The sequence below is a fragment of the Acomys minous genome (genome assembly GCF_964271855.1).
Source record: "Acomys minous genome assembly, chromosome: 12".
In the NCBI taxonomy this organism is placed as follows: domain Eukaryota; kingdom Metazoa; phylum Chordata; class Mammalia; order Rodentia; family Muridae; genus Acomys; species Acomys minous.
Window position 1 is genome coordinate 65,431,401 of NC_140493.1, and position 72,089 is coordinate 65,503,489.

Below are 72,089 nucleotides of genomic sequence, written 5' to 3' on the forward strand. Positions count from 1 at the left end.
GGACTAGTTTGAAGAGTATTGGTATTAGGTCTTCTTTGAAGGTCTGGTAGATTTCTGCACTGAAACCATCTGGGCCTGGGCATCTATGTTTGTTTGTTTGTTTGATTTGGAGACTTTAGATGACTGTTCCTATTACTCTAGGAGAAACAGGACTTTTTAATTTCTTTATCTGATACTGTCCCAAACTTTGATGGTTTCCATCAAGAAAATGCCCATTTCCCTCAGTTTTTCAAATTTTGTGGACTATAAGCTTTTGAAGTAGGACATAATGATTCTTTGTATTTCTTCAGTGTCTGTTGTTTTCTCTTCCTTTTCATTTCTGATTCTGTTTATTTGTATAGTGTCTCTCTGCTTTTAATTAATTTGGCAAAGAGATCATCTATCTTGTTGATTTACTCAAAGAACCAGCTCTTGGTTATATTGATTCTTGAATTGTTCTGTTTGTTTCCAATTTATTGATTTCAGCCATGAGTTTCATTATTTCCAGCCATCTACTTTTCTTTGGTGTTTCTGGTTCTTTTTCTCTAGGGCTTCCAGGTATATCTTTAAGTTGCCTATATGAAATATTTAGACTATCTTTATGAATCTCTTAGTGTTATAAATTTTCTTCTTAGCACTGCTTTCAATGTTTACCACAAATTTGGATACATTTTACCCTCATTTTTATTGAATTTTAAGAAGTCATTAATTTCTTTATTTCTTCACTGATCCAATTGTTGAGTAGAGAGTTTTCAGTTTCCATGTGTATAGGGTTTTTTTTTTTTTTTTTTTTTTGCTATTTCTGTTGTTATTGAAGTCTAGCTTTAGACCATGGTGATTGGATAGAATACAAGGTATTATTTCAATCTTCTGGTACCTATTGAGGCTCACTTTGTGACCTACTATATGGACAAATTTGGAGAAGGTTCTCTGAGGTGCTGAGAGGAAGTTATAATATTTTGTTTGGGTAAAAATTCTGTAGGTATCTGTTAGGTCCATTTGATTTATGACATTGGTTAGCCTTACTATTTCTCAGTTGAGTTTCTGTTTCATTGACCTATCTTTTGATGAAAGTGGGGTGTTGAAGTCTCCCACTATTAATGTGTTCATATCAATGTGTGACTTAAGCTTTGTTAATATTTCTTTTACAAATGTGGAAAAAAGAAGAAAAAAGAAAAAGAAAAAGGAATGTGGATGCCCTTGCGTTGTGCGTATAACTGCTCAGAACTGCAATGTCATCGTGGTTGAAATTTTCCTTGATGAGTATGAAATTCCCTTCCTCATCTCTTTTGATTCATTTCAACTGAAAGTCTATTTTATTATGTATTAAAATGGATACACCAGCTTGCTTCTTGTGTCTGTTGGCTTAGAATACCTTTCTCCAGCCTTTGTCCCTGAGGTAATGTTTATCAGTGTGGATGAGATGCATTTCTTGAATGCAGAAGAATGTTGCATCTTGTTTATGCTTCCATTCTGTTAGTCTATGTCTTTTTATTAGATAATTGAGACCATTGAGGATGACAGATATGAATGGCCAGTGACTGTTAAGTCCCATCATATTGATGTTGGTTGCGGTAGAGTGTGTGGTTGTTTTGCTACTGTGAGTTTATCTATTTCCTGTGTTATCTTGGTTGTAGTTTGTCATTTTGTGTTGGAGTGTTCCTTCTAGTAACTTCTGTAGGGCCAGATTTGTGGATCAGAACTGTTTGAATTTGTTTTGTCATCTTGTATTCTCCATCAATGGTAATTGAAGGTTTCACTGGGTATAGTAGTCTGGCCTGGCATCTGTGATTTCATAGGGTTGGCAGGACCTCTACCCAGGCCCTTCGGGATTGTATAGTCTCTGCTGAGAAGTCTAGTAAAATTCTCATAGTTTTGTGATTTGGCATTTTTCCTTTGCTGTCTGTATATTTTTTCTTTGTTCTATACATTTTGTGTTTTGATTATTAAATAATGGGATTAATTTATTTTTGGTCTATTTTATATGGAGTTCTATAGAACTCTTTTATGTTTATATGCATCTCTTTCTTTAAGTTGGGAATATTTTCTTCTATGAATTTGCTGAAGATATTTTCTGGGCTGGAGCAGGGATTCTTCTTTTTTCCTCTATTCCTATATCCTTAGATTTCATCTTTCATGGTTTCCTTGATTTTTTGGATGTCGTGTATCAAGAATTTTTGATACATAACACTTTCTTTGATGGTTGCACTAAATTCTTCTATTGTATCTTCTGGACCTGAGATTCTTTCTTCCATTTTTTGAATTTTGTTAGTGAAGCTTACCTCAACATTTCCTGGTTTCTACTATAATTTCTCTTCTTCCCAGCTTTCTTCTGTCTGTGCTTTTATCATCTTCAGGTCTTGAACTGTTTTAGTGATTTTCTTCATCTGACTGTTCACATTTTCCTGAATTTCTTCTGGTGATTTCTTCATTTCCACTCTTTAGGCTTCTGTCAGGGCCTCTCTAAGGTCTTCAACCTGTCTGTCCACATCTTCCTATATTTCTTTAGGGATTTTGTTTATTTCCTTCATTATTGTCTTCATTACTATGGATTTCACATCATTTATTGTGCTTCAGTTGTGTTTGCTGTCCCAGGGTTTAATTATTTGGTATAATTGAGTTCTGGAGATGTCATATTGTTTTGGTTCTGTTGTTTGTGTTTTTATGATGGCCTTTAGCTGTGTTGCTGATTCTGATGTTGGGATGTAGTTTTGGTGTCCTTCACTGGTCATTGAAAGTAGTTCGTTGGTGAGTGTCTATAGTGCTATAATCCTCACTGGTGGGGATCAGGTTATCCTTTAGTGGATCAGGCAGGTGACTTATTTCAGCTCCAGGGACTTTGCCTCACACCCTGGCCTCCCTGCTGGGCCAACAGAGGCTGGTGATGGTGCTCTGCAGCCCAAAGTTCAGTCTGAGATAATGAAGGTAATATCTGCCTTTGGCTGGAATTTAGAGATCCTCCACTTGACCACAGGGGCCCCGGTACCTCAGATTAGTATGCCAGAGAGTGCGGAGCTGCTACCTGTCTTAAACTTTTGTCCATTCTTTCTCAGACTTGCCTTTTCTTTCTCTAGATCCAGCCATGGGACTTAGCTTCAGTCTTTCAGACAGTGTGGAAGCTGTCCACTGGCCTGAACTTCTTCCTGCCCATCCTTGCTCCTGCCACAGGACCTAGATTCAGTTCAACAGAGAGAGAGAGTGGGAGCTATGCCCTATAGGACAATCTCTCTGAAGCTATGTGAGCCACTAGGTGGGCCCTGTGGTCCTCTTTGAACTGACAGGGTGATCTGAACTCAAGTCTATCACATACACACACTGTCCTGCCCCCTGGGCTAGCCAATACTAAGAGTAGTATTCTGCAACTCACAGTTGAGACAGAGAGAGTGCAGGTACCACCCATGTCTCAGTGCTAGCATTTAGTACAGACACAGGACTGCAGGTGTGTTGTCTTGGTCTAATTCACACATTCTACTGGGTTCCCCATTGAGCCAGAAGATCTAAATACTGGTGTTTCATCACCCACAGTTGAGGCTCAGATATGCAGTCCAAGATATAGAGCACAGCTACAGCTGACAGTCTGGTATGCAGCCAGTCTATGGGGACTGAGCACCCATCCTCCCTGGACCAGTTGGATGGCCCAAGGCCAGACCCACCTGTCCTCTGCACCACATCCATATCTCTCACCTAGGGCTCTCCAGGTCTTTTGGTCTCTAGCTCCCATCCTATCTCTAGGCTCCATCCTGCTGCTCAGACACAGTGCATAGTTGGCACTGCCATTTTTGATCTTCCCAAGAGATAATATATTTAATGAAACTTTTAAGATTTTAAAAATGTAATACAAATAGCAAATGAATATGTATATATGAGGTAAAAGCACGAAATGTTGGATCTTATTTTTTATTTATTATATCATCTGTTGTGATCCATTAAATTTGATTCCATATATTGTTTAATCTGAATAATTCTTAAATAAACATGGCAGCCAAGTGTCTATGTTCAGTGCTAACTTAGGAAAATACAAAATGTTCCATGAGAGGTTTAATGGAGCAAAACTTACTCTTATGTTTGTTAAATAAAGTAGCTGTACAATGGTTACCACCCTGGAGTCCTCAGTTTCAACTCACACTAATAACTCCCTGACTTTCATTAACCTACTTGTAATTATTATTTTTAATAATTTATTTAGATTATATCCTGAATTTTATGTCTTCACTTCCTGCTCCCCCTCCCACTTTACCCTTTTCCCTTCCCCTAGACCTGTGACAGAAGGATACCACCTTCATACACCCAAGATCATAGCTTATCAGGTCTCATCAAGATAACTTGCTTCTACTTCTTCTGAGTGGCACCAGGCCTCCCCAACAAGGGGAAGTGCTCAAATTGGGGCCACCAGAGTTCATGTCAGAGGCAGTCCCCACTCTCACCACAACCATGGAGAATGAGCTGTCCATTGGCTATATTTGAAAAGATGAACTAGATTTCCTACATGCATTGATCTTGGTTGGTACAGCAGTTTCTGCAGCACCCCACTCCCAGATCTGCAAGTCTTGACAGTCTTCTTGTGGGGCTCCTAGACTCTCCAGATCCTCTATCTCTCCATTCTTCCATACCACTCTCACCTGTAGTTCAGTAGAGAGTCGCAGCATCTGTACCAATCACCTGTGAGTGGAGACTCTCAGAGGAAATCAATGTTTGATTAATATCCACTTATAAGTGAATGTACGCCATGCATATCTTCTGAGTCTGGGTACCGTACTCAAGATGATAATTTGTAGTTCCACCTACTTGCCTCGAGTTTCAAGATTTCCTTTCTTTTTTATTAACTGAGTAGTATTACATTTTATAAATGTACCAGTTTCTTTTTCCACTCTTCAAATGAAGGACATCTAGGTAGTTTCAAGATTCTGGCAATTATAATTAAGGCTGCCATCAACAAAGTTGAGTAAATTTCCTTCTTGTGTGGTGGACCATCTTTTGGATGTTTGCCAAGAAGTGTCATAGGTGGGTCTTGAGATAGCATTACTCCCAATTTTCTGAGAAAGTGCCAGATTGATTTCTCAAGTGGCTGCCCAAGTTTGCACTCCCACACGCAGTGGAGGAGTGTTCTTCCTCTTTCTACACATCCTCAGCACCATATACTGTCACTTGAATTTTTGAACTTAGCCATTCTGACGAGTGAAAGATGGAATCTCAGAGCCATTTTGATTAGCATTTTCCTGATGACTAAGGAGATTGAACATTTCTTTTTTTCTCAACCATTCAATACTCCTCTGTTGAGAATTCTCTGTTCAACTCTGAACCTCATTTCTTAATTATGTTACTTGTATTGGTGGTGTTTAATTTCTTGAGTTCTTTATATATCTTGGATATTATTTGTCAGATGTAGGATTGGTGAAGATCTTTTTTTAGTATGTAGGCTCTTGTTTTCTTTCTGTTGACAATGGCCTTTGCTTTACAGAAGATTTTCAGTTTCATGATGTCCCATTTATTAATTGTGACCTTAGAGCCTGACCTGTTTGTGTTCTCTCCAGGAAGTTGTCTCCTGTGAAAAAATATCAAGGTTTGTTCACAATTTTTCTTCTAACAGATTTAGTCGATCTGTTTTTAATGTTGAGGTTTTTAATACACTGGGCCTTTAGTTTTGTGCAGGGTGATAAATATGGGTAATTTTTGCATATTTTAATATGTAGACATTCAGTTAGACCAGCACCATTTGTTGAAGATCCTATGTATTTTCCATGGTATGCATTTTTATTTTCTGTAAAAACTCAAGTTTCTATAGGTGTGAGGATTTATTTTTGGGTTTTTTATTTGATTCCCATTACCAAGCAGCATATTTCTATTCCAGTACCATGGTGATTTTATTACTGTTGTTGTATAGCACAGCTTGAGATCTGGGGTAGAGATTCCTTCACAAGATATTGTATTGTAAAGAAATGTTTTAGCTACTCTTGGTTGTTTGTTTTTCTATATGAAGTTGAGAATTGATCGTTCAACGTCTGTAAAATGTTGTGTAGCTATTTGATGGGAATTGCATTGAATCTATAGATTTCTTTTGGTAACATGGCCAGTTTTACTATGTTGATTGTTCTCATCCATGGAAAAGGACAATCTTTCCATCTTCTGATACCTTCTTCTATTACTTTTAGAGATTTGAAGTTTTAAAAGTTGTTTTGCATGGGCTCACATATGTTATATGATCCAGCCTTGTTTTAGTAGGATATCTGGGTTCTGACGAATCCGTATTTCCCTGGGATTTTTTGAGTGTGTTCCTATGCTATTCTTTAGCCATCTAGTTTTCCCTGGTGGTGGCACACTTGAAGATCCCTGGTAGTCCTTGGTGGCTGATGCCTTGCAATTGTACGTAGAGTTGGGCCATAGGAATCGACATGATGTGCTTCTGGTAGTTAATCCCTGTTGGGTACTGCCAAGGAAGTCCCTGATAGCTGCCACCTCTGGGTTAGCAGGCAGATCTGGACCCTGAAGACAGTACATGGAATTTGAGAGAGAGATCTCACAGTTGTTGGCAATCTCCTATGAATGCTGCCTCTGTAGCTGCAGACAGAGCTGGGGCCATCATTATCATGCAGAGAGGACACAGGGGAGTCCTCATCTCTGCTGATAGTCCCCAGTGAGAGGTTTCTCAGCAATTGCAGATAAAGGTGGAGACTGAGGACTGGCATGCAAAGATCAAGGACAGGCCTCAATACTGCTGGTAGTCCCCAATGGCTGCCACCTCTGGAACTGCATGCAGAGTGGTGCTGAAAGTTCCTAAGTCAACCACTTCTGGAATTCAAATGGGTGGAACTATAAAAGATCATTCAGTGTGAGGCGACCTAGACCCAGAAAGTCAGACATGGTATATAGTCATAAGCAGAATTAGCCATATAGTTCATGATAACCATACTACAAGTCATAGACCCAAAGAAGCTAAGTAACAAAAAGGGCCTAAGGAACAATGCATGAATGTCAATGTGAAGGGGAAATAGGACAGACAGCAGAAGTAGTTGAATATAGGGAACAAAGTGTGAGTGGGCGTTCAGACAGAAATAAAGGTGGATAACAGAACTGGAGAGAGAAGATATCAGAGGACAGAAGGCCTACAAAGAGAAGGGAAACCATAGGCAGGGTCATCTCTGATCACAAGCTGGAGAACTAAGACAGGTTTGGCTCCTGAGAGGATATGGGGGTTACTGTAACTGAGATTCCTAGTAGCAGGGGTCCAGGATACTGAAGATGAAATCCTCTAACTAGACAAGATTTCTAATAGAGGGAGAGGAATACCAACCCTCCCACACAATTTTTGATGCAAAATGTACCCTATCTACAATAGGTGCAGGGATAAATAAAGACCAGAGATTGAGGGAATGTCCATCCAGTGCCTGGACTAAGCTGAGACCCAGTGCATGGGAGAAAGCCAACCCCTCACACTATTAACAGCATTCTGATATGCTCATAGACAGAAGCCTAGCATATATGTCCACCCAGCAGCAGATAGAGACAGATGCTGAGACTAACAACCAAACATTGGGTAAAGTATAGGGAGTTTTGTGGGGAAGTGAAGGGAGGGATAAATAGAAATACCTGGAGGTTACAGGAGACCCACAAGAAAGCCAACAAATCCAAGTAACTAGGGCCCCGAGGCGATTGCAAAGACTGAAGCATCAACCAAGTACCATGTATAGATTGGACCTAGATTCCCTAACAAATGTAGCCAAAGGGCAGCTCAGGCTTTATATGAGGATCACAGTAAAGGGAGTGCAGTCTGTTTCTGACATGGACTTTGCTGCCTGCTTTTTAAAAATCATTCCCACTTGGTCGGGCTACATCAGCAGGCCACAGAAGGAAAGGACATGCTCAGTGCGGATATGAGTTGATGAGCTGGGGTAGGATGGTTGGGGAAGAGGGAGGGAGGGTGGAACCTGGAGAAGAGTGCAGTTGCTATAATCAGGATGTAAGTGGAATGAAAAAATAAGTAAATAAATGCATAAATTATTTTAAAGAGAACATTCTTAGACAAAAGCCAACATGCCTTCATAATAAAAGTCCTAGAGAACATAATATTGGAGGAAACATACCTCAGCACAATTCAGGATAATACAGAAACCCCACAGACAAACTCATCCCAAATTGAAAAGAGCATAAAGCACAGCCACTGAAGTCGGGATCAAGGCAAGGATGCACACTATGCCCACTTCAATAATGTGTTTAAAGCACTAGCTGCAGCAGTTAGACAAGAAAAGAAAATTAAAGGGATAGAAAGAGAGCAAGAACAATTCAAACTATCACTATTTGTAGATTATAGAATTACATTAACACAAACTAGAAATTCTAGAAATTCTGCAGAAATGATTAATTAATTCAGCAATTTGGGCAAATAGAGAATCAACTTGCACAAGTAAATGTTTTGTATGTATCAATAATAAATACACAGAAAAAAATTCATAAACACACTGTCATTCAAGATACTCTCTTGTAGGTTGGGGACTTGTATGAAGAGTTATAAAAAAAGAACTAAGAAATCCCTCAAAAAGATCATCATATTTATCTACTAGGGAAATGCAAATCGAAAGAAGTTAGGTAATTTGTTTTACCTCAGTCAGAATGGCAAAGATTAACAAAAAAATTTTTAAAAATTTAAGGGCAGTATCATCCTCTCAAGCCATGCAGTCCCCAGAAAGTGGAGGTAGGCTGAGAAGAGGGACTTCTGCACCCAGAGTTTTAAGCTAGTGTAGGACAGATATGATAATGAAACTTGCCTCTTTTCTAGCCCAGGAATATTGATTCATTACTGTCAAAGAAAAGCCATTATTACACAATGATTGACACTCATAGTTTCCACTCTGAGCACTTTTGCATCAACATATGTCATGGCTATAGTGCCTAATTTGGTAGAGTCCCTAACGTAACTCATCTCTGTGCCTTTAGGAATTGAGTCCTTCTACCCAGAAAGATTTACTCAGTTTTTTGGAGAGAAAAATGTGGATATATTTCTATGGTATTATATTTCTTAATGACACTATGATCTCAGATATGAATAAATTGTGGGAAGACACAGTGTTCTAGCACTTGGGGGTATCATGACAAAATGTCAACTCAGTTATTCATGGTGGATAAAAGAATATTATATAAAGTCAAAGTTCACATTCAAATAAGAAACCTGATTTCTGCAATTACATCAAACAGATCATAAGGAAATGAATTGAGCAGAACTGTGTGCTTTATCAGAAAGAGACATAAACAGTTTATAGTGGGGCATAGACATAATTTTGGAAATCAGGCATGCATCTATGGAAAAAGAATATTCTATGACTCGCAGAGACATGGGAAATCAAAACTGGGATTGATAGCCTCCAATTCTACAGTTAATGGTGTCTGCTTTAAGATTTGGTCAGGTCTGGTATGGGTCTTTTTGGCCCTGTTCCCTTTAGTCTACCATGACATCATCTAGTGTCACATGTTTGTATCATCATGAATGGCTTTTCAATGAGTTGTTTCTTGGTTCACATTTGTGGACAAATCCACTAAGGATTTCGTGTCATGTGTCATGAGACTAGATCTCTGTAGTCTTGGGTGAGAACATACTGCCTATGCCTGGGGAAGAGAATAAATATATGTTTAATCCATAAATTGTGTTATTCTGAATACAAGGCCTCAGATTCAATGCCTGTGGGAAAAAAAGTGTTAGACAACTCCACAGGGGGTAAATAGCATGTCAGAAACAACTGGCATTGATGAATCAAGAGGAAACTTCATTCACCAATAAACTTATAAAGAAATGTGCACACAGATGAGCCTTGAATATATGTTCTGGACCCTGAAGACTTCACCTTATCATGCTTACAGATGGTAGATACTTTGTTAATATGCTGTTCTCTTCCATTTTTATCTCCTGCCTTCTGCAGCTTCCAATTCGTCTGTGCTCCTACAGCAGCAGCGAGTGCTTAGTCAGAATAGACTACCATTTATATGGTAAAGGAGATGTGGTGATCGCTGGATTTTTCCCTGCTTTTGCTGTCTATCCACACAAAACAACTCACGGGAACATGATTACATTTAACAGAGATATTATGGTTGAGTAAGTCATTTATGCATTTATTCCTTTTCAACTTTTGACATTCATATGCCGTGGGGAAAGTACACCTTCAAAGATCATTATTCCAAGTCGATACCCCACTAAGCCGTTTCCTTTCTTCCATTCCTAGATCTTTCTGCAGTGCTGTCTTCTTAGTGACTCTTCTGGTACTTTTATGGGTAAAGAAGGTTTGGAGTTTTTATTCATTTTCTTTTCCACGGTAGACAATGGAAATTTCCCTATATTCTCAGCCATGCCTATAATTCCACAGGGTTTGCATGTTTTCAGTGTTAGCTATGTGAGGAAAATATTATATAATAGAAGATAGATACAGTATTTGAAGGAATTCTTAAGTCTAGATGTGCTCTTGTGTAAAGAGATAATGCTACTGAGGTTAGTGACCACAGATTTCCTTCTGTGAGACTGGAGTGACAAATAATATGTGTTTGCTGATGATAATTTAGGGACAGGAATGCCAGAATTAGACATGAGAAGTACTCTCTGCTATAGAAATACATTCATCTCTCTCAGATTATTTTATCTGAATTTCAATTTTTGTATTCTCTGTAACTCACCATGTTTATCTGTCTGCAACATTTTAGAGATAGATAAATAGATATAGATCCCCAATGTGTATTTGTTTGTATGTGAGTGTGTTTCTGAACACACATTCTTTGTGATGAGGTCTCCGAAAGATGTTTCTAGGCATTCTAAACAGTGCAAGATTAAAACAAAGTGTAAGGCAAGTCTGTTTGAGTTTCCTAGGTCCTGCCAAAGAGAAACATTCATGCATGTTAGTTTTTAAAGGAAGTCAGGTATATCCATAGCTGTAGGTAACCACACAATAAGTATCTGAAAATAAGAAGTGCACATGGTACTCAGGTCTGAACTCAAGAGGGAACATGGAAATACATTTTCAGGAGTGGCTGAAGACAATGGGCAGAAAATCACCTATAATAAACATAAGATTGAGAATGGATTATTGTCAATGTGGCATTACTGTGTCTGCTAAAAGGTGGCTGTGGAAAAAGTAAGCAATTCAACAGTGGAAGAGAAAAAAGTTTAAGTTGAGATGTCTTTAGACTTTAAAGATATTGTAATAGGCTTAGTCTCAAATGGACATCCTGAAGGCAGCATGGGAAATTTAAAAATAGGTATCTAAACAAAACATTCTCTGGAAGAGTCAGCTGGACATAGGGATCATTGCTTACTTCAAGTAGGATTGCAAGTCCGTATGGTCTACCAGATGTTTACACCTTGCATGCTACAAAAAAAATGTTCTTCTTTACAGCAGATGGTATCTCCTCTTGTGCTTTCTAATCTCAGCAGTTCGGCACTACTGTGCATCAGCTTGAGTCCCTCTTCAGGTGGTGGCCTATTTCTACAAAGATCACCCTTGTAATTACATGAGCTCAGTGTGGCTTGCTTGTCTACCATGTACAAGAAGAGAGGGCTGTGTAAGATTTAATATCTTTTGAAGTAAGAGATAAAACTAAAATTAACTTCCAACTATATAAACTATAAACAAGTAACATATTTGATAAAGACAACACATTTCCAAATACACATTTCATAGAATGTGGGGCACCTGCAAGTATATACTCTTCAAGGTTCACTTATGATTTCATACTCTTCATAATGTTTATCACTTATATAGAAAGGAATGTATATGTAATTTGAAAGAGGAATTGATCTGTCTGTCTTACTTCAGTTAACTATCCTCATCTTCTAATAGTATCTGCATAAGGTACCCATCTTAATTGCCCTAGCATCAAAAGATCTTAAGTTGTGCAGCTAGCATTAACTTATATGGCACTAAATTTGTTTGTTCTAATTTTATATTAGGATTTTACTTTCTTGTCAAAATTAGGAAGATGATAAAGAAATAGTTGATAAGTTCAGGATATACAAAGTATATCCTGACTAAAGGAGATTAATTTAGAGGAGTACATGTATGCATACTATGGGATCGTTAAGCATGGTGGTTAACTTCCCTGCAAAGCAATAATGACAGTTTCTCTTACTGTGTTTGGGAGAGGTTTTCTTTCACACCAAATTAAAAATATGGTTGACTTGTTTGCTCAAGTGGCATTTTAGCAGCCATGTGTGTATTTGTATATTAATAACATTAAAAGATTTAAATAGTAGAAGAATATGAAAAGTCTGACTTTAAAGATTTCTTCTTTTTGATGATTTTTCCTTTTTTTCCATTTATCAAATTAAAGGACATAAATATCTGCTTACTGGTTATTTAAAAACATTTAATAATGAATGGTTTATTTTCAATATTTATGGTATTTCATGTTGAAGATATAATATAACATAAATGAGTTGTACAATGTATATTTATTAGTTATCAAAACTATATTTTTCAAGAATGGCATCTTTGCTGTTTTGTTCTAAAAAATATTTTCAGTAATTTCTTTAAGTTTTGCATTGTCATAATCACCACAACTGTTTATGTTCATTTATCATCATGACATCAATATCTGTTTGTGATGTAGAAGATGGTAATTAATACTAAGTGAAATGCATACTAATTAAATTATAGAATTTAAAAAATGTTCCCTTCAACGTTAATCATACTAATTGTACATCTTATAACAAAACATATGCCATCAAAACAAAGTATCTTGCTGGGCATCATGGTGGCTCACGCTTTTAATCCAGGCATTTCTGAGACACAGACCTATGGTTTTCTTTTCTTTTCTTTGTGTTATAAAGTGAACAATTTTACAATTTTTATTAAATATTTTAAAAATATGCATTCATATTATAATACATATATACAATACACTACATATAGCAAAATGACCATAAAAATCAGGAATTACGTATATGTTATATTCATATGTTTTGATTATTTGTATCTGGCAGCCTTGAAGAAAACATCTTTCCTATCTTGGTGAGTCTAACATTCTGAATGTAAAATTAATAATATCTAGCATCTCATCATTATCAACTTATACATTGATCTCTAATAAAACATCTTAACCCTTAAGCAACTAAGCTTAATTGTCAAACTAAACTATCAGGTCTTCAACTCCATCAGAGGCTTGAGAATGAATAAATTAATTATCTGAGTATACACAGAGTCCAGCTTAGTAACTTCCCCCAAAGAGAAGATGACAGAGATGGTTTGCTGCCTAAGCAGTCATCCAAAGTTCTCTACAACATTGGAGCATCATCAGCAACTCTTGGGCCCAATATATCTGCACCACAAATATTTGTGAGGAAGGAAATATTGAGGGCTTCTTTACCCAGTCTTGGCTGAGTTTGGCTATTGATTGCCTGCATCCAAGCTTGCCCACTTTTAGGAAGAATTCTGTCTGTGGTAGAAATGAGGACATTTTGCATAGTGCCGTGTTTGACAGGTAGATATGATTTTATAGACCTATGTTCTCCAGGCAAGTATGGTCTACAGAGAAATTCTGGAATATCCAAATAAGTATACTGAATACTCTTTTAGATATATCTTTTTAGATTCTCTTAAGTGCCAAAAATACTTTATAAATATAACTAGTAAGACAACACAGTTTGTAAAGAACTTTTGCTGAAAATTCATATATAATACACTTCATGGAGGATATGAATCTCTTTTGAGTTTCCCATAGTATGTTTGTGTCTTGGTTCTCAGAACATCAAAATGCAAAGCTCTAAGACTGTATGATCACTGAGACCCACTGTCGTATATAGTTTTGCCTTTCTGTGTACTTAGTGTGTAGTAAATATAAAGGAGTCCTTATTTACATCACCTTGTTTCTATAGATATAAAAACGGTTTTAAATTAATATGTTTTGTGTTAAATTTGCCTGTTCAGGATTTCAAGCATCATAGTCCATTGGTTATTAAAAAAGAAGGGTTCTGAGACAGAATGTTCATATTTTGAACAAAAATTTTAATTACTGTTCTATCTAAGTTGGTCATGGAAGGATCCTGAGTGCATAACTGGCAAACAATGCTTTCTATAAACATGTCATCAATATAGAGGTTTTCAAGTGCAAAAGGTGTTTTAAAGGCAGTGATATAACTGACTTATCTAACTTTAGAGTTTCTCTATTTAGTTTATTTCATATTACCCTTCTATTGCTGAAAGTGAGGTATTGAAATCACCACCATCTCTACAGCAGGGTTGATCTGCTTTTAAATTGAAACTGTTTCACTATTGAAGATGGGTACTGATGTGTTTGATGTGTGAAAGAGAGAGAAACATGTTTTTTGTTTAGATCACAAGTGGGGGATGAGAAAAAGACTTATGAGAGAGCAGGTAATGTTTATCCCCTTAGAAGGCGAACCACCACGTGGAGGAGATTGGTTGTTAACCAGCTGAAAAACATCCTTGAACAAATTCTGAGAAGAGATATAAACGTGAGCCAAAAACAAGAGGCGGGGCCTTTGGAGACTTGGAATAGTTTTGGCTGTTCATTGCTCGACTTTGAGATACTCCTCAATAGAACCGTTTGAGGGAAGGCTTCAGGGATCCTGGCTCTGGCTGAGGTTCTAGCTTCCGGTTGCTCCAGCTTCCATCAGAAGAAATCCTGCTGATTATGCCATAAGAATTGTTCCTTGGATCTGATATCCTTATAATTTCATTATTGTATTCTCTAACCTCCTTTTCCTATTGTTTAGGATGCTCAGGTTATAAGTGAGGTACTCTCAGTTAATAAGTTTGTAATAAAATATATTTCTTTAAAAAATTGAGCCTACACATGTGTACATGTTTAAGATTGTAATAACCTGTTGTTGGATTTTTCCTTTAATGAATATGAAGTATGCTTTTCAGAATAAGTTTTGTTTGATTCTATTTTGTTACATCTTAGCATAGCTGTGCTTCCTTAGATTTTTTTGTCTTATTTTTTCAACATCCCTATCTCAGCTTTCTCTCCTTCCACTCCTCTTAGCCCTATCTCCATTCTACCTTCCACCACTGCTTCCTCACCTCACTACCTTCTCCACCTGATCCACATCTCCATTTCCCTTCAGAAAAGAGCAGGGCTCTCTGGGATATCAGCCAAACACATCAGAAGGAGCTACAATAAGACTAGGTGCAAACACTCATATTAATGGTGGGTGAGACAACCCAGTAGGAGGAAAAGGGTCTCAGGTACAGGTGAAAGACTCAAAATCATCACCACCACACCATCACTCTTAGTAGTCCCACAGAAAAAGTTAACAACCCTAACATTTATGCAAATGACCTAATGCAGATAAATGTAGAATGCATGGTTGCTGTTTCTATCTTGGTAAGCCCCTATGATCTCTGCTTATTTAATTCTGAGAATCAGGTTCTCCTGGTGTTCTTAACTCCTCTGGCTCCAATAATTCTTCCTCCATCTCTTCACATGGTTTGTAAAGCTCCAAGGAGAGGAACTTGACCATGATCTCCAAGTTGGGCTCTCTCATCCTGTTTGGCTATGGCTCTCTGCATCTGCTTCCATCAGCTGTCAGCGGAGATCTCTCTGATGACAATTGAGCTAGACACTGATCTATGAGTGTAGCAAAATATCATTAGGAATCATTTTATTAATTTTTTTTCTATCCTGTGTCTCTGGCATATCCAGACTCTGTTTGCTGGTCATCCTTAGGCATGGGCTCCTTCTCTGGTGTGGACCTCATATTGACCAGTCATTTGTTGGTCTCTCCCACAAGTTAAGCCTCTCCATTGACTCAGCACATAGGATAGGATAGGATAGGATAGGATAGGATAGGATAGGATAAATTGTATATGGAACGTTTTGTGGCATTGGTGTCCATGACCTAACCCTGGAATATTTGCCTCATTACAAACTCCATAGCATCTTAACTAGGACTCCTCACTAAGATCACCTTTTTACAACCCTGTAAGTTTCTATTGCACTGTTTCCACATTGCTCTCCAAGCGTCTACCAATTCAAGCCATCTCTCCCCCATCCCTCTCATACTCCTATGTGACCAAGCCTATTTCCATCATCACACTCCCATAGTCCATCCACAAAATCTATCTATTTTCACTTCCAAGGGAGATGCATGCATCCACCCAAGAGCCCTCCTTGTTAGTTAGCTTTTCTGGGTCTACAGATTTTACCATGATTATCATTTACTTACCAACTGCTATCTACTTATACATGCAAACATATCATGTTTGTCTTTCTGTGTTTAAATAGGCTCCTAGACATGATTTTTTTCTAGTTCACTCCATTTGCCTAGAATTTTCATAATGTCATTTTTAACATATGACTATATGAATATATTCCATTTTCTTTATCCATTCTCAAGTTGAGGGACATCCAGTTTGTTTCCAGGTTCTAGCTGTTATGAATAAAGCCACTATGAACCTAGTTGAGCAAGTGCCCTTGTGGTAGGATGTAGCATCCTTTGGGCATATTTCAAAGAGTAGTATAGCTGGAACATGAAGTAATTCAATCCCCTGTTTTCTAGGGAATTGACATACTTACTTCCATAGTGGCTGTACAAGTTTGAATTCCCAACAAAAATGGAGGAACATTCCCCTTGCTCCACATGAGCATGAGAAATTCCCTTGTTTTTTTTTTTTTTTTTTGTTTCTTTGTTTGTTTTTTGTTTTTTTGACATGATCATTCTGATGAGGAGAACTTGGAAACACAGAGATATTTTGATTTGCATTTTCCTGATGGCTAAGGATGGTGAGTCTTATAGTGTTTCTTTGCGATTTGACTTTCCTCTTTTGAAAATTATCAGTTTAGACCTGTCCACATCATTTAGTTAGATTATTTTGTTTGTTGATATCTAGTTTCTTGAGTTCCTTATATATTTTGAGTATTAGCATCTTGTCAGATCAGCGTGGTGAAAATCTTTCCAATTCTGTAAGGCTGCTGTTTTATCTTATTGACGGTGTCCTTTGCCAAACAGAAGCTTTTCAATTACATGAAGTCCCATATGTTAATTCTTAACCTTGGTGCTAGTGCTATCTATCAGTGTTCTGTTCATAAAATCATCTCCTGGTGTGGGAGTAACTTTTATTCTTCCCACATTAACCAACACATTAAATTATTAAGTCAGTAGAAATTTTTAGCCAAATAGTTCCTGAAGGACAGACATAAAGCTTATGGTTTATTTTTAAGCTGCAAGCACTATGCTGGCCAGAATCTGAGCTATTCTAATCCTAATATCCTTAAAACCCACATGTAAACCAATCCTTTGCCAGTCTGATTATTCCCCAGAGTCAATTCTGTCCTGTTCTGCAGGATGTATCAAATAGGTTCACTAAAAGAGGAAGTGCAAGTGAAAGAAAAGAAACAGAGACACAGTGAATATGGAGCCAAGTCAAGCAGTCCTGATCAAGGCTCAATTTTATTGCATACAAGGCAGGTATTATATAGCAAAGACACACAAGCAACTGGATGGACTCATTTCCTCCCTAGGCCCTCTAGGCAGGCTGAAAAGAATGCAATATCTGGGAATAGCTCTCTGCCTGATCTCCTTTGTTTCTTTACCAACACAAATATTAGCAACTCAAAAATCCAATATGCAGCACAGAGGATCCTCTCAGCAGGGGCCGATAAATGAAAGATTGCAGCATGTGGCATAGCAATTCAGGTAGAAGTGTAGGATCTATTCACCTTAGCGACAGGCTGAGGGCAGTTTACAGCCTTGGACATGATTCTCTTCTCTCAGTCTCTTTTTTCAGCCACCTGGTCCAGCATCCTCTTCATGCTTTTTTCTCCGGAAACTCCTCCTTTCAACATCCTGTCCCTCTGCTCAGCTGATTGGCAAAGCCGCTTTTTATTGGGAACTGCTCCACCCAATCAAGGCATTCCCAGACACTTCCTCTTTTTAGTTTAATAAAAGACCAACCTTTAACTATACATTATGTTAATACACATATATGCTGTAAACTACATACAGCAAGAAGAACCACAAAACAATCAGGAATTAGATAAACGTTACATACATAGCATTTTGCTTATTTGCATTTGGCAACCATGAAGAAAACGTCTTTCCTGTCTTGGTGAGACTACAATTCTGAATGTAAGTCAATCTCTATTAAAGTTTATATCTATCAACCTAAAATATTTATATAGGTCTACAAGTATCTTTACTCCTAAAGAACTAAGCATACTTTTAAAACTATCTGGTCTTCAGCCCCATCAGAGACTTGAGAAGGAATACATTTAATTACCTGAGTAAACAGGAAGTTCAGGTTAGCAGCTTCCAAAGTGAAAAAATGAAAGAGACGGTTTTCTGCTTGAACAAACACCCGAAATCTCCCTAACATTGTAGCATCATCTCTAGCCTTCTGGCCCAATATATTTGACAGACATATTTGTGAAGCAGGAACTATCCAGGCCTCCTTACAATATCTTGGTGGAGTTTGGCTGTTGATTCTGCATGCATCCAACTTTTCCATTTTAAGTAGAATTCTGTCTGTGGTAGCTACAAGGACATTTTGTCCAGTGGCTCTTTTGACAAATTTGAAGCCATCTCCATAAGGAGGTTCTTCGATGCTCATCATCTTCTCTCAGGTAGGAAGGGTGTTGCCAGGAGGTAAACTGTCTTATCTTCAAAGAATCTTTAAAATAATAAAAACAACTTTAAATGCCATATTCCGTATGTCTCTGAAGATTTTTAAAACCTTATCTATCTATAGAATTATATCTGTCTGTTAACCTACGATGTAGATTCCTACACTTGACATGATCATGAGCTGATCAACTAACAATTGGCTTGTATCACTTAATTATTCTAATTACCCTAAACAGCCTGCAATAGCACTATCAGTGTATTGGAAGTAAACCATGTATTAATGGAGATATATGGGTACAAAACCTCATATTAGAGCAGAAATATAATATGTGAAGAGTATTAATTTTTAATTCTATTTCAATGTATGAAAATTAAATTTATTTTGTATCAATATACAAAATTCTATATCAATTAATTGAAATAACCTTTCTTGTGAGTAACAATTAAGGCCATAATTTGAGGAGTAGATTCAATAATCTACTTTTTGTCCTGTCATCCCTATATATTTCTATATATCGCTTTCTTTCTTTTCAGCCCCTATCTCCATACCTAAGAAAGAAAGATAAAGGAAAAGAGAGAAATCTCTAAGTCTAGCCTTGTTTTCACTATGAATAAGACCAATAATAAATAATCACCAACTCCCAATGACAATAACATCTATAGCCCAAGAAAGCAACCAAAAATCGACCCACACCAACCCCTTAAGGGAAATGGGGCATTTTTCTCTTTAAGTTTCTTCTGACTTATTTGGGACCAACAGTACAACCAACAAAAGGCTAATATACACATGGTATATACTCACTTGTTACTGAACATTAGCCCAACATGGATGTCCTCTAAGAGTCTGCACTCTGAAGTAAAGATAAGGCTACATTGCTGAAGATAACAACTATAGGACTTACTGAGCATGGAAAAGTTGAGCTGAAGCCTTTACACCTATGGACTAGTATTCATGGCACTGGAAGGTACTCTGCATTCTATGAAAGGAGAAAGATAAGTAGCAGCCCAGCTACATGTACTCTAATCAACATTAGTTCCCTGCCTACAAGATGCCAGTGTGCAATAATAAAGGATTGTCACAAAGCATGTGGGATAAACCAAGCAATATCTGATTGGATTTAAGGACTACTCCATGAGATGGAACCCAGCACTGCTGGGTTGCCAAGAACCTGAAAATAGATAGGCCATGGACCTACAGGACATCCAAATACTATTGTTCTTCTAAAGTAATATAGAAATAAAATTACTTCTTCAGGCATTCTTCTATATTCATATATCATTGTCTCACTCAGCCATCATCAGAGAAGTTCCTTGCAGCATTATCACACTCACTTCAAAATGGAATATACCCATAAAACTCATTTAGGGCTCAGGGAATGCTGCAGAAAAGGAGGGTAGAAAAAATGTAAGAGCCATAGAAGTTGGAAGATACTAAGGAAGCAGAGCCTTCTAAGTATAGCAAGGTTGGCACACAAATGAACTCACAGGCACTGTGGAAGCCTGAGCAGGGCCTGCACCTGTCTAAGATAGATGGTTTGCCACTGCTGAGAGGAGAAGTGGACACAAGCTTCTTTCTTTAATTGGGGAGCTCTCTCCAAGCTGTCACAAGCTTTCTTCTCTAACCCAGTGGCAATTACAAGAATTAGTCTTCAGCAAGGCAATCTTCTTGGGTATACAGACTATTCTTAAGGCGAGTCCTATGCCAAGTAGTAGATGGAAAACAAGATAACAAAATCAACAATGTTTGGGAAGTTAACACTGTATAATATTATGGTTTGTTTGTTTGTTATGATTTTCTGTATATGAACACATGTGTCTATGCACCTATTACCATTTTTTTATAAAACAGTGTTTGCTGCTCAGTTCCTCTGTAAATCCAGATATCACAGAAATAACTGTGATTCTTTATATTTGTTTAATAATAAGCTTCACAAGACAAGAGCTGAGCAGTTATTTATTCTGAACTCTCTAAACTAATCCTATTTCCTCTCAGTGATACTTGCACTTTATAGCTTTCATAATCCAGCTCCCCTATCCTGCTGTGGCTGAATTTCCTGACTGAATCCCCTGCTTTCTAATCTAAATCCTCCTTCCCTGGCTGGCAAGAGGTCCAGCCCTATTTTCTCCCTTGCTCACTGATTAGATGTAAGCTGCTTTATTGAGACATTAAGGGACAATTGGGGAATAGAGATTATAGAATATTCATAAGAGAGGTTCTCAGAACATGAATTGCAACCAGATATGGGGGATACAGAAATCAGTATTTGAATTATACAATAACATGATGCTTCATTCATTTCCATGTATCTCTGGGTTTCCTGTCCATTTTCTTTGCCCTTTTTATTCTGTTTATTTTTTCTTTGATTCTTTGTTATGTTTTTTGTTGTTTTTTTTTTTTTGGTTCCTTTGTTTGTTTGTTTTCTCTTTTTCTGAACTGTTTGTTTTTAATTTACTTATTGTACATAGATAACTTTCTAATACCAGAGAGAAAGAAAGAATGTAGACTTTGCATAAGAGGGTATTTGACCAAGACCTGGGAGAAGTTGGTGGAGTATAATTACAATACATTGTGTAATAACCAATGTATTCAACTTAAAAAAAGAAAAATAACACTGCTCTTCTAATTTCAGAAAATACTAGAAATAAAGTTAAACATGGATTTTTAAAAGCAGGAGCATTCAAACTAATAAAGCCATTGTAGTAAGCTTTCACATATATTATGTCTTTGTGGTACAGATCTTCCTCCTAAATATTGTTCTACCTTCTATCCAGGTATAAGTTGAAGAACTACCAATGTATTTTGGCCATGATGTTTACGATTGAAAAGATCAACAGCAACCCTTACATTTTACCCAACACATCCCTAGGATTTGAAGTACATAATGTTCCACATGCTCAAAGGAACACTCTGAGCAGTCTTTTTGCCTCACTTTCAGGGCATGGTCATACCATTCCTAACTACAGATATGTAAAAGAGAGCAATTCTGCTGCTGTACTTACAGGACCATCTTCGGCAATGTCTGAATACATGGGGACACTGCTGGATCTATACAAGTTTCCACAGGTGAGAGGAGGTGATGGTATAGGACTTCATGGCAGCCCTACTTGATGACATTTTAGGTGGTTGTGACAGAAAAAAATGGAAACTATAATCACTCTTCATGGATAGGAAAATGATCCAGACAGTTGATGGTATATCTATATATTATGTAGCATAGAATAGAGAGCAAAGGGAAAGTAGAGTAGACAGAACACTACTGAACCTCTGAATGCTTTCTGTACTTTTCTGGAACACTCATAGGAAGGTAGATTTTTACTTTCAAAGAATTGTCCTAAAAGCTTCAAACCATTGGTGTAGAATATAGTTTTATTTTGTGACTATGTTCTTTTTTATTGTTCTTTCTCCACAGCTTACTTTTGGGTCTTTTGATAGCACCCTGAGTGAACAAAGACGGTTTTCTTCTCTGTACCAGGTGGCCCCTAAGGACACATCTCTGACACTTGGCATTGTATCTTTGATGCTTCGCTTCCAATGGTTCTGGGTGGGGCTCTTCATCACAGATGATCGCAAAGGTGCCCAGACTCTCTCAGATTTGAGAAGCAAGATGGATAAAAATGAAATAAAATGGATAAAAAAAATGGATAAAAATGAAATCTGCATAGCATTTGTGGAAATGACCCTAGTCAGCAGGGGCTCATATCTTACCAAACCCTGGAAAAATCAGGTTCAGATCCTGGATTCATCAGCAAATGTGATTATTATTTATGGGGACTCTGACTCTCTGTTAAGCTTAATAGTGAATATAAAACAGAAGTTACTTATATGGAAAGTCTGGGTCCTGAACTCACACTGGGATCTTTCAAAATTTGATGAATATTTCATATTAGATTCACTACATGGGGCCCTTATTTTTTCACACCATAATGAGAAAAATATTCATTTTACAGATTTTATACAGACAGCCAATCCTTCCAAATTCCCAGAAGATATTTATCTTCATGTATTGTGGCACTCATTCTTCAACTGCTCATTTTTTAGGAAAGATTGTAAAATTGTGGACAACTGTCTGCCTAATGCCTCCTTGGGATTCTTGCCTAGGAACATCTTTGACATGGCCATGAGTGAGGAGAGTTACAATGTGTACAATGCTGTGTATGCTGTGGCCTACAGTCTGCATGAGATGACTCTCAATCAAGTCCAATTTCCAACTCAAGTAAAAGGAAAAGAGATGGCATTCTCCCCCTGGCAGGTAACATCACTTCAGCTGAATTGGCAACATGACACTCTACAGGTTTATAAATGCACTCAAATTAGGCCATACATATTTTAGATTATTTTGTTGTAAGAAGAAATATGTTGAATTCAATAGAGAGTTATATTACAATGGGCCAAACGATATTTTAAGTGTAAATTTTTCAATATGAAAATTCCAATTACACAAGAGACGAGAGACAGAGAATTATCACAGTGCACCTGAACTCTTCTAAATGCTTATGTTACGGAAATGATCACTCACAAAATCATTCATTTTACAGAGGGAAGCTAAATATTTTCAAATTTTAATTGTATATAACTATATTTTAAAATATGCTGAGAGTTTTCTCCACATATATTTATGATTTAAGAGTGTTTGGTTCTACCTTTTTTAGTTAAACTGATTTGAACATATTAGAAAGACAGTGATGCTCCCATTATCCTTTGGTATCATTTGTTGAAAGCAATTAATATCTATATTAAAGGTGCTTTTCATATCAAGGTTAAAACCAATAAGACCTGATTCTATCTCTGTTATACTTCTCTCGAGGTTGTGTAACATAAGTACATGTACTTCTTTTAGCTTCATCCTTTTATAAAGAACACACAACTCATCAGTCATGCTGGGGACCATGTAGTCATGGATTGGAAAAGGAAATCACATGCAGAGTATGACATTATCAACTTCTGGAATTTCCCAAAAGGTCTTGGGCTAAATGTGAAAGTAGGAACATTTTCTCCAAATGCTCCAGAGGGCCAAAAATTGTCCTTATCTTATCATATGAGACAGTGGGCCACAGGATTGACAGAGGTGAGTTGCATCTCACCTCAGTATTTTCACCAGTATATAAATTTGAAATTTATAGCCAGCAAGCTGTGACCATTGCTTGCTTATACAGGGCCCAATCATAGACACATAATGACCACCAATATGAAGAATTGTCTTATTACCTAATTTTTATGGATGAACTATTTATTTTCCAAGCTTTTGATTTCTTTAATATCATAATACCATACCTTTTCCAGAATGACTTTAATCATTTTCACAGGTCATCTGACAGAGGACTTATTTTTACCCCGGCTTGGAAGGTTTTAATCAATGGTCCATTGACCTTATGATTTGAGGCCCCTGTCAAAACAAAATAGCATGATAGGGGTATGGAGGGGGTGAGATCAGGAGGTGATAAGGAAGGAGCCTGCAGTTGTGATAAAAAGAATTCAAACTGCAGAAAAAGCAAGGAACATATATTGCTAAACCCACTACATGAGAATAACTCTGAGACTGGCTGAGATAATAATGTCTGTGCATAGAAAAAGCTTCATTTTGGTGATAGATTCTCTATGACTCATCATTAGACACTATTCTTAGTACGGCATGAAAGAAAATTTGCAGATATCTTACTTTTGCTCATACAATGAGAAGAGAACCAGACACAATTGCTCTGTACATCTCACACACATGTTACAATTATAATGTTAGCATTGTATAATGCTTGTAAACATTCTATGGCAAATCCCTTAAATACCTGACCATTTGCTATCACTCACTTTATTCTCAGATTCCACGGTCTCTATGCACTGAGAGCTGTCATCTTGGATTCAGGAAAACTCACAAGGAGGGGAAGGCTGCCTGCTGCTTTGACTGCACTCCTTGCCCAGAGAATGAGATTTCCAATGAGACAGGTAATTGTCAGTCATGCAGAAAGCATCCCCACCTATCCATCATCTGTAATGCCTAAGCATATGGAAAACATCTGTAAGTGATCTGAAACCAGCTCTCTTCAGTGAAGATAGTCTTCTTCCTTCCAGATGTTAGAAAATCGCAGGTTATATAATGTTCATTCTTCCCACAGAAATAGTACAAACTTGACATTGAAATTCATACCTGCTTTATATTCTTTAACCAATGTAGATGTGGACATGGCTGCCTACAGAAACCCACTCTAGACCACTAGAGAAGTATGCTTCATTTCAGAATGCATTTTATCTTAGTTTATTTTCTATTGCTATGACAAAGTACTTTGACCAAGAAACTTATAAAAGAAAGCATTTAATTGGTTTACAGTTTTGTACAGTTAGAGTACATGTTGATACCTTGAATGAAACCAGACCCCATATGCTCAAATGTCTGAATACTTGCTCTACAATAGTGGAGGAATTTGGAATAAATAGAAGGTGTGGCTTTGTTCTCTCTCTCTCTCTCTCTCTCTCTCTCTCTCTCTCTCTCTCTCTCTCTCTCTCTCTCCTCATAATCATGTTTATAGATCAGATATAACATCAGCTACTTTCTTATGTCCTTTAATTCCTTCATCTCTCCAAGAGCTTCATCTGGAACTATACTCCTGTGAGTTATAGCTTTTCATTAATACATTGTGTTAGTCATGATGGTTCTTCACAGCAATGGAAATTTGACTAATAAAGCATGATGATTGGAACCGTTCAGAGCGCACATGCTGATGCAAACACAGGAGACAGAAAATACATACTGTGACTAGAAAGATCCTTAAAAGCCCTTCCATAGACACAACTGTCCCAAAAGAGTCACAACTACTAATCCACTACTTCCAAACAGTTCCACAAATGGAAAGCAAAATATAAATATATGTGATGTAAAAGGAGGACATTCTTATTTAGACATTCACATTTTATGTCCTGATAAACATGTTCTTGTGATCATATCATGATTTTATTTTTATACTTTAGTTTTATAATAATTCTCTATGTTATAAAATATATCACCAACATAGTCTCCCCATCATCCCCTCCTCCCAGTCACCATACCTACCTCTCTTCTTCTCCAAATCCACTGGACTTCTGGTTCTTTTCAGAAAATGGCAGGCTTCCCAGTGATATCAACCAAATAAGATGCACTAAGGCTAGGCACAAACTCTCATATCAAGGCTCACCAAGGCAACCCACTAGAGGAAAAAGGGGTCCAAAGCAGGCAGAAGAGTCAGGGCCACCCCACTTCCAATATTCAAAATCCTGTAAAAACCCAAAATTTAAAAATACCACAGCATGTATGGAGAGGGTGTAACACAGACCATGTAGGCTTCAGTCTCAGTGAGACCCTATGAGCCCTGTTTAGTTGATTCTGGGAATCAGGCTCTCCTGGAACTCAACCCTCTGGATCCTTTAGTATTTCCTCTTCTTCTAATGTGCAGTTCCCCAAGTTCCCCATAATGTTGGTTGGGAGTGTCTGCTTCTGCTCCCATCAGCTGCTGAAGGAAGCCTCTCTGATGATGTTTGAACTAGGCTCCTATCTATGAGTATAGCAGAATATCATTCAGAATCATTTCATTTGCTTTTTATCAGAAGGGTTTGGTGCTACCTTAAGTCTCTGAGCTATTCACTTTCTGGTTCCTGACCCTAACTTTTAATTGGATTATTTGGTTTGCTGATGTCTAGTTTTCTTTATTTCATCATATAGTTTGGATATTTGCCGTCTATTGACTGAGGAGTTCGTGAAAACCTTTTCCCCATTCTGCAGGCTATCATTAGTTCTTACTGGTGATGTCCTTTGCCTTATGGAAACTTTTCATTGTCATGACTTCCCATTGTCAAAGTTAGAGCCACTGCTGGTTCTCAGTGTTCTATTCAGAAAGTCATCAGTCAAGATGACCTGCCCATTGCTGAGAATGGGAAACATCAGTCTTCCAATTTAATGTGTGTGAAGCTTAATGTGTGCTTTAACCTTTAGTAGGGTTTCATTTACAAATGTGGGTGCCCTTTCATTTGTGGAATATATTTTCAGAATTGAGACACCATATTGGTGAAGTTTTCCTTTAACGTGTGTGAAATGTCTTTTATCTCTTTGATTAAATTTTGTTTGAAGTCTATGTTGTTAGATATCAGAATAGCAACACTGGCCTGTATCTTAGGTCCATTTTCTTGGAAATTTTTTTCCAACCCTTTACTCTGAGGTAACATCTGTCTTTGATGTTGAGGTCTTTTTCTTCCTTGCAGAGGAAGGATGGGTAATATTTTCATGTCCATTATGTTAGCCTGTTTTTTATTGTGAAATTCTGTCCATTGATAATGGTGGATGTTGATGACCCATTATGATTAATTCCTGTTATTTTGGTAGTGTTTCTCTTGTTCCTGCTGCTGCTGCTGCTGCTGCTGCTGCTGCTGCTGTTGCTGCTGCTGGTGATGGTGGTGGTGGTGGTGGTGGTGTGTATGTGTGTGTGTATGTGTGTGTGTGTTTACCTTCTTTGGGTTTTGTTAGTGTGCGATTTATTCCTTGTGTTTTCAGAAATGTACTTAATCTCCTTGTGTCAGCATGTATCTCTTACTATCTTCTCTAAGGCTGGATTGTACATAGATATTGCTTAAATTTGACTTTGTCATGAATATCTCATGTTCTCTGTCTATGGTGATTGAAAGTTTTTCTAGGTATAGTAGTCTATGTTGGCATCTGTGGACTCTTAGAGCCTTAAAGACATCTGTCCAGGTACTTCTGGTTCAGAGTCTCTGTTGAAAGGTTGAGTATAATTCTAATAGATCTTCCATTATATGTAGCTTGGTCTTTTTCTCTTGTTGTTTTTAATATTCTTTTTTTTTCTACACAGTTAGTGTTTTGGTTATTATTTTGCCTTTAGTCTTCCATTTCTGGTCCTATATGTTTGGTATTCTGTAAAATTCTACCTTTATAGACATGTCCTTTTTTATGTTTGGAAATTTTTCTTCTATGATTTTGTCAAATATATTTTAACATTATCAATCTAGAATTATTGTTACTCTCATACACCTATTATTTATGGGTTGGTATTCCATAATGTCCCAAATGTCCTGGGTGGCGTTGTGTTAAGAAATTTTAGATTTAACATTTTTTTGACGAATGACTCTTCTGTCATTGTATCATCAACCTCAGAGATTCTTTCTTCTATCTCTTGAACTTTTCCTGATGATTGCATACGTAGCTCCTTTTTATTTGCCAAGATTTTTCATTCCAGAATTCATTCAGTTTATGTTATCAGGGCATCTATTTCCATTTTAAGACCTGGAACAGTTTCATTCACCTGCTTGTTTATTTGTTTGTTGTGTGTTTGTTGGCATGGTTTTCATTAAGGAATATATTGATTCATTCCAATTTTGTTTCATTCTCTTTCCTTAATTTCTTTAAGAGAGTGTTTTTTCCTTCTTTATGAGTCTGTATCATATTTGTGAAGTTGTTCTTAAGGTCATTTTCTTGTGCTTTCACCTGCACTTAAATACTGCAGTCTTGTTATCTTAGGATAGTTGGGACCTCGTGCTGCCCTATGGCTTTGGCTATTTGTTGACTGTGTTCTCACACTGCAATTAAAACATGTAGATTTGAGGTGATTATATGACTCAGTGCTGATTTCTGAGTTTACATTTATTGCATGGTGTTATTGTCCTTGGCTTTTGTTTCTTTTTTGGTCTTCAAGTCTTTGAGGCCTGAATTTCTGACAGCTGACTTGAGAGTGTGTGATCAGGTTGGGGGCAAGGCTTCAGGTGACAAAATTGGCCTTTGGTGCAGCATGGAGTCTCTGTTCTTCTGACTGGTGTCACCTATACCTGTTCTTCTGGCCATACCCTTGGTCTTATGGAACTTTTCCTTTAATCTAGTATTCTCTGGGTAGGGATATATTTGTATACAGATATTGTTTAAATTTGACTTTGTCATGAAATATCTTGTTTTTTTCCATCTATGATAATTGAAAGCTTTTCTTGCTATGGGGTTCTGGAATAGGAAGTTTTCTGGGTATGATGTGGTTTCCAACAGTGTATATTTTATACACACAAAACAAGATGGCTCAAATAACAGTGCAGTATGATACACCTGGCATCCGGTAAAAGGAGAAACCTGAATATGCATTCATGATCAACTGCATTTCTGGCAGATATGAATCAGTGTGTGAAGTGTCCTGAAACTCACTATGCAAACCAAGAGAGGAACCAATGCTTACAGAAAACTGTGATATTTCTTGCCTATGATGAGCCCTTGGGGAAGACACTCAGCTTCACGTCCCTGGGCTTCTCCTCACTCACAGCTGTTGTTCTTGTTGTGTTTCTGAAACACAGAGACACTCCTATTGTCAAGGCCAATAACCGGCATCTCAGTTACATCCTGCTCATCACTCTGACCCTCTGTTTTCTCTGTCCCTTCCTCTTCATTGGCCATCCTAACACAGCCACCTGTGTCCTGCAGCAAAACATTTTTGGACTCCTTTTCAGTGTGGCTCTTTCTACTGTGTTGGCCAAAACTATCACTGTACTTATAGCCTTCAAGATCACTGCTCCAGGAAGAGTTAGGAGGTGGTTGCTGATCTCAAGAGCCCCTAATTTCATTATTGCCATCTGCACCATGATCCAAGTTGTGCTTTGTGGAATTTGGCTGGCAACTTCTCCTCCCTTTATTGATAAAGATGCTCACTCAGAATATAAACACATCATCATCATTTGCAACAAAGGATCAGCTATTGCCTTCTACTGCATCCTTGGATATCTGGGAGCCCTGGCCCTGGGGAGCTACTTTATGGCTTTCTTATCCAGAAATCTGCCTGACACATTCAATGAAGCCAAGTTTCTGGCTTTTAGCATGCTTGTGTTTTGCAGTGTCTGGGTCACCTTCCTCCCTGTCTACCATAGCACCAAGGGAAAGGTCATGGTGGCTATGGAAGTCTTCTCTATCTTGGCTTCCAGTGCATCACTCTTGGGCATCATCTTTGGCCCTAAGTGCTACATTATATTATTAAGGCCTGAACAGAACTCACTTCATTACATCAGGGACAGAAAATATGCTAGGAAGAAAGACCTTCTTAAATCCTAGCTCCTGTGTTTCTTAAATAACATCTTCGAAGGCTGATTGATTTTCACCCTCTCAGCAATCAAATATAACGTTACAATTTTCCCTTTGATACCATGGGTTTATTTAGGTAATCATTTAGCATAATTGGATTCTGTAGCCATTATGGCTTTTTTCTTTTTTTTCTTTTTTTGATTTATTTATTTATATTATATATTTTAATTTTTTACATATACATTCATATTATTATACATATGCACATTAAACTACCTATAGCAAGAAGAACCATGACACAATCAGAATTATACAAATGTTATATTCTTGGTGTTTTAGCTATTTGTATTTGACAGCCTTGAAGAAAACATGTTTCCTATCATGGTGCATCTAAAATTTTGAGTGTAAATCAATCTCCATCACATCTTGTCATTATCAACCTAAAACATCTATCTAAACCTAAAAACATCTTCATCCCTAAACAACTGAACTTAACTGTAAAACTTAGCTACTTGGTCTTCAATTCCATCAGAGACTTGAAAAGGAATAAACTTGATTACCTGAGTATATCGGGAGTGCATGTTTGTAGATTTCCAGATGTGAAGAGGACAGAGATAGTTTTCTACTTGAATAGTCATCCAAACTCTATTATGTTGGAGCATGTTCTTCAGCCTTCCAGCCGAATATATGTGACATACATATTTGTGAGGCAGAAACTATTGATGACTTGCTTACCCTGTCCTGGCAGAGTTTGGCAGAAAACTCTTCCTGCATCTAAGTTTGCCCTTTTTTAAGGCATATTTCTGTCTGTGGTAGAAATAAGGACATTTTGCTGAATGGCTTGTTTGCCACATTTGAAGCCAACTCCATAAGGAAATTCTTTGATGCTCATCATTCTATTTGAGGTAGGTTGGGTGTTGCCAGGAGATAACCTGTCTTATTGTCAGTGAATCTTTAAAATAATAAAAACAATTTAAGTACCATAGTCTGCATGTCTCTGAGGTTTTTTTAAGATGTTATCTAACTATCCTATCTTATCTTTCTGTACAATCATATTTATCTGTTGCACCTAAAATGTATATTCTTGTGATAAAAGTTGATTAGTGATTTATATGACCATGATTTGATCAGCTAACAATTAACTTGTATTACTTATTTGTTCTAAACAGTTTGCATTAGCACTTTCAAATTATGAAAGTAAACCTGGTATTATAATTGAGTTATATGGGTACAATACCTTATATTAGAGTAGAAATATTTATATATAATGTGTGTGAAGAATAAACTTACATTTGAATTCTATACAACTATACCTAGAATTAATCTTATTTTGTGTCTGTCTACAACATTCTATATGAGAGAATTAAGAATAACCTTTTGAGTGACAATTGAGGTAATAAGTTGAAGAGTAGATTCACCAATCTACTTATTGTTCTCTCTTCTCTATATATTTCTATATTCACCATTCTTTCTTTTCAACCCCTATCTCCAAACCTAAGGATGTAAAATAGGGGAAAAGAGAGACATTACTGAGTCTAAGACATCCTGTTTTCATGTGGAAATATATGCTGCACCTTTTTGTTCTACACTATTACTCTTGTGTTACTGGTTTAGTTTGCTGATGAAATCGTAATATATGAGTTCTTCCACTTAGTTCATTCAAATAGTTGATTAATTTTACAACAGTATCCAAAAACTGTGTTTCCTATATCAGTTATGTGTGTTAATGACAAGATTTGATATTTAATATAGAAATTTTGTGTCAATATATACACTTTTCTGGTGTTCTTAAAGGAATTTCAAAATAGTGTCATGCTTTCTTTTGGTATATGTTTTTATTTTCAAAAAATCTGGTTTCTTTGCATTTGATATAACTTTTCATGAATATTATTCTATACCTGGTCAAGGCATAATGAGCTACATACAAAGTTACTAAGAATATAGGCCCTCATTTTATAACTCAATGCCAAATGTCAACAACAAAAACCAATTTTCTATCAGTATATAAAACCACTCTTTGAATTATGGTGATATCAAATGTGCAGATGTAGCTAATTCTAGTGACTCTGTGCTTATTTCTCGGTTTTATTCTAAACATCTAAGCCACCTTTATCCTTTCACTCCTTCACATTCTGTCATACTTTAAAAACTGGTATGTATTGATGTGTTTCTAAAATACATTAAAAGTGTTTTATTTTAATTATTTGCATATGTCCATTAGAAAATCAAATCTATAATTTTCTTCTTTACTGTATATCTTTCTTGTTTTGTTATTAGTGGAATGCCTGCTTTGGAAAAAGTTCTCTAATTATAGAATAACTTGAGAATAACTGGTTCTCATTCTTTTCAAAGATCTTCTAGAGACGCTAGTGAGAGGACTTAGTAGTTAAGAGCACTGGCTGGTATTCAGCAATAGTAGAATTTGATTCCCAACATACATATGATGGTTCTACTACCTATCTTGAGACCATCAGAACATCAATGAAGCACAAACGCCTGAGAAACACAGCAGGTCCTGGAAACATAGCCAATGCCATGGACAACCAGATGGCAAAGTCTAGTGTAGAAGCACAACAAAACCAGGTCAATATGGCTTGACCAGAACAAAACAAAACAGAACAACAAAAAAAAGAGAGACTAGATATCCTAATGTAGCTGAAACACAAGAAAGTGACTTTAAATCTATTTTTTATGAAGTTGATAGAGGCATTTAAACAATAAATGAATAAAGTATCAAAGCAACACAGGAAAATACAATCAAATAAATAGACGCCATCGAAGACCTGCAGGAAAATACAATCTGATAGGTGAAGGAAATGAATAAAATGGCTCAAGACATGAAAATGGAAAGAGAATCAATAAAGAAAGCACAAATCTAAATATCCTGGAGAGAGAAATTTTAAGAAGAGAACAGGAGTCACAGGGGTAAGCATGAAAAATAGAATAAAAGAGATGAAGGACAGAATCTCAGGCATGGAAGATACAATTGAAGAAAGTGATACATCTGTCAAAGAAATATTAAATACAAAAATTCTTACAAGAAAACCTCCAAGAACTAAAGGGCAACATCAAAAGGTGAAATCTAAGAAAAATTGGAATAGAAGAAATATTCTAGACACCAAGGACGAGAATTTATCAAGAAAACCATAGAAAAAATTTGCCCAACTTAAAGAAAGAGAAATCCCTAAACATGCAAGAAGCTTACAAAATACCAAGTATACTAGACCAGAAAAGAAATTCCAATTGCCACATAATAATCAAAATATTAAATCTAGAGAACAAAGAGAAAATATTCAAATTAGCAAGGGAAAAAGACCAAGTAGCATATAAAGGCAGTCCTATCAGACTCAAACCTGACTTCTCAACAGAGACTATGAAAGCCAGAAGGGGCCTGAAAGATGTTACACAGAAACTAAGAGTCCATACCTGTTATCCCAGACTACTATTACCAGCCAAGCTTTAAATGATGATAGAGGGAGAAAAATCACCTATTCAATTACCAAACAAACTTTAAACTATATCTATGCACAAAGCCTTCCTACAGAAGATAATAGAAGAAAAACTCAAACCCAACAAGGTCGACTTGATCCAAGAAAACAGAGGATAGAAATAACTTCATAACACCAAAACCAAAAGAAGACAAGCACATAAACATACTATCACCATCAGCACCACAGTAGAAGGAATTAACAACCATTAGACAGTAAAATCTATCAGCATCAATGGATACAAGTCTTCAATAAAAAGACGCAGGACAAAAGAATGTATATTTAAACAGGATCTGTCATTCTGATGCATACAAGAAATATATGCCATCAACAAAGTGAGAAATTACGCCAAAGTAAGGAGATGGGAAAAGGTTTTCCAAACAAACTCAAGGAGCAAGCTAAAATAACCTTGGTGATAGCTAATAAAGTAGACATCAACCAAAAATAAACAAAAAGATGGGAAAGGACACTTCATTCTCATAAAAGGAAAAATTCACCAAGAGAGAATCTCAATCCTGAACATCAATGCTCCCAAATACAAGCATACCCACAATTGTAAAACAAATATTATTAAAATTTAAATCACACTGATCCCCACACATCAATAGTGGGAGAATTCAATATCCCATTTATACCAATAGACAAATCATTGAAGCAGAAACTAAGATTTTGGAGAGATGGTTAAGAGGTCAAGAGCACTGTCTGTTCTTCCAACAGTCCTGAGTTCAATTCCCAGCATCCGCATAGTGGCTCATAACCATCTATAATGAGATCTAGTATCCTCTTGTGGCTGGCAGGCATACACATAGCCAGAATACTGTACAAATAATAAACAAATAATTTTTAAAAAAAGAAACAGAAACTAAATAGAGAAATAATAAAACTATCAGAGGTCATGAGTCATATGGGCCTAATGAATGTCTATACAGTGTCTCACCCAAATACAAAAGAGATTATTTTTCTCTCAGCATCACACAAAATCTTCTCCAAAATCAACCATATATTCAGTCAAAATACAAACTATAACTAATACAAGAAATTTGAATTAACCCAGTCTTCTTTATCAGATCACCATGGATTAATGGTAGACATCAACAACAACGGAAATAATGAAAAGACTGCATATTCATGGAAACTGAACCACACCTGGCTCAATGACAACTGAGTCATGGAAGAAATAAAGAAATTATAGACTTCTATAATTATATTAAAATAAAGGAAGAACATACACAAACTTATAGAACATCATAAAAGCAATGCTAAAGGGAAAGTTCATAGCCCTAAGTGCCTTCATGAAGAAATGGGAGAGAGAACTGAGAGATGGCTCAGAGGTTAAGAGCACTGACTGTTCTTCCACAAGTGCTGAGTTCAATGCCTATCAACCATATTGTAGCTCACAGCCATCAAGTGATCTGATGCACTTTTCTGGCCTGAAGGTGCAGAGGACTGTATTCATAATGACAAATGAATAAATATTTTTTAAAAAAGAAATTTGACAGACATCAGAAGGAGGCCTGTGTCTAGCCTGAGCAACACTCAGCTTAGAGCCCTCCTTGCTACTGGCTCCATCTCTCTGATTCACCAAAGACATAGACAGCAGTTAGCCACCAGAACCAGCAGAGCAGAGCTCTTTGCAGGACACATACCCCTTTGCCCTACATCCTGAGAAAGCTCGTGTCAGGTGAGCAACAGGCAGCACAAAGCCCTCTCTAATGCTGACTTCATCTGCTTGACCCACCTGGGACACAGAGAGCAGAGAGCAAATAGAGCCAGCAGAGGTGATCTGTTTCTGAGATCAGAGCTACATTGTCTCTCATCCCAAGGAGATCTGTGTCTGGCCCTAGCAACATTCAGGTTACAACCCTCTCTGGTGATGATTCCATCTGCCTCACCCAACGGAAATACAAATCTCAGTAATAGATCTGAGCCTGCAAATGTTAGCAGTACTTGGAACCAACCTCCATTTTCCGCCATCATGAGGAGGCCTATCAGGCCAAGGAACATTTCACTTACAGCACTATCTGCTGCTGACTCATGGCCTGTCAAACCCACCTGGGAGAAGAACAGCAGAGTGAACACCAGGTCTGTTAACACCAGAGACAACCTGATGGCTAAAGGTCAGCATAATAAAAAAAATCAACAAAACCCAAGGTGATGTGACACCACATAAAACCAGCTTCCCTACCACAACAAGCCCAGAAGATACTGTTACACCTGAAGCACAAGAAAATGACTACAAATCTGAGCTTATGAAAATGAAAAGAACTTAAAGGAGGAGAAGAAATACAGGAAAATACATTCAAACAGATGAAGGAACTGAATAAACCCATAAAGAAATGTAGGAAAATACAATCAAAAGGGAGAAGGAAATAAGTATAACAGGTCAAGACCTAGAAATGAAACTAAAATCAATAAAGAAAACACAATCAAAGGTAATCTGGAGAAGGCATACCTAAGGTAGAGAACAGGAACAACAGATACATGTACCACCAACATAACGCATGACATGGAAGAAAAAAGTCTCAGATGTAGAATGTACAATTGAAGAGATTGAAACATCAGTAAAAGAAAATATTAAATCTAAAAACTTCATGACAAAAACATCCAAGAAATCTGGCACACTATGAAAAGACAAAACCTAAGAATGATAGTATTAGAAGAAGGAGAAGACTTCCAGCTCCAAAACCCACAAAATTTTTTCAACAAAATCATAGAAGAAATCTTCACCAACCTAAAGAAATAAATGCCTAGAAATATACAAGATGCTTAAAGAAGACCACATAGATTGGAACAGATAATAATATCCTTCCATGGCATAATAGTAAAATACTAAATCTATGGAGCAAATAAATAATATTAAAATCTACAAGGGAACAAGTAACTTACAATGGCATACCTATCAAAATCACACTCGATTTCTCAACAGAAACTCTGAAAGCTAGAAAATCTGAACAGATATCTTGCAGCCCATGGATGCCAACCCAACTGCTATACCCACCAAAGATTTCAATCAACAGAAATGGAGCAAACAGGGCATTTCATGAAAAACACAAAGTTTAAACTGTACATAGATACAAATTAAGCCCTACAGAATACTAGAAGGAAAACTCCAACTCAAGGAGGCTAAAGAAAATCAGGAAAAAATCAATGACATCACATCCACAAAACCAAAAGAAAGGAAGCACTTACATATGCCCTACCAGCATCATCAAAATAACAGGAATTAATAACTATTGGTTATTAATATCATTCAGCATCAATGGCCTCAACTCTTCAAACACATCTCAGCAAAACAAATAAATATTACCTCAGAGGAAAGGGCTGGAAAAAGGTTTTCCAAGCAAACAGACCCAAGACGTACGCTGGAGTGAACATTCTAATATCTAATAAAATACATTTTCAACCAAAGTTAATCAAAAGAGATGAGGGTGGCAGTTCATTCTCATTAACAGAAAAATGCACCAAGATGATGTCTCAATTCAAAACATCTATGCACTAAATGCAAGCTTACCCACATTCATAAAAGAAACATTAATGAATCTTAATCAAAAACCAAACTGAATACATTAATACTGGGAGACTTAAACAACTCACTCTCACCAATGCACAGTTCAAGACAGAAACTAAATGAAGAAATAAGAAAACTAACAGATGGCATGAGTCACCTAAAAACAAAAGAATATACCTTCCCTTTGGCACCCCCAATTGAACCTTCTCCAATATCAACCATATACTTATTCACAAAGCAAGCTTCAGCAGATACAAGAAGATTGAAATGACCACTTGCATCTTATCAGAACACCATGGATTACAGCTGGAACCCAACACAGAAACAGTAGAAACCCAAAAGATCCATGGAATCTGTAAGACTCTCTAGTTGATGAGCACTGGATCCAGGAGGGAATAAAGAAATCAAAGACTTTCTCAAATACAATTAAAATTGAAGGCACAACATACCCAAAGCCATCAGAAACAATGAAAGATTTACTAAGAGGAAAGTTCATTGCACTAAGCACCTGCCTAAAGAAGGAAGATAACCCATATTAGCAAATTAATAGCACTCCTGAAATCCCTAAAGGAAAAAGAAGCGGACACAGCAAAGAGGAGGAGGAGAGTTGAAATAATCAAACTCGGGGCTGAAGTCAATGAATTAGAAACAAAAACAATACAAAGAATCAGTGATATCAAGAACTGGTTTTTTGGTGAAATCAGCAAGATAGACAAATCCTTACCCAAACTAACTAAAAGGCAGAGGGAGTATCCAAATTAACAAAATCATAAATTAAAAGGTAGACATAAAAGCAAACACTAAGAAAACACAAAGAATTATGAAGTGTTAATTCAAAAGCCTGTATTCCATATCACTGGAAAATCTAAAGGAAATGCATACTTTTCTAAAGTTGAATCAAAATCAGGTAAACAGCTTAAACAGTCAGATAACTCCTAAGGAAATAGAGGCAGTCATTAAAATTCTCTCCCCCCCCTCAAAAAAAGCCCAGGTCCAGATGATTTTAGTGCAGAGTTCTACCTGACATTCAAAAAAGAGCTAATACCACTACTCCTCAAATGACTCCATGGAATAGAAACAGAAGCTGCATTGCCAAAATCATTCTATGAAGTTACTGTCACCATGATACCTAAAGCACAGAATGACTCAAGAAAGGAGAACTTCACACAAATTTCACTCATGAGAATTGACACAAAAATAATCAATAAAATACCCTCAAACTAAATTGACCAACACACCAAATACATCATCCACCATGATCAAGTACGTTTCATCTCAGTGATGTAGGTATGGTTCATCATACAGAAGTACATCAATGTAATTCACCATATACCCAAATTGAAAGAAAAAAACCACACAGTCATCTCATTAGATGCATAAAAGGCTTTTAACAAAATCCAACACCACTTCATGATGAAAGTTTTAGAGATATGGGGAATACAGGGCCCATACATAAACATAATAAAGGCTACACACAGGAACCCACAAATTAAATGAAAAGAAACTCAAAGCAAATCCAGCAAAATCAAAGACAAGACAAGAGTGTCTACTCTCACCATACCTCTTCAATATAGTACCTAAAGTTCTAGCCAGAGCAATAAGACAGCTAAAGAAGATCAGGGGGATACAAATCACAAATGGAAAAGTCAAAGTATTTTTATTCACTTATGATAGGATAGTATGCATAAGTGACCCCAAAGTACCACTAGAAAACTAGGGCTGATAAACACCATCATCAAAGTGGCTGTATATAAGATTATTTGAAAAGAATCAATATCCCTCCTGTGCACAAATGAAAAAAGGAGCTGAGAAAAAAATAAAGGAAATTACACCATTCCCAAGAGCCATTAATACTATAAAATATTTTGGTGTAACACTAAACAAGGAAAGCAAAGATATCTCTATCCCTGACTTCAGGGTCTATTACAGAGAAATAGTAATAAAAAGTGCATGATGCCAGCACAGAAAGAGACTGGTTGATCAATAGACTAAGACTGAAGACCCAAAAATAAACCCACAAAACTAAGGGCAGTTCATTTTTGACAAAGGAGACAAAACCATACAATTGAACTAAGAAAGCATCCTCAAAAAATGGTGATGGTCTAACTGGATGTTTACATGTAAAAAATATTGAAGTAGATCCATATATATCACCTTATACAAAATCAAGCTCTGGTGGATCAAAGACTTCAATCTAACATCAGACACATTAAATCTATTAGAAGAGAAAGTGGGGAAGAGCCTTGAACTCACTGACACAGGAGACAAATTCCTGATCAGAACATGAGGCTGTAATATCAATAATACATAAATGGGACTTTTTGAAAATGAAAATTTTGTCTTATGCAAAGGACATTATCAACAGACTGAAACAGCAGTCAACAGATTGAGAAAGATATTCACCAATCCAACATCTGAAAGAGTACTAATATCCAATATATTGAGTACTCAAAAAATGAATAAAAACAATCAAATTAGCCCTATTGAAAGTGTGTCAAACAGCTAAACAGAATTCACAAACAAGGAATATCAAATGGATGAGAAAAACTTAAAGAAATGTTAAATTTCCTTAGTCGTCAGAGAAATGCAAATAAAAATCTGAGATTGCATCTTACAACGATCAGAATGGCAAAGATAAAAAACTCAAGTGATGTGGTCTCTAAGATGGAAGCATCAAACATGCGTGGTATCTGATCTGCTGGGCAGAGACATGGCACCCAGTTGGGAGCTACAAACTGCAAGACCTTGAGAGCACTAGGTGCGAGGGGTATGCACATTGCAGAGCACAGGTGGGTCTGGCCTTGAGCCATCCCACTGGCCCACAGAGGACAGGTGACCATAGACTTGACCCATACCCACCTGTGATCTGCTCTGTTGCACTATATCAGGGATTCGATATCTGAAACTGAACTCTGGGTGGGAAAGCACCACAGTCTGGAGCTGCAGGCCTGGAGAAAATGCAGGAAAATGGGTGCTTCTGACCTCAGAATGACCCTTGAGTCCACAGAAATCCTCAGGGGCCTGAAACCACTCTGGCACCATATCCAAAGACCAGTGCAGCTAAAAGGGGCATGGCTTACCTGTGCTCTCATTCTCATATCATCCTACAGTCCATGGAGGGTCGCAGGGCCCACACCAGGGACCAGGCAAATGTGGACACATTCATCAGCCACAGTTCCCTAGCCACATTCCCTCAGATTGACTGATCCAAGACAGCATGGTCTGAATGGATGGGGAAGGCATCTAGCCAGTCACCCCAATGGACTATTCTCTCACACATGGGAAGAACAGAACAGGCCTGAATAGATCAGGCAGATGGCAGCAACCACAGCACAGCAGGGGAGCCCAAGCTCTTGGGAGGGATTAAACTGGCCTGAGGGGATATGGCAGAACCCTAATCACCTACCATAACCCAATAGCCATTCCCACAAGCTCAGTCATAGCTTGTCCAGCTGCCACAACACAGCAGGAGTTCCCCCTGTACACTCAGACAGAAATGAACTGGCCTGAAGGGATCGGCCAGAACCCTAGCCAACTGCCACAAGCCAGAAGGCAGTATCTGCTCTCTTTAGCAGGACTGAATTTAGGCCCCACAGCCTGGACAGATCAGGCAAAATCCTAGGCACAGGCCATAAGCCAGAAGTGTTTCAAGCACTCTAGAGTGTACTGATCAGACGCACCCAAAGCGCCAATGGCTGAGGGCAGGGTTTTGAAGCAGAGCCATAGTCAGGATAACCAGCTTTACCTACAATACCTTGAACTGAACCTTGAGGTGCAGAGCACCAGCACCAGATTCTGCTGACCCAGTGGGCACCCCAGGGAGTAGAGCAAATTTCCTTGGAGCTGAAACCAGGTTTTCTACTTGATCCAGGAAACAGTTCTTTGATGCCCACAGGTGAGGGCCATCAACCTATCAACATTCACAAACAATCTACCTGTAATGACCAGTGAAAGATACGAAAGAATATCTCCCAAAATGAGAGACAGCAAAATAACTAAAAGAAAGTAAAAACAAAACAATATTGCATCTCCAGATTCCAGCTGTCCCAAAGAAATCAACCTTGAGAACTCACACACTATTGAAACACAAAAAATGACCTCAAATCCTTAGTAATGAAGATGATGATGGAGAAAATGAATAACATCCATAAACAAATGCAGGAAGATGCAGCCAAATATACTAAGGACATTAGAGAGGTACTGAAAGAAGTTGAGGAAAATACAATCATATAAAGGAAATAAATAAAACAGTCCAAGATCTGAAAATGAAAATGGAAATGATAATAAAAGCACAGACAGGAGAGTACCAGGAAGAAGAGAACTCAGAGAAGAAAGAAAGCAATACAAAGGTAAGCATCTCTAACAGAATTCAAGAAATGTAGGAACAAATCTTGAGAGTAGAAGATACAACCATAGAACTTGAAGGAACCATCAAAGAAAATGCTAACTCTGAAATAATCCTGACACAGAACATCCAAGAAATCAAGGATAGCATGAAAAGATGAAACATGAGGATAATAGACATTGAAGAAAGAGAAGATGCCTGGCTCCAAGACACAGAAAATAAGTTCAACAAATTATAGAAGAAAAATTTCCCTATTTAAAGAAGGAGATGCACATAAACATACAACAGAGCTACAGATTATCAAATAGAATAGACCAGAAAATATAATCTTCCCACCACTAATATTTAACACACAAAAGCACAGAAAAAAGAAAAAATATTAAAAGCAGCAAAGGAAAAGGACCAAGTAACCTATAAAGGCAAACCTACCAGAATTACAACAGATTTCTCAGCAGAGACCATAAAAGCCAAAAGGGCTTGGACAGACATCCTGCAAACCCAGAAATACCACAGATGCCAGTCCAGATTATAATACAGTGTGAGACATTCAGTAACCATAGATAGAGAAAACAAGATATTCTATGACACAGATGTTAGAAGAAGTTAAGCTCCCACCCAAAGTAACCAAATACAAACAAAAAGACACAGGAAATCAGAAACTTCACTGTTGTAAAAATATAACCACTGAAACATTCTTCTAACCATCATCAAAACCAAAAGATTTGATAGTCACTGATCATTAATACCACTCAACATCAGTGGTCTCAATTCTCTACTAAAAAGACACAGATTAAGTGAATGGATGCATAAACAAGACCCAACATTCTTATGCATTCAGGAAACACATCTCAGCCACAAGGATAGACATTACCTCAGGGTAAAATGTTAGAAAAAGTATTACAGGCAAACAAACACAATAGATTTTCAACCAAAATTAATCAAAAGAAATGAAGATGGTTACTTCACTCCATATCATCAAAGTTAAAGTCAACCAAGCAGACATCACAATTCTAAACATCTACACTCCCAATACAGGGCACCAACATTTGTAAAGGAACTATTTACAAAGTTTCAACCACACACTGATATTCTCCTCCCATATTCCTTTTATGATCTCCCTGAGAGATAGGGGCATAAAAATGCCAGGAAAGGGTGTGCCTCTTGCACTTCTAGCAAAATGTGGAGCCCTCGTCGCCACTAGGGTCCTGGCTGAAGAACTGAGGTAGTCAGTGTGAAAGCATGGGAGAGAGGATCATGGGAAGGAAAGAAATGGGGATGAGGACTCTCCACTCTCTTTCAGCCTCTGGACACCTGCCCAACCTCAGCTTTCCTCCTGCAAGGATGAGCCTTTACAGGCCTGCTCAGTCTACAGGTGGTCAGGCTGTGGGAAACTCCCAGGGCCATGCTTGCACACTTCCTACCAGCAGGTGCTTTTGTTTTTTTAATTGATCTCAGAGAAGCTGCTTCTCAGTGCTGGCTGTTTTCCCTGAAAGCACATGGCTCATTCCACATTTGGCTCTTTCCAGCAGTTGGCTTCCTCACTCAGCAGCTTGAAGACCCCCACCTCAGCACCCCTAGCAGTGAACACAGTCTGTGCAGCACACCAGGTTCTAAGGCAGGGCCTGCCAGGGTCCTGTTCACCAAGAACTCATGGACATTTAGAAATGTATGCGCACATGATCCTCCACCTTGCTATTAACACTTTAGAATATTTTCATTGGTGTCTTTCTTTTTATTTCTCATTTTGGTTTTTTGAGACAAAGTTTCACTGTGTAGCCTTGACTGTACTAGACTCGCTTTGTAGGCCATGTTGGCCTCCCTAAGGCCTGTGATTACAGGTGTGCAACAAAGCTCCTGGTTCACTGTGTTTTACTTAACATTTACAGGATTCTTACAGTACAGACTGCCTTTTGTCCTTTTCTAATTTAGCTGTTAATTGGATGTTTTCCAATGTAATTAGTCTGCCAGCAAAACTTTGATATTCTGTCATTTGAATTGCACTTTAGTTTGTCAGCTAGAAGACTTTTCTCTAATACAAATGGCACTTTGGTAACAGTACCTGCCAGCACAAATCTTTCATACATAATCTTTTCACTTCCTTATGATAGATTTTCTGCAAGACTTAGAATATTAGAAAAGTTTTAACAATCTGACTGAATTCTCTCCATTACAATCTTTAAAAATGTATTGATGTTTTTTATGTGAATATGAGTGTTCTTGTATTAGTTTATGTGCAGCATGTACAAGCAGGTGCCCTTGGAGAGCAGAGGGTATGGTGTCCTCTGGAAGGGCAGCTAGGATTACAAAAGTGGTTGTAAGTTGCCCTATATCAGTACTGGGTACTAAACCCAGCTCTCCCTAAAAGCAGAATGTGCTCTTAACCACTCAACATTATAATCTTTAATAGCATTTTGTGTGTGTGCTACTTGTAGTTAATAAAAAGAATGTAGTTTGCTGTTCCATGGCCAAACACCAAGAAGTTGCATTACTATCTGTGTGTTTCCATTTCTAGTTTGGCATTATATCTCCAAGAGGTGTATTTGGAAGGACTCTTATCATTCGCACACAGCAAGTTGAAAACATGACCCATACCTTGTATTTTAATGTGTTGGAAGATACAGGGGTCTTACAGAGCAGCTGTTAGCTGAGAAAGAAGCACACCAAGATAAGGGAATATTTTAAAAATCTAAAACCAGAGCATTAAAATAATTTAAAAACAACAACAACAGCTTATTTCCATAGTGTTCTGCCATGAGACACAGATGGCGCTGCCCATGGAGGTAGACCAGATGTCTCTTCCCACTGAAGTACACCAGATGGGTCTTCCTGTGGAGGTAGACCAGATGGCTCTGCCTGTGGAGGTAGACCAGATGGCTTTTTTTGTGGAGGCAGTCTAAATGGCTCTTTGGTGTATATCATCAAGATGGGAGTCACACAGCTGAGGGTTTGCTTGCAGGTTCCCCACTCGGGCCCACTGTCCCCCGAAGTTCAGATGTGGATGGTTGTCCATCTTAAAACTTTTTTTCTCCTTCCCATTCATGGAAGGAGGTGGACCAGATGTCCCTCCTGGACCTCCACAACTGAATGGAGGCAAACCAGATGTTCACTCTGGGCTTTTTTTCTTTATATCCTTTTTTATATTCCTTTTTGTTGATCCTTTTTTAATCCATTTAAATGCCTTTTAAATCCTTCTTACTAATCCTCCTCAATCCCCTTAGTCTCCCTTAATCTTCCTTTAAACCCCCTTAATCCTCACTTAATCCCCTTGAAAGCCACTTAATCTTCCCTTAATTCCCCTTTAAACCCCTTTAATCCTTTAAAAATATTTTATGTTATAACATACATATAAAGTACACATCAAGTATATGTACATTATGTATACCTGATATGTACTTGATATGTACTTTATATGTAGGTTATATGTATTCGATATGTAATTGATATGTACTTTATGTGTACTTTATATGTATTTTATGTATACTTGATGTGTACCTGATGTGTGCTTGACATGTACTTTATATATACGTTATATGTACTTGATATGTACTTTATATGGACTTTATGTTCACCAAAAGAACCATAACTGATTTAATGAGCCATTTACAGTTTCACTGTACTAGCCATGTGTACTTAGACATGCATGCCTTAATCATTGAGACAAGCATATGCTACTGACAGGATCAACCAGGTAGGAGTCCGGGCACAGGGGAAGAGAAGAAGGAGGTGGGGGAGAGATCTGAGACAGAGGGGTGAATCAAACCCATTGGTGTGGAGGGGAAATGGCTTAGAGGGTAAAGCACTTGCCATGCAATTGTGAGGAACTGAGGCCCAATCCCCATCACCCATATTGATGCAGATTTGTAGACTATCTTTTATTTCATCACTTGAGAAACCTTGGAAAATGAAAGTTAAAAACAATAGCTCAATAGGTAACTTCTAGTATTAAGTGGAAGTCCTTCATTCAAGATGCACAGTGGAGAATGATACATTGAGCTCCATGCTTCACTGGCCTGTGTACACATATGTGTGAACACTTGTAAGAGCATCCGCTTTATCAACATACATGAGAACTCACATACACAGAATAAATATAAATTTTTAAATGTTCTATATCTACTAAATTTGCATTTGCAAAATAGTTATGAAAGTATTTTGAATCACAAAAGGTGAGGCAGGAATTACTGAGACATATCTCTAAGACCAAACAGTCCTGGCTCCTTTCTCTCCTGGTTTCTCGGATGCCAAGTTGTTAGGAGCCATGTGTAAAGGCTCTGTCCTTAGGCACTGCTCTCCTGCTCTCTGAGGGAGAAAAATAATCACATGAATTGCTGACAGCATGATTAAATGAAATGTTCTGCAAAGTATACACTCAAGGTCTTCAGACTTTCAGAAAGAGTACACGGTAGCCTCTGGGCTGAGAGTTAGTTTTTCCAGCACCCAAATATGGAGAACATGGGATAGATAGAGAGATGGGAAAAGCACTTGTCTAGCATGCTTGAGGCTATGAGTTAAATATCAAGGCTGCTGTGGTATTGACTGCAAGCCCTCTTAAATCTATCCTTTGTTTTTTATTTTTCTTGCTTCAGTTTCTTATTTATGTTCTTTCATTATTTCTTAATCCTCACTACCTGATGTAGGATCTGTTCGATATTGTCAGAGTGAGCTTTAGCACCAGAACTTCCCTTTCATGTTCATCACTCACTGCAACTAAATTAGGCTTCATTCCCAGATAATGCTACATCACTAGCTCACATTGCTTGGCATTGCTTATCTCCTGGATGCAGGAAGTTAAAAAGCAATAAGAACTTACATGGAAGAGAAGCCATGGGGCTTGGCATGACCAGAGGATGAGAGATCGGAGCCAGACAAATGTTTAGAACAATTTTTTGAAGAGAATGACTCAATATACTGACACTCAGTGAAGATCAAGGTCAGGAAAGCACAGGTCTTTCTTCCCCTCTTGATACTCCTTCAAGCACCAGTTTCTCTTCACTCTCTCTGCTACAATATCTTCCATACTGACAACTGACTCAAGGGTTTCTTCTCATTGCCACAGAGGAGCTTACCACCTCCCTTAAGAAGAATGGAGAAAAGATAAGATATTTATTGAGAGATGCTTCCTAAGAGTTTTATCTGTTTTTCTTAGACCATGACTATATAACTACAACTTGAGGTGGAATATTCAATGAGACTCATGTTTCTGTACAAACAGCATGGTAGGCTGACAAATTGGACTGTGTGAAGCCAGTGAACCAAAGTGTTACCCTTCCCTTGTTCTTTACTCCACTATTCTCAGTACCAATTATTCAAATATGCTTCAGTAGTGATAATTCTTCTCTCCTTGGTATAGGAGCAGAGGGGCAGAATGAACGATCAGCAGAGTAGTAGAGTTGCATAGGAGCAGAGGACCAGATGGGCCAAACAGAAGAGAATAGAGTTGCATAGGAGCAGAAGGGCAGAGGAGCCAAGCAGCATAGGAGTAGGATTGTGTTGGATCAGACAGGCAGAGAGGCCAAGCAGCAGAGGAGTAGATTTGCATAGGAGCCAAGGGGCAGAAGGACCATGTATCAGAGGAGTAGATCTGACTAGAGCAGAAGGGCAGAGGGGCCAAAGAACAGAGGAGCAGAGTTCCATAGGAGCTCAGGGGCAGAGGAGTAGAGTTTCATAGCAGCAGAGGGGCAGAGGGGCTGAGCAGCAGAGAAGTAGAGTTGCATAGGACAAAATGGGCAGAGGGAACAAGCAGCAGAGAAGTAGATTTGCATAGGAGCAGAAGGGCAAAGGGGTAGAGTCAGGGTTATGGTCACAGAGCTTAGATTTAGTGAGAGAAGCTCACACGTGTGTTTTGAGTGTATTCAGTTTTTCATAGAAACCTTGACTTTGCTTTGAAAAACATGCATTACAGTGTGTTTCTTCCTGAAACACTCACATGTAGAAGTACTGTGCCTTCAAAAACTGACTGTTTTTACACATTTTCTGAACAAAGAAGGGACTTACTAATGTTATCTATGTATTTGTTCACTTTCATTGTAAATGATATTTTTTGCCTCAAGAGTGATGCCTTAGAGTACAGTACTTTTGCCTATTAATGCAGTTGTACTGGTTCAGAATAAGTGACTGTGCTAAGTGAAATCATTGTTTCTCTCTCTTTTTAGTCATCAGGAAGCTTAGTTTTAGTGAGAGAAGCTCTAAAATGTATGTTTTGAGTGTGTTTAGTTTTTCATAGGAACAGTGACTTTGCTTTGAAAAACGTGAGTTACAGTGTGTTTCTTCCTGAAACACACTCATGTGTAGAAGTACTGTGTGTTCCAATGAGTCATTGGTCTGGTTTGAGGCCTCTGGCTTCTGCTACACTATCTATACTGGATCTTCATTGGGACTCCTCTAGGATATCCTGTTGTTGCCCTGAGTCATGGAGGTCCTGCAACTTTGGATCTGCAGGACTGGTCCTTCACATGCTCCAGCAGTTCACAGGTGGGGTGGATATTGAAAGTGGACACTGTGTGACACACCATGACTCACTGCAGCTTCAATGACAAGATGTTTATATTTTTATTCTTTTACTTTCTTTTGGGGGGTAGGTTACAAGGGTGGAGAGTGGATTTGGAAGGACTGGGAGATGAGTGGGATTGGGGTGCATGATGTAACATTCACAAAGAATCAATTTAAAAATTTAAAAGAAAAAAGGAAGTACTGTGTCTTCAAAAACTGACTGATTTTACACATTTTCTGACCAAAGAAACAACTTCCTAACATGAGTATTGCTTTTGTTCAATTTCATAAGAAATAGGATTTTTGCCTCACAAGTGATACCTCAGAGTACACTACATTTGCCTATCCACAGAGTTGCACTGAACTTAGTGAAATCACTGTTTCTCTCGCCTTTTAGTGGTCAGGGAGTGCAGGTTTAGTGAGAGAAGCTCACACAAGTGTGTTTTGAATGTATTCAGTTCTTCATAGAAACAGTGACTTTACTCTGAAAAACATGCGTTACAGTGTGCTTCTTCCTGAAATACATCCATGTTTAGAAGTACTGTGCCTTCAGAAACTGTTTTTACACATATTCTGACCAAAGAAGCAACTTCCTAACATGAGTAATGCATTTGTTCAATTTCATTAGAAATGGTTATTTTCCCTCAGGAGCAATGCCTTATAGTACACTACTTTTGCATATCCACACAGTTGTGCTGGACTTAGTGAAATCACTGTTTCTCTCACTTTTCAGTGGCCAGGTAGTTTAGCTTTAGTGAGAGAAGCTCATGCAAGTGTCTTGTAAGTGTGTTCAATTTTTCATAGAAACAGTGACTTAGCTTTGAAAAACACGTGTTACTGTGTGTTTCTTCCTGAAACACACCCGTGTGTACAAGTACTGTGCCTTCAAAAACTGACTGTTTTTACAGTTTTTCTGACCAAAGAAACAATTTCTTAATGTGAGTGATGCATTTACTCAATTCTGTTCAAAACAGGTTTCTTGCCTCAGGTGTCCTATCTTAGAGTACATTAATTTTGTTTATCCACTCAGTTGGACTGGTTCTGAGTAAGTGAATGTGCTTAGTGAAATTAGTGATTCTCTCACTTCTTAGCAGTCAGGGAGCTTAGCACACAAGTGTGTTTCAAATGTATTCAGTTTTTCATAGAAACTGTGAAGTTGCTTTGAAAAACATGCATTACATTGTGTTTCTTCCTGAAACACACCCATGTGTAGAAGTACTGTGCCTTCAAAAGCTCATTTTTAAATACTTTTTCTGACCAAAGAAGCGTCTTCCTAATGTGAGCAATGCATTTGTTCAATTTGGAAGAAACAGGATTTTTGCCTCAAGAGTGACACCATAGAGTACACTACATTTGCCTATCCATGCAGTTGGACTGGACTTAGTGAAATCACTCTTTCCTCCGCATTCTATTGGTCAGAGAGCTTAGGTTTAGTGAGAGAAGCTCACAGAGGTGTGTTATTAGTGTATTTAGTTTTTCATATAAACAATGACTTTGTTTAGAAAAACATGCATTACAGTGTGTTTTCTCCTGAAACATGCCCATGTATAGAAGTACTGTGCCATCAAAAACTTACAGTTTTTAGATGTGTTCTAACCAAAGAAGCAATTTCCTAACTTGAGCGATGAATTTGTTCAATTTTCATAGACACAGGTTTTTTGTCTTAGCAGTGATGCCTTAGAGTACACTACTTTTGCCTATCAATGCAGTTAGAAAGTACTTAGTGAAATCACTGTTTCTCTCACTTTTTAGTGGCCAGGGAGCTCAGTTTCAGTGAGAGAAGCTCACACAGGTGTGTATTGATGTATACAGTTTTTCATAGATACAGTGAATTTCCTTGGAAAAACATGCATTATAGTATATTTCTTCCTGAAACACATCCATGTGTAGAAGTAATGTGCCTTCCAAAACTGTTTTTATGCGTTTTCTGAGAAAAGAAGCAACTTCGTAACCTGACGGTGCATTTGTTCCATTTCATTAGAAACAACTTTTTTTTTTTTTGCCTCAGGAAACTTTCCTTAGAGTACACTACTCTTGCTTATGCACATAGTTGGACTGGAGTTAGTGAAATGAATGTTTCAATTACTTTTTTATGGTCAGGGACCTTAGTTTTAGTGAGAAAAGCTCACAAAGGTGTGTTTTGAGTATATTCAGTTTTTCATAGTAACAGTGACTTTGCTTTGTAAAACATGTGTTTCAGTGTGTTTCTTCCTGAGACACATCCAGGTGTAGAAGTATTGTGCCTTCAATACTGAATATTTTTTACACGTTTTCTGACAAAATAAGCAATTTCCTAATGTAAGCAATGCATTTCTTCAATAAAGTTAAAAAAGTTTTTTTTGCTTCAGGAGTAATATCTTAGTGTATACTACTTTTGTTGATCAACACAGTTGGACTGGGTTTGAATAAGTGAATTTGCTTAGTAAAATCACTGTTTTTCTAACTTCTCAGTGGTCAGGGAGCTTAGTTTTAGTGAGAGAAACTCACAAATGTATGTTTCGAATGTTCAATTTTTCATAGAAACAGTGCCTTCAAAAACTGTTTGTACAGCTTTTCTGACCAAAGAAGCAACTTCCTAATGTGGGTGATGAATTTTTCAATTTTGTTAGAAACTGAGTTTTTGCCTCAGGTGTGATGCCTTAGAGTACACTTAGATCCACACAGTTGTACTGCAGTTATTGAAATCAATGTTTCTCTCACTTTTTAGTGGTCAGGAGCTTAATTACAGTGAGAGAAGCTTACTCGATTGTTTTTTGAGTGTATTCAGTTTTTTACAGAATTAATGACTTTGTCTTTAAAAACATGTGTTACAGTGTGTTTCTTCCAGAAATACACCCATGAGTAGAAGTACTGTGCCTTCAAAAACTTACTGTATTTACACGTTTTCTGACCAAAGAAGCAACTTGCTAACATGAGCAATGCATTTGTACTATTTCTTTAGAAACAGGATTTTTGCCTTAAGGGGGATGCCTTAGAGTACAGTACTTTTGCGTCTCGGGCTGTTGTGATGAACTTAGTGAAATCACTCTTTCTCTTACTCTTTAGTGGTCAGGGAGCTTAGTTTTAGTGAGAGAAGCTCACACAGATGTGTTTTGAGTGTATTCAGTTTTTCACAGAAGTAGTGAGTTTGCCTTGAAAAATATGCATTACAGAGTTTCCTGGCCTGTGGGACGAATTGAACCAGAATTCACCAGAAAGAGAGAGTGTGGACTGAAAGTAGGGTATAGAAATGCTGGAAATAACAAGTCAGGTCTTGACATTTCTGATCAAGAAGCTCTTTAATGCCGATGAGTAAGACTTTTTATAGCAAGGCCAATAATATGTATTCTGACTCCTCTCTCCCTAGGTCCCAGGCAAGAAGAACACAATAGCCTGAGTAACTCTTTGTAGGAAGTTCCTTAATACTCAGAGTAGCTCTCTGTATGGACTTGCTTCCTCCTCTAGGTGTCTCTCAATAGGGACTTCCCTACTTCTTTCAAAGGTAAATAGTCCAAGGATAGCCTGGAACACAAAGACCTCCTCTGGCAAAGCTCAGCAACTGTAAGGTCACAGCGTGCCGACTAAGCACAAGACTTCTGACATGGCAGAATTTAGCACTGCTCCTCACATCTGCCCTTTCTTAAAATAAAATTATGAAGAGCCTGTCTTAAGTTGGTGAGCAGGGCACTTATCTTTATCCGTCATTGGCACATGAATTCCATCATTCATAGCCTGTCTTAGGTCAGATAAGGCTCAGACTCACTCTTACCCATCTCTGGCTTGCCTCCATATCAGCACACGAAGATCTCTATGCCATTTGCCTATGCTTCTATTGGCTGTGATTGCTGAGACATGAGATGTGTGAGAAAGGACAGAAGGCACAGGCTATAATTTCGAGCCCTGCCATCCCCGCCAAGGATAATCCATACTGTAGACTACTGTTAATTCTAAGTAGATTATATCAAATTTGAGCCTAGCTGCATCCTACTCACAAGGAGTCTAGGAAAGTCTATCATGACACTGTAACTTGCTCAGTTGTCTCAAATCACTGATGTTCTAGTTAAGGCATTAATAATATTAATAAAGCAAAGGCAAAAACAACAGTAGATATGAGAATAATAACAGAATTACAAAAGAGATTTTATCACTCAACAGCACACCACAAGTCCCTTTTCAGTTCTTCACAGTCCTGCAGATGAAACTGACTGTAACAATTATGGTGGGAAAGTACTTATAAAGCTTAAAGTCTGGGTTTCAAGAAGGAAAATATTTTGGAGGGGTCCCTGCAAAGCACCGAGTCCAAAGTTCAGTCAGGCCCACAAGGAGGATGCCTCATAGGTACTGGAACACTTGAGTTCTTTCCTCCTCAAACACAGGGAAATAAGGCAGTAAGTGTCATTGATATACATTATCCCAAGAAGTAGGTTAAAGAAGAGTCAGGAATAAGTGTCCAATGAAGCTTCACCTCCAAGCTCAGGTTCATCAGCAAACTCACCCATGACAGCATCCACTTGATGCACAAGCCTCTCAGGTAGTGACCGTGCAGCATCATGTTCCTATGAGAAAACACAGAGCCTCGACCCCATATTAATACAGGGTCAGGTCCATTCCACTGTCCAGTTAAAGGATCCTTTCATTTCACTCTAGTGAAAGATGACTGAGTATTGCTGTGCCAGTATCGATTGGCTGCAGAATTTCCTTTGACATCAAGCAGTAAAAAATTTAAAATAAAGAGAACATGACTCAAAGGATCTTTTAGGTGACTGGGGGTAAAATTCTGCCTTCTTTACTCTTAGTAAATAGGTTTTTATGGTAGAATGAGATTATTCCACCATACCTTGTCCTTGAGGATTATAAGGAATACCTGTATTATGCTTTATGGAAAAAGAGTCACAAACTTTTTGAAAAGTTTTGTTGATGTACCCTGATACATTCTCTGTCTTGATAGCCTTAGGCATACCAATGTGAGAAAAGGCAGACAGACAGTGAGCAATTACATTTTTTGTGGCTTCTCCGGATTGAAGAGAAGCAATTAAATTTCCAGAATAAGTATCTTTAGACACATGAACATATTTAAACTCATAACTTCAGGTATATGAGTAACATCCATTTGCCAAAATTAGTTAGGGACCAGTCCTCTGTGATTAATTCCCAGATGTGGTACAGAAAGAAACTGAGGATATGTGGAGCATGCCGAAGTCTTAGACTTTGGCTATTAATATGATGTAAATCATGACCTTTTGAGCCTTTTTTACAATTGTAAGGCATACCAAATTTTTGGTAGCTGCATCTGCTAATGCATTACCTGCAGCCAAAGGTCCAGGTAAATCAGTGTGAGCTCTTAAATGTGACCTTTTGGTATTTTATCTGAGAAGAAAAAAGCTGAAATCCCAAATACCAATATGGATCTACCTTTTGAACGTTCTCAGGAGCTATTTGCAGACCAGACTGAGATAATTGAGTCTCCATAAAAGCATAACAAAAAAGCACTTGTTGTCCATCCTTTTCAGCAATAAGTATATCATCCATGTAATGAATGATATATAAATCAGAATATTTCTCTCTAACCTTTTGTAAAGTTGTATCTACAAATCTCTGACATAGGGTGGGGCTGATAGCCATTCCCTGAGGCAAAACTTGCCAATGATATCTCTTCATTGGCTCTTTAAAATTTACAGAAGGCACACTGAAAGCAAAGTGATGGCAATCTTTTGGGTGCAAGGAAATAGTGAAAACAATCCTTAATGTCTAAAACAATCTTAAAAGTATCCTTGGGAACAGGCACAGGAGAGGGCAATCCTGGCTGCAATGCTCCCATAAGTTGCATAGTCTCATTAACTCTTCTTAAATCCTGTAACATCCTCCATTTCCCTGATCTTTTCTTAATTTCAAAAATAGGAGTATTCCAGCGATAGGTAGATTCCACAATGTGTCCTGCAGCCAGTTGTTCCTGTACCAATGCCTGCACTGCCTGAATTTTTTCAGCAGTAAGGGGCCATTGATTTACCCATACAGGTTCATCCAATTTCCAGGTTATACTGTCTACATGGTATGCAATGTGGTCAATAGCATCTAGGAAAAACTTCCTAATCCTGCAGTCCCTAAATTTCCTTTAGCTTGAACAGGGTGAATAATACCTTTTTCATGCTTTCCTAACCCTTTTTTTCTGGGCAGATATCCTTCTTGCAGCATCTGTCATGTAACTACCTCATTTGGGCTACAGACCATAATTCTCATTTGTTCTAAGATGTCTCTTCCTCATAACTTTACTGTATAGCATGCAAGCCCCCTGATTCCCTTCTAAATCTTTCCACATGAGCAGATCAGCACTCTGCTCAGGGTTTTGAGACTGACCAATTCCTCTTAGACTGGTAATGGTAAGTTTCCTAGGCCAATGAACTGGCCAGTGTCATCTAGAAATAATAATAACAATGGTACTTGTGTCCAAGAGGCCCCAAAATTTTTTTCCATATAGAAAAAGCTTTACTTGATGACTTCTCTACCTATTGGCTGCACCCAACAAGCATCTGAGGGCCAAACTCCTTGAGTTCTCTCTGCATCTCCCAACAGGTTTGTTAATCAGCTGAGGCATAGCAATCAACATTAACTGGGCTATGCGCTGTTTAGGTTGAATCACAGAGATGCCAGTAGGTGAGCTAGCCATAATTTTTATTTTCCAGTAAAAACAGAGTCAACAGTTTCTGGGGCTACATGTAACCCTTTCATAACACTAGTGCTTCTACCTGCAATTAATCCCATCATCTCTGAAGGTAAAGGCCCATAAACTCCAGTAGGTAAAGCTTACATTCCCATCTCAGGGGTTAAAACTGTGTAGGCAGAGGGACTGTGGTCCAATCCTGCACTTCCTGGGTTTGTTCTGAATGGATTTGTAGGGTTCTGAGGAACAATTTTTACTGCCCCAACAACTTGTCTCGGGCTTTCTGGGGCCTGGGGCTGGCCCCAATTCCCACTTCCCAGTTTCTTAGGCAGAGGCTGTTCCACAGTGTCAGCTTGGGATCTATGTTCATTAGCCCAATGTTTACCGCGCCAGCAGCAAGGACAAGCTCCAGGGGAAGTTTTATTGCTCTCTTTGCTATAGTCTTTGAGCCTTTGTGGACAATTCTTCACTTGATGTCCTTGCTGACCACACCCAAAGCATCCCTGCCTTCCTTTCACCTGTAGAGTGAGCATAGATTGTACTGTTACTCCTTGAAAAGCTGCAGCTGTGGCCAATTCTTGATCAAAGGATGGGCCAATATCAGCACACAATTTAATATATTCTATCAAATCTGCTCTATTTTTGTAGGACTTAATTGCATTGGCATTTTCAAAGGCTAATTGTTTTACAAAAGGAATTCCACTTAGAGGATTGCCAAAAACTTTCTCTGCTACTTTAAGTAATTTATCCACAAACCCATGAAATTGTTCATCCAGTCCTTGCTTAATACTGGATAAGCTAATGCTCAGATTTCCCATTCCTCATTTTGTCACTCTCATGTCAGGGATCAAGAACATTCCTGATCAAAACCCAATTGGAAAAAAACATGGCAGATGTCTCTTCAAATCCATTAGTAACATTGTGACCATGCAATCTTTCACCAACTTTATCCCAAGTTTTTAAATTAACCACTTCTTCAAGAAACCATGGACATACTTCACTGACAAAATCTAAAAATTCATTCAACTGTCCTTTATTTAACCTTATTCCTCATATTTGAAGCTTGTTTTCCAATGTCTCTCTGAATAAATCATTACAATTGCTCTGACCTATATTTGCATTACTTACCTTGCCATTCCTCTGCGATGTGGGCTACTTCAGGGCAAACAGTCCACTTTTCTTTCACTTGTCTTTCCACCCAATGTCCCTCATTTAATTCCTCGTTTTCAGGCCCTCATCAGGTGCAGAATGATGTATCCCAGCCCGTGGGATGAATCGAACCAGGGTTCAACCTGAAAGAGGGAGTGTGGATTGAAAGTAGGGTACAGAGACATGAGAAATAATGAGTCAGGTCTGGACATTTCTGATCAAGATTCTCTTTAATGCTTATGAATAAGACTTTTTATAGAAATGTTATTAGCATCTATTCTGATCCCTCTCTCCCTAGGTCCCAGGCAAGAAGAACACAATAGCCTGAGTAGCTCTCTGTAGAAACTTCCTTAATCCTCTGAGTAGCTCTTTGTAAGGACTTCATTAATCCTTTGGGCATTTCTCAATAGAGACTTCCCTACCTCTTTCCAAGGTAAACAGTTCAAGGATAGCCTGGAACACAAAGACCTCCTTCGGCAAAACTCAGCAAATGGAAGGGCACAGCATGCAGCCCAAGCATGAGATTTCTGACATGGCAGAATTTATCATGACACTCCACACATACGCATACTTAGAAGTACTGTGCCTTCAAAAAACTGACTGTTTTTACACATTTTCAGCCCAAAGAAGCAACTTCCTAACGTGAGCGATGCATTTGTTCAATATCATTAGAAATGGGATTTCTGCCTCAGGGTGATGCCTTGGAGTTCACTACTTTTGCCTATCCCTGCAGTTGTACTGGACTTAGTGAAATCACTGTTTCACTCACTTTTTAGTGATCAGGGAGCATAGTTTTAGTGAGAGAAGCTCACATGGGTGTGTTTTGAGTGTATTCAGTTTTTCACAGAAATATTGATTTTTGCCTTGAAAAACATGCTTTACCTGTGTTTCTTCTAGAAACAGACCCAAAGTATAGAAATACTGAGACTTCAAAAACTGTTTTTACACATTTTCAGACCAAAGAATCAACTTCCTGACATAAGTGATGCATTTGTTCAATATCGTTAGAAAGGAGATTTTTAAAAAAGATTTATACATTTATTATTTATACAGTGTTCTGCATTCATGTGAGCTTGCATGCCAGAAGAGGGCACCAGATCTCAGTATAGGTGGTTGTAAGCCACCATGTGGTTTCTGGGAATTGAACTCAGGACCTTTGGAAGAGCAGACAGGACTCTTAACCACTGAGCCATCTCTCCAGCCCCTAGAAATGGGATTTTTGCCTCAGGGGTGATGCCTTAGAGTACAATACTTTTTCCTAGCCATGTAGTTATACAGGCATAGTGAAATCACTGTTTCTCTCACTTTTTAGTGGTCAAGGAGCTTAGTTTTGATGAGAGAAGCTCTCAGGGGTGTGTTTTGATTGTATAAAATTTTCACAGAAATAATGACTTTGCCATGAAAAACATGTGTAACAGTGTTTCTTCCGGAAACACACCCATGCATAGAAGTACTGTGCCTTCAAAAACTGACTGTACACGTTTTCTGACCAAAGAAGCAACTTCCTAACGTGAGAGATGCATTTGTTCAATTTCATTAAAAACGGGATTTTTGCCTCAGTGAGGATGCCTTAGAGTTCACTACTTTAGCCTATCCACACAGTTGTACTGTACTTAGCAAAATCATTGTTTCTCTCACTTTTTAGTGTTCAAGGAGCTTTCTTTCAGTGACATAAGCTCGCACGGGTGTGTTTTGAGTAAATTCAATTTTTCACTGAAATTGTGACTTTGCCATGAAAAGTGTGCATTACAGTGTTTTTTTTTTTTTTCTGGAAACTCACATGTGCGTAGAAGTACTGTGTCTTCAAGGCTATTTGTGCATGTTTTCTGGTGAATGAAGCAACTTCATAATGTCAGTGACGCATTTGTTCAATTTTGCTAGAAACAGGATTTTTTCATCAGCGCAGATGCCTTAGAGTACAATACTTTTGCTTATGCAAGAAGTTGTACTGGACTTAGTGAAATCACTGTTTCTCTCACTTTTTACTGGTCAGGGAGATTAGTTTGAGTGAGAGAAGTTCTCACAGGTGTGTTTTGAGTGTATTTAGTTTTTCACAAAAATAGGGACCTTTCCTTGAAAAATATGCGTTACATTGTGTTTCTTCCAAAAACACAAACATGCCAAGAAGTGATGTGCCTTCAAAAACTGACTGTTTTGTACGTGTTTTCGGATCAAAGGAGGAACTTCCTAAGGTGAGCAATCCATTTGTTCAATTTCTATAGAAATGGGATTTCTGCCTCAGGAGGGATGCCTGAGAATACACTATTTTTGCCTATCCACAGAGTGAAATCACTGTTTCTCTCACTTTTTAGTGGTCGAGGAGCTCATTTTTAGTGAGAGAAGCTCACATGCGGGTGGGGGGGTGTTTCAGTGTATTCAGTTTTTAGCAAATATAGTGACTTTGCCTTAAAAAACATGTGTTACAGTGTATATCTCCCAGAAACATACTTAGATATACTGTGCCTTCTATACTGGCTGTTTTCACGCATTTTCTGACCAAACTTCTTAACATGAGCCATGCATTTGTAGGATTTCATTAGAAACAGGATTTTTGCCTCAAGGGGCATTCCCTAGTGTACACTACATTAGCCTATGTATGCAGTTGTATTGGACATAGTGAAATCATTGTTTCTGACACGTTTTAGTGTGGTCACGGTAGCTTAGTTTTATTGAGAGAAGTTCACATGGGTATGTTTTGAGTGTAATCAGGTTTTCAAAGAAATAGTGACTTTGTCTTGAAAAATATGCATTATAGTGTGTTTCTTCCAGAAACACACCCATATTAGAAGTACTGTGGCTTCAAAAACTGACTGTTTTCACATGTTTCCTGACCAAAGAAGCAACTTCCTAACATGAGCAATTCATTTGCTCAATTTTGGTGAAAACCGGGTTTTTGTCTCAAGAGGGGTGCCTTAAGAGTACACTACTTTCACCCATCAACACGTTTCTACTGGACTTAGTGAAATCACTGTTCTCTCAGTTTTTAGTGGTCAAGGAGCTGAGTTTTGGTGAGAGAAGCTCCCAGGGGTGTGTTTTAAGTGTATTTAATTTTTCACAGAAATAATGACTGCCATGAAATGCTTGCATTACAGTGCTTTTCTTCTGGAAATACACCCATGTGTAGAAGTACTGTGCCTTCAAAAACAAACTGTACACATTTTCTGACCAAAGAACCAACTTCCTAATGTGAGCGATGCATTTGTTCAATTTCATTAGAAACTGGAAATTTGCCTCAGGGAGGATTCCTTAGAGTATACTACATTTGCCTATCCATGCAGTTGTACTGGACTTAGTTAAATTTCTCTCACTTTTTAATGGTCAGAGACTTTGCCATTTTGTGTGAGAAGATCACACAGGTATGTTTTAAGTGTATTTACTTTTTAAAGAAACAGTGACTTTACCTTGAAAAATAGGTGTTACTGTGTGTTTCTTCCAGAAACAGACCCATACATAGAAGTACTGTAACTTCTAAAACTGACTGTTTTTACACATCTTCAAACCAAAGAATCAACTTCCTAACATAAGCTATGCATTTGTTCAATATCGTTAGAAACGGGATTTTTGCCTCAGGGGTGACACCTTAGAGTGCAACACTTTTGCCTATCCACACAGTTATACAGGTCTTAATGAAATCACTATTTCTCTCACTTTTCAGTGGTCAGGGAGCTGAGTTTTGGTGAGAGAAGCTCCCAGGGGTGTGTTTTGAATGTACTTAATTTTTCACAGAAATAATGACTGCCATGAAATACTTGCATTACAGTGCGTTTCTTCCAGAAACACACCCATGTGGAGAAGTACTGTGCCTTCAAAAACTGTTTGTATACATTTTCTGACCAAAGAACCAACTTCCTAACGTGAGAGACGCATTTGTTCAATTTCGTCAGAAACGGGATTTTTGCCTCAGTGAGGAGGCCTTAGAGTTCACTACTTTTGCCTATCCACGCAGTTGTATTGGACTTCGTGAAATCACTGTTTCTCTCACTTTTTAGTGGTCAAGGAGCTTTGTTTTAGTGACACAAGCTCTCACGGGTGTGTTTTGAGTGTATTTAGTTTTTCACTGAAATTGTGACTTTGCCAAGAAAAGCATGCATTACAGTGTGTGGTGTGTGTGTGTGTGTGTGTGTGTGTGTGTGTGTGTGTGTGTGTGTGTGTTTAGGAAAATCAGCATTTCTCTCATATTTCAGGAAGCAGAGACCTTAGGTTTAGTGACAGAATCTCACTGTGTTCAGTATTCCATAGAAACAGTAACTTTGCTTTCAGAGATATGTGTTATGGTACTGTTTCTCTCTGAAACAAACACGTGTGTAGAAGTACTATGCTTTCAAAAAACCATTCTTTTTCTACATGTTCTCAACAAAGAAAAAGTTACAGACCTAGGAGAGGCATTTGTTCAATTTTTTTAAAAACGGGCTTTTGCCTAGGAGTGATGGGATAGAGCACAGTACTTTTGCCTATCAATGTAAGTGTACAGGTTCTGAATAAATGACTGTGCTTAGTGAAATCAGAATTTCTCTCACTTTTTAGGGACCAAGGACCTTAGTTTTAGTGACAGATTCTCACACATGCTTTGTTCACTTTGTTCATTTTCCATAGAAACAGTGCCTTTGCTTTCAGAAACATACGTAACAGTGTTGATTCTTCCTGAAATAAACAAATGTGTAGAAGTACTATGCTTTCAAAAACGACTGTTTTTCAATGTTTTCTATGTAAAGTAACAAGTTACAAACCTAGCAGATGCATTTGTTCAATTTCTTTAGAAAAAGTTTTTTTCCTAAGGAGAGATGCCTTGCAGTACACTACGTTTGTCCATAAACGCAGTTGAATGAGTTCTGAATAAGTGATTGTGCTTAGTATATTCAACATTTTTCTGTTTTCTGAGAGCAGAGTCCTTAGTTTTAGTGACAGGATCTCACACATGTGTTTGTTCAGTGTGTCCAATTTTCCATAGAAACAGTGCCCTTGCTTTCAGAAACATGCATTACAGTGTTGTTTCTTCCTGAAACAAACACATGTGAAGAAGTACTGTGCTTTCAAAAATGACTGGTTTTTCTAACCAAAGAAACAAGTTACAAACCTAGGAGATGCATTTGTTAAATTTCTTTAGGTATGTTTTTTCCCTAAGGAGTGATGCCTTAGAGTACACTACTTTAGCCTGTCAACGATGTTATACAGGTTCTGAATAAGTGACTGTGCTTAGTGAAATCAGCACTTCTCTCACTTTTCAAGAAGAGACCTTAATTTTCATGACAGAATCCCACACGTTTGTTCTCTGTGTTCAGTTTTCCATAGAAACATTGACTTTACTTTCAGGAACATGTGTTACATTGTTGTGTCCTCCTGAAACAAACACCTCTGTTGAAGTAATATCCTTTCAAAAATTGCCCTGGCCCACCGGGGTTTGACTATCACACAGGAGGAGAATTTTCCTGTATAGAGACAGAACACTAGACATGTAGAAGGAGGAAGTCTGCATTCTGATCAAACCTCGTTTATTGAAAAATTTCACAGAGTTTATATAGGCACAGAGGCATGGGTATTTGCATAAGCAAGGGTTACTATGGATACCTAACTCTGGAATCTCCAACAGATGTCTACCTTTACAGCTGCTATAGTTGCAGAAGAGTGAAATTCCAGGAAAGTCGTGAAGGATCTGGTTAGTCAGGAAAAAGCTCCCAGAACTGCTGCTCGCAGGTAGCTGGCCTTTAATCTGATCTTATCAGTAGTCTTACCGGAAAAGGAGTAGCTCGGGGGTCTAGAATGACCAGCCCCCACAATAAACCACAACAGGTGTCTAACTGCCGACCTACGACAAGGTCAGCTAGTTTATGGTGAATGGCAGACTTCTGGAGAAATAGGAACCTAGGTTCTGACAAGACGGCTGAACATTGGCCATGTAACCCATCCCCTACATCTCCTCCCTCTCTTTATTAGAAGAAGAGGTAGATGGATCCATCATATATGGGTGAGCTTTGGTACCTGGAGGGAGCGGGCATTAACCAGAGGGGAGAAGCATTGACCTGATCCTCCTAGGTCCAGATTGGCCTACCAAGATGTCTTTTTGAGGAGGAGAGGGAGATCCTGGTCTGCTGTCTATGGGCATCCCCAACATACAGCAAACAAGACAGTTTTTGACATTAACCTCTATACAATCAGGTTTACTTCTCAGGGGACTCAGACGATCAGATCCTCCCCCTGTGGTACCTTGTCTACACCCCTTGCAGGTGCCCATGCCTTATGGCAGGCAATATCTGAGTATATGACATTCTCACCATGCCAAGGAAGGGGAAACGGAAGCACATTAGTGTTCCAGCTCATCATGGCCTTGGTCCGCCAAGTCAAGTCTATGATAATGCACCTGTATTGCTTGGGCATCTCAAGCATCTAGCTGTTGTTTTACAAAGGTAATAAAGCATCTAAAAGCCTAAGATGTGGCCTGATATTCATCTGAATAGACTTAGTCCACAAGCTCCAGCCTGTGAACATGGACCTGTATAGATTTTGCCCATATGGCAACCATTTGCTGTTTAACAAAGGCTATGAGTTTGCTAAAGAGAAGGGGTCCTAGCGATAGTAATATTACTAAGCCAAGCAAGGGACCTAAAAGAGGGAGATTTGGGAGGAACCTGTGGAGCCCATTCCAAAGGGGATTATGTAGGAGCTCTTTTCGCTGCTTTTCCAGGTCTTCTTGTAGCTTTTTAATCTTATCTCCAATGATCTCATGATCACTGGCAAACTCATCCATGCCAGCATCCACTTAACACACAAGCCTTTCAGGCAGCCAGTGTGCAGCATCATGTTCCTGTAAGAAAATATAAACAGAGCTTCCACCCCATATTCATACAGGGTGGGGTCCATTCCACTGGACCACAGTGAAAGGATCTTTCCATTTCACTCTAACGAAGGATGACTGAGTGCCAGAATCGATCAGCTGCGGAATTTCCTTTAGCATCAAGCAATTAAAAATTTAAAATAAAGTTCCCTCTTCTTTACTTTTTGTAAAATAAATTCTCTCTTCTTTATTTTTTGTAAAGAGGTTTTTATGGTAGAATGAGCTCATTCCACCACACCTTGTCTTTGAGGGTTATAAGGAATACCTGTAACATGCTTTATGAAAAAAAGTCACAAAAGGTTTGAAAAACTTTGTAGGCATACTCTATAGGCTTGTCATAATCTATATACGTTATGAATTGATTGGAGATAGCCTCTTCCACTAATGCCAAGGCTTTCCTAGCTTCAGCTATAAGCTCCCAGAGTGAGTTTGGAGAGGAATCTCCTTGTAAGATTTTGAATAAGGGCTATAAATCTCTAGTTGTTCATTTTAAATAAGTCTAAGCCAGTTTATATCACCAAGCAACTTTTGAAAAGCATTTAAAGTCTTTAAATGATCTACTCTCAATGTGATCTTTTTGGTGTTTTACCTGAGAAGGAAAAAGTTGGAATACCAAATACGAATATGGATCAGCCTTTTGGACTTTTTCAGGAGCTATTTGTAGACCAGACTGAGATAATTGGGTCTTCATAAAAGCATAACACAAAAGCACTTGTTGTCAATCCTTTTCAGTAATAAGTATATCATCCATGTAATGAATGATATATAAATCCGTATTTTTTTCCTAACCTTTCGTAAAGCTGTAGCTACAAATTTCTAACATAGGGTTGGACTGTTAGCCATTCCCTGAGGCAAAACTTGTCAATGATATCTTTTCATTGGTTCTCTGGAATTTATAGAATTCCTACTGAAAGCAAAGCTATGGCAATATTTTGGATGCAAGGGAACAGTGAAAAAACGATTCTTAAGGTCTACAACAATTTTAAAAGTACCCTTGGGAACAGCCATAGGAGAGGGCAATTCTGGCTGCAATGTTCCCATAAGTACTAAATCTAAAGTAAGTTTAAAAATTTACATCTCTGTAAGTAACTTAGCTTAAGAGAAAACTCAGTCATCAGGAAATACTAAATAAGTTAAATTTAAGCTGGAGTGGTAGTGTGCTCAGAAGGCACAGGTGGGCATCTAGACCCATACAATCATCTTGACACCTCCAAAAAGAGCTCAAATTTAACTAGTACCATCTATACAGTGTAAGAAAACAGTTATGATTTTACTCTTTGGTACTAACTTCCCTTTCCCTTCATTACCATGGTTCATCTTACTTTTAGAGACAGGACTTTGTTTTACCACTACCACTACCACTTCCAATTTCATACTGGTGCGGTCAGATCTTGAAACCCCCAAAAGACCACCAAGACTTGAAACTGCTGTAATTGCAAGAGGAATCTTTAATGTTTCAACTCAAGCTGGAATGTACATGGCACCAATTTAATAGTATTGAGAAGTGACCCCTGGGCGTTGATCTGAGAACCTTTTATAAGTCCCTTTCCTTCCAACACACCTAAAGCAGCGGGGTCTTAGCTTGGCAATTATCTATTGGTTGAGTAACATAAGGGGATCTAATGTCCAAAGGTGAGAGACTACTGAAAAAGGCTCTAACACTGCCCATGGCTTAGCTTTCTCTGTTCTCTTTGTTCACCACTTTGCCCAGGGAAGTGTCTGGTCTCTTATTAACTCTATCTCTCGTGGACAGGAAGGAATGTGGCCATAAAACTGGGTCTCTTAGCAACTCTATCTCTGGTGGGCCCTTCAGGTCAGTTGCTAGGTAATACTATCTCTGGTGGGGCTGCTCTTTGCAGCTGTGAGCTCAAATCTCCTTGCAGCTGTTTTCCTACCTTTTAAGTCTGTTTCTTCAAAGAACTTTATGACCCTAAGATAGGCACCAAGGTCATATGTGGTTCTGGTGGCCCATCTGGTTATGTGGCTTTTGGCCGTAGTTTCAGTGGCCATTGGGTGGGTTGCTTGGGAACTGTATCATGATAGCTCAGGAGGGAATGCAGCCCCAGTCATTCCCTGCTTGTCTCTTATATTGGGGGTTTAGCCAAATTTTAACATCTTTTAAGTCTTTCAATGCCTTCTTTTTCAGTGCTGAACATTACACGTGCGCGCGTGCACACACACACACACACACACACACACACACACACACACACACACACACTGTTACTTTTCTGTTGTGATAAACACTCCAAACACAAGCAGAATAAGTTTTATTTTGACTTATACTACTAGACATTAGGAACCATAATGGTAGGGGAGGCATGGCTGCAAGTTACTAGAAGAAAAAGTTGGTTGTCCACTGAAAGAGAAATCTAGAAGTGGATAAGGCCACAAATTCTCAATGTTCTCACTAGATACATGTTACCTCCAGCAAGTCTTCACCTCCTAAAAGTTCCAGGGCCTCTTAGATATGACCACCAGCTAGGGACCAAGTGTTTAAAACATATGAAGTTAAGCATTTAGGGGAATTACTTATTCAAACCACCATATCCTATTTCTCAGGAATGCCTAGAGCCCTTTAGGGCCAGACCCCTATGTTAGGTTCCCAGTCTCACCATGGGAGGTGGAAAACGAGTTTTCCATTGAGTTTTACAATTAGCTCTTTCAGAATGAGATTCCTGGTATCAGATGGCAGTGGAGACTCAGGAGCTCCACGAGCCCATGATGATTACAAAGTGTTAGAGCCCTTTGTGTCACGCTAAGCATGGCAGAGGAAGGAGATTGAATCTTGAGACAAGTCAGAAAGCAGGTCTGGTGGGATATAGGCCTGACATGCTATGTACATTGGTCAGTACTAAACTAGTGGTGGCAATGGAGAGGGCTTCAGTAGCTGCCAAGGCAGCCATCACTGCCTGATCACTGGCATCTAGCCCTGGGCATCCAGATTTTCCCCCCAAATAAATGATAAGGCTCATACAGTCATGGTGGAGGAATGGCATGAGCATGAGAGAGCAAGCCAGCTAACCTTTATTTATAAACCTTAGGCAGTGGGGAGTGGTTTGTGGGTTTAATGCTTCTAATTTGAAGGGGCTAGAGGTGCCAGGATACTTAATCTACAGGCAGTGATACAGTACCTCATATAAATGAAGTAGCAGAGGGTCCTATCACAAGAAAGAAATATAGAATTTAACTATCCTATGGGTGGGGGAAGAACTAAGTATGATTAAAGGTCATTTGCTGAAGGCTTGGATCTCTTTATCATAGGGTGAGATACTCCCCAAAATCCCCAGGTGTTTGTTGAACAGGTTCATTCAGGAAACGGCTGGGCCTGTAATCTTGCCTGAGGGCTATGTGACACTCCATACAAGATCTTGTGTTCCCCAGATCAGGTAAAGTGAGAACCCTGCTGAGAAAAGGACTCCACCATAATAGATTGAGCTCAGTTGGCTATTCAGATACCCCAGACTTTGACCTTTCCAGAAGAGGCCCAGATAGAACATTCCAAGTAGAAAAAATTATGAGTGTGTGTGTGTGTGTGTGTGTGTGTGTGTGTGTGTGTGTGTGTGTTGTACATATGCAAACCATGTAACCAAAGGGACTGGCCTGGAGCAAGAGTGAGGTCCAGATGTGTTCAAATGCTGAACTATCTCAAATGAAAGCAGCAGTGTTAAGAATTGCTCACTCTCTGTTCTGGGCCTGCATGTTCTGGTGCATGTAGTCTTGTGGCCCCACCTGCATTCCCCTGGAGGTCACATAGTTTGGTGACCAGGTTTTAGATTTTCTCATAAGGACATGTACAGCTAGCACTTGGAAATTCTTTTCCATTCAAATAAAGCATTCCCAGCACAGAAGCCACAGACAATAACATACACTCACTCTGAAAACCCCTACCTACTTCCCCAAGGTTTATGTAGCCCTTATTCCCATCCCCCCCAAAAGAGAGCTGTATCACTGGAAGAGCTGTGACATTGAAAAGGCTTTATCACTGAAAGAGCTATATCAAAGAAGGCTTTTACCCCACTCTAGGCATTCACTGCCAGACAGAGATCCTGCTCCCAGCCTGCTCTGTTAAGCTTCATTGCTTTGAGCCAAGCATCTGCATGAATTGATGCCTGGACACCCCTGTTACAGGATATTGAATCCCATTTTGACCCCTGAGATTGTGAACTATAAGACATGTCTTTTGTTTGGTGCAGTTGAGCCCCAGTACAAACTTTTAGTCCAAGAGCTCTCTGTACACAGGATTTAATAAAGTTAACCCTAAGTCAAGAGGCAAAGCAAGAAACCATTTGACAGGTATTAAAGAGTAGGAGGGACTTTGAGTTGAGTGGTATTTAAGATAATGTGGAGAAGTAAAAGGGATTTTTAGCTCTTTAGCTCTTGAGCTCCTCAACTTGCTAGCTTTTGGCTTTTTGGTCTTTGAGCTAGCAAGCCTTTAGCCTTGGGTTGGGTGTTTTGGCCATTTCCTCTTGGGCTGTCAGTTGAACTAGTGAGCCTTTTGAGCCTTTTCCATCAGGATGTGAGCTGACTAAGAAGGGTCAGCTGGGTGCTTTTTCTGCTTCTCTGAGCTAGTCGGTTTTTACTCCAGCATCAGACTCCAAAGTCTTTATTGGTAAGATAGAACATTTGGGATTTTTGTTTTGTTTTGTTTTTTTGAGACAGGGTTTCTCTGTGTAGCCTTGGCTGTCCTGGACTCCCTTTGTAGACCAGGCTGGCTTCGAACTCACAGCGATCCGCCTACCTCTGCCTCCTGAGTGCTGGGATTAAAGGTGTGTGCCACCACGCCCGGCTGATCATTTGGGATTTTAAAAAAATAAAACAACACATCCCAAAGGGAAGAAGCAGGACCTGGGCTATGGAATGAGAATGATATGTGTGTGTGTGTGTGTGTGTGTGTGTGTGTGTGTGTGTGTGTGTATGCATGTGTGTGTGCATGTGTGTAGTATATATTCTTTTCACATGGTTTTCTTGGCACTCTTATAAAAGTGGATTAAATTAGCTCCTTTAATCAAAAGCTCTGAAAATAAGATATAATTTCATTGTCATTGTTCTAAAGTAACAATAGCAAGTAGGACATGGTATTCTTATAGATAAACTACAAAGTACTTTTCCTAGTTTTATATTACAGATATTTGGTGACTAGTATAGGCTCACTATTATTGACTGTGAATCTAAAGTACACAAGTGTTTATAATCTGTAATATATAATTTTGATGACAAGAAGAATTTAGTTTTTAGACACCTCACTCTTCTCTATGTGTTTTCTATCTGTTTTCTATGCTCTGTTCTTTTTTTTTTTTTTTTTTTTTTTTTTTTTTTTTTTTTTTTTTTGTCTTCAATATTCCCATTCCTTAGTCCATTGATGTCAGGTGCTGATCTGAAAGTTGTTTGCTTTGAGAGAATTAGCATCTTAGTGTTGAATTTATAAAATAATACTCAAAGGATGCTTTGATGGGAAAGCAGACATGTCACTGAGCACATTGTCTTATCTTACAAAATTTATCTTTCTGTTTTATTAAACTATAAAAATCAAGCATTTGTCTTCACATTTTCTAATCTTGCTTCATATAGTTACATGGAAAGACATTGTCTTCTTGTCTGAAAACCAAACAAGACTTTTACTGCAATTCAAATTTACATGTGTGATGGATTTTAAGGAGAGCAGCCAAGTGAGGAACAAAACTATAGTATGAAGTAACGAAATATTCTTATTCATTCTCTAAAGCTTCTCTGTTGACCAATTCACCATCATAGAACTCAAAATGAATTAATTATTTTAATCTCACTTAACGTTTATGCTGGAGGAAAACAAGCCCCAAACAGAGTTTGGTTTTAGAGAAAAAAAACAGTAAGATACAAGATTGGTCTTTAGATTAAATGAATTTTAGCCTTTTTCAGGCACCATAGTCCCAGCTTGTCTTCCTCAGGAGATCTTTATGTGACAGTCTCCTTCAACCAACATCCAGTTGGGTATTTGATAAATGACAGATTTAGCTCTGACACCATGAATTACTAATGCTGAACAATTTTCCATTTCTCCACTTATTTAGCTGCTGCCTTGTGTATCTGACCTGTTTAAGAGTGGGCACATGCAGATGATCCAAGGTGGCAGTGTTGAACACAGCACTGTAGGGTGGAGACTAGGGACCTGGCTGGGAGCTACAGACCAAAAGACCTGGAGACCTTAGGTGAGAGAGGTCAGCACAGTGGGTCTGGCCTCAGGCCATCCAACTGGCCCATGGAGGATGGGTGCTGAGTCCCCAGTCTGGACCCACACCTGCCTATGAACTGCAGCCGTGCTCTATATAACAGATTCAGTATCTGAGACTGAACTGTGGGTAGTGAAGCATGGGAGTCCACATCTGCTGGCCTAGGGAGAACCCAGGAGAACGGGTGGATCTGACTTCAGATCACCGCCAGTCCACAGAAAGCCCAGGGGCCGTTGACTACATGGGCATGATATCCAAAGCCCAGTGCAGCCTATTGTGTCATACCTGTTCTTGTTGGACCCTAGAGTCTACTCGGGTGGGGGGTCGTCGTGAGAGACCACTGGAGGACCACAATGTTGATGCAAAAGCACAAGGTTTATTGCTGACGCGCGTCAGGGGACCTCAGCACTCACTTGGGAGGGAAGCACCATGAGTCACTGTTACAGGCTAAAACTGCAAAGGTTAGGAGGGGCTGTGTGCCCTATGTTAGGATTGGCTCTGGTGGTCGCTAAGGGTGCTTGTCTAAATGTTACTGGCTATTGCAGGGGTCATTGATCTTGGGGGCCATTCTTGGCAGGGAGGGGTGTTGGGGAGTTTCCAGAGAATTTCCAGATGGTATTTTTCTGAGAATTGTTTATCTTAGTTGAAATTGTTTATCTTGGTTGGCCACCTTGATCTCAGAAACTGAAACTGGCCTTCAATTCTTTCTGGGTCACTTTCCCAAGCTTGTCTGGGTCACGTTCCCAGGCTTAGACTGAGAGAGAGAGCCTTACAATCCCCCCTTGAGTTTTTTAACTGGCCTTAATCTTAAGGCGTGTCCCCATTTCTGAGGGCTTGGTACTGTTGAGTTAGGATCAGGGCCTGAGTTATATTGAGACGATCTCGAATAAAGGCAAGAAGCCGGTTAAGGATACAGGGCCCAAAAGTTAAAAGTAAGAAAAGGATCAGACATTGTCCTTTTTGTTTTATTTAACTTTTCCGGTGTTTAATCCTTGGATCCAGCTGTGGTGGGTATTAGCACGTCAAAGCGGATGCTGGTCTCTAGGGTCCGGCTGCATCGTTTCTGACGGGGAGACCAATCTGCATCTTGGAATGTAGGTGGAGCATGGCGGCGGCGGCAGCTGGGGGGCAGGTCGGTCTGCCTGAGCGCAGCAGCAGCAGCAGCAACAGCTCAGCACGCCAGCTCAAAACTAGCTCAGCAAATGAATAGGCCCCCTAAAGGACATCTTTCTGAGCCCCCCCCCCTCCACCGGCCACAGGACTGGCTGCAGGGAGCAGGGAGGAACCGAGCTGGAATTTAACCAGAAGGAAGGTCACAGGGGGCCTCGTTAAATCAGGCGGAGGGTTGGGAAAGTTAGAGGGTGCAAAACCCAGAGAAGAGCTGGGTTTCTGTGGCTAATGAGCCTGGGACCAAGGGGCCGGTGGCGGGGAGCATCAGTGTGGCCTTTACGGGGTAGCTCTGAGTCACTCCATTTCCCTATTCCCTGGCACCTTGTATTTAAAGCGAGCTGCTCAAATTTACCCATGGGGCAGCTTTGAGAGCCAGAAAATGAAAACAAACTTAAAATTATATTTTAAAAATTATATAAATGAGAGACGATGTCAAGGACCGTTGGATATCCTGTGCAAGCCTTATCAGAGTCAGTAACAGGCTTTAATTTGCCTCTGGCACGCATTTTTATCTTTGTTAGACCCATAGACCTAATAATAGCAGGCTTGAATTACATATCTAAAAGATACTGCAAACCTTCTGAGGTTGTTGGCACATTAGAAGGAAATTAGAGATTTACAAGTCCTGATCGTGTTTCTGATACAGCGAAGCCAAGGAAAGAGGCACTGAGGCTGTATTGATTGTTGTGCCCAGCAGGGCTTTGGTTCTTGAGAGTTTAAAAAAAAATGGCACTTACACTCATTACTGCTTCTTTTCTGTTTGATCCATATTCTTACCCATCTAAGCTATCAACTTAGAGAATACACATTTATGCCAAAGAATGCCATACTATGCTACCCACAAATCTCACTAATATGACTTACTTTAAAAGTTGGCTGCCTGAAAACTATGGCGTCTTGTTACAAATACATATGTACTAATTTCTTGACTTTAAAAAAGAAAAGTTCCACTAAAAAAATAATCATGAGCCATTATTTTATATACCTTTTAAAAATTATTTATTTATTTAATATATATGAGTGCTTCTGCTTTCATGCACAACAGAAGAGGGAATCAGATCCCATTACAGATAGTTTGAGCCACCATGTGGTTGTTAGGACTTGAACTCAGGACCTGGGGAAGAGCAACCAGTGCTCTTAACCACTGAGCCTCTTTTTAGTCACCATTTATTTCATATCTACTATGTATTTATTCATTACATGTGTGTGTGGTACGCCTGTGTGTGGTGTGGAGTGTGTGTGTGTGTGTGTGGCATATGTATGTGATGTATGTGTGTGTGATATGTGCCTATAGTGTGGTATGGTACTCTGTGTGTGTGTGTGTGTGTGTGTGTGTGTATTATATGTGGTATGCATGTGTGTGGTATGGTGTGGTGCCTTATGTATGTGGTATATATAAGTGAGTGCGGTGTGTTTGTATGGTATGCATGTTTGTTTGTGTATCTGTGCTGTGTGTGGTGTGGTATGGGTGGTGTTTTGTGTGGTGTGTGTGTGTGTGTGTTGTATGTGTTTATGTCCATGCACATGCATGCAGAGGCCAGGGACTACAATTAGCTATTATTCTCAGTCCTTTTGTGAGACCAGGTCTCTCTCTGAGCCTCCATGGTCAACACGCCCCCAGGATTGTCCCATTTCTATTTTACCAGTCCTAGGATTATAGGTCTGTGCCACCTAGACTGGCCTATTATGTGGAGGCTGGGGATATAAACTCAAATCCTCATGCCCGTGCATTTTACCCACTGAGCCATATCACCAGCCCTACGAACCTCTTTTTTAATGCAAATATGTTTAGAACTAATGAACAAATTTGATGCCATCTCTAAAAGACAAGCTGGAACATCCTTAAAAATTCTGTCTGATTCTCCTGTTTTCATTTCTAAAAAAGACACTATGTAACACGCACTCTTGCTTTTAGTCTCTATGGCTATCCACCATGTCTTCCAGAACGTTTGAAAGAGTAGTTGCTGGTAATTTCCACTAAAAATAGATTCTACCATATAACAGGCGTATTGCAGTTAACTGTCGGCAAATATTTCATGTCATCCTTACCGGCACTGCAGCTACGCTACCGTGTCTTTAGAGATAGGAGAGGGGTTGCAATTAGATGGGGAGCATCACAGGCTTTCACACCCAGTCTTGTGGACTGTGTACAGCTTACCTTTGTTCATTCAAATATTGATTTCTTTACTCTACTCTCTGGATCAATCTGGACATTGCATTGTGTTGTTTATTCTAAGTATTTCTTTTGGGATGAAGGAGCCTCAGTTGAGAAAATGCTTCCACCAGATTGGCCTGTGGGGGTGTCTGTCAGTCAACTAATCATTAATCTTGGTTATTGGTTCATGTGGGAGGGTACAGCCTATTGTAGGTGGTTTCACCCATGGGTAGGTGGCTCTGGAGTGTGTAAGAAAGCAGGCTGAATAAGCCACAGGGGAGCAAGCCAGTAGGCAGGGTTCCTCTATGGCCTCTGCTTCAGCTCCTGTCCTGAGCCTCCTTACTGGTGGACTGCAGCTGTAAGATGAAATAGAATCTCTCCTCAACAAGTTGCTTTTGGTCATTTTAATCACAGCAACAGTGAGCAAACTAGGACTGTGTTGTCTATGATTGAGCTATATAGAAAGTTAACATTCATGTTGTTGCTAAGGTTGGAACTTCTCATTAGCTGTTGGGGAAGGTAGTTGTACACTAGTAAGAACTAGCTTGGGCCCT

General features: G+C 38.6%; 1 protein-coding gene across 1 annotated transcript; it reads left to right on the forward strand.

The window, feature by feature from the left end:
- Window positions 1-6,937: 6,937 nt before the first annotated feature.
- LOC311579635 (vomeronasal type-2 receptor 116-like) lies at window positions 6,938-29,620 on the forward strand (the record flags this gene model as incomplete). Its single annotated transcript, XM_084750384.1, has 8 exons — window positions 6,938-7,006; window positions 9,885-10,057; window positions 21,308-21,599; window positions 21,946-22,135; window positions 22,484-22,785; window positions 23,374-23,601; window positions 24,350-24,473; window positions 28,658-29,620. The coding sequence occupies 8 exons, from the start codon at window positions 6,938-6,940 to the stop codon at window positions 29,584-29,586; spliced, it is 2,307 nt and encodes a 768-aa protein (XP_084606510.1). The 3' UTR covers window positions 29,587-29,620.
- Window positions 29,621-72,089: the final 42,469 nt, after the last annotated feature.